This window comes from Manis pentadactyla, chromosome 13, assembly GCF_030020395.1.
Source record: "Manis pentadactyla isolate mManPen7 chromosome 13, mManPen7.hap1, whole genome shotgun sequence".
Lineage (NCBI taxonomy): Eukaryota > Metazoa > Chordata > Mammalia > Pholidota > Manidae > Manis > Manis pentadactyla.
Genome location: NC_080031.1, coordinates 54,439,876 through 54,511,964, shown reverse-complemented (window position 1 = coordinate 54,511,964; position 72,089 = coordinate 54,439,876). Strand labels below are relative to the sequence as shown.

Here is a 72,089-nt window from a genome sequence, read left to right as displayed (position 1 = left end):
ATTTATCCAATGGCTAGGGCAGGGGCCGGTTGTTGAGATGCACAAATGATCTCCTTTCTTAACTCTCACACATGTGAAGGACCCAGGAAACTGCACTAGGTAGCCCCCAGCAAGGGGTGCTTCTGCCCCTAGGTGACTGTGGCAGGTCCCAGTACATCCTGTGTGTGCATGTGTGTATGTGCATCACCACCATAGGACTGTAGAGGTCCTCTGTTCTAATTTGTTTATGCATTCATTTTTTTCACTAATTCAATAATTCAACACATGTTTGTTGAGTATCTACTATGTTCCAGGCTTTGATCTAGGTACTGGGGTATATAGCTCAGGGAGCAGGACAGACAAAAATTCCTGTCCTGATGGAGCTTATATTCTGAGGAAAAGAGATAAACTATACCCAAATTAAGTAAATATAAAGCATATTTGAAAATGATTAGTCCAATGGAGAAAAATAAAGGAGGGTAGGAAATGTGAGGGGGTGAATACAATTTCACTAGGATGCTTAAGGAAGGTTTTCATGGGAAGGTGATGTTTGATGCAAAACTTGAAGGAGGTGAAGAAGTGAATCATGCAGCTCTCTGGGGAAAGAACATTCCAGGCAGAAGGATTAGCCAGGCAGAGGTCCTGACTGGGCAGCAGGCCTGGCCTGTTTGAAGCACAATGAGGCCAGTGTGGCTTGAGTAGGGTGTGTGAGGACAGAATAGCCACAGAGGATGTCAGAAGTACTGGGCAGTCAGCAGTCTATCCCTCTTATGGAATTGTGAGAGCTTTTCATTTATGTGTGTGAGAGGGGAAGCCCCTGGAATGGCTCTGAGAATGGTTCGTAGGCAACAGGGTGGAAGCATATAGATCAGCTTTACAATCAGCCAGATGAGGACAGATGTGACTTAGATCAGATTGGCAGCAGAAATGCTGAGATGTGGCTGGAATCTGAATATATTTTGAATGTAGAGCCAGCAGAATTTCCTGATAGGCTTGATATAGGGTGTGAAAAAAAGAGAGGGGTCAGAATGACTTTTTTTTTTCTGCCTGAGCATAAGGAGGGGTAGAGGTGTCATTTCCTGAGACAAGGAAAGCCTCAGGGGCACATGTCTGGGATGAATGAGTGACCAGAGGTTCTGTGTGGGGCACCGTCAGTTTAGCTGTCTATCAGATATCCACTTGCACCTGTCTCATTGACCATTGGGATCTGCAAACCCCAGGGAGTTCATGGGAGAGGTCCAAGATAGATGTATACATCTGAAGTCATCAATTATTAGTGGTATTTACAGTCATGAAAGTGGGTGACATTATTATAGGAATGAGTATACTTACAGAAAGAAAGGTCCCCAAACTGAGCCCTGGTGTACTCCCTAAGTGTGAGGAGTTTAGGAAGATGAGAAGAAACCAGAAAAGGAGATGGGGGTGGGGGAAACTACTGTCTCCATTTCTCAGCTGAGTAAACCATATCCTTCTGTTCTACACATCTTCCAGTTTGCAATCTCCATCGTCACAGAATATTTACATGGTAAACAATCCCATGAGAGTGTAGAGTGACTTCCCCTATTGATGGTAAACAACTATTTCAATCCCTCCATACTTCTTATATTGAAGCTACTGTGCAATGTTGCAGTCCTGTGAGAAGCAGAGCGTCTTACTGCTCCTATTTCCCTTCTCCACAAAGTGTGTCTATACCAGGGGCTGGAGGTGAGGCTGGAACCCAAACGACATGGAGTAGTGCTGCCAGGAAAATACATCTGGGGAGGTCTCTCCCTGCACACTAGGTGAAACCTCAACCTAAATGGGGGAGGGTTCTTGACCGATTGAGAAAGAATTCTCAAACAGGTCTGACGAGTGTAGGTAAGGAAGGAGTTTGTTAAAGTGAGAGTAGGTGCGAATTTCAGCAGGCGTTCAGGCAGCCGAGGGCAAGGAAGAGAGCAGGGAGGAAAGGGAAGCTCATTGAACTTCTGTTTGGCAGAGGGCAAATCCCTTGCCAACTCCTACAGTCAGGGTCACCTGGCAACCAGCGTCTGCTTGAATCTGCAAGGCATGGGAACTAAGTCCCTACCACTCCAGGATTTGGGGGAGCCACAGAGCACTGGAGGGAGTGAGATTATGTTCTGAGAACTTCCCAAAGGCAAAGAAAGGAGATGTTTTTGGCAGGCTGTTAAAGAACATGATCATTCAGCTGCAGTCCTGTCCAGGTCACCCAGGGGATGAAACTTGCAAGCACAAATCAGAGATCTCAGCAGCCCTTCACTACTTGTCTGAAGTAGAACAGAGACAGTGCTTAAGTCTAGAAAATTGGATGAAATAGTAAAGTAACAAATCAGTTAACCACCGAAAGAGCACAGAGACAAAACTCAGTAAGTTAAGCAGTGAGAAGGCTTTATTTAAGGCAAAAATACACACTCAAAGAAGGAGGAGTGCAGGCAACCTCATAGAGAAGGTGCACTTAAGGGCTGATGATTCTGAGTGGGGCAAAAGGCTGGGGGATGGCGTCTGCATAGGCTTGACATGTGGTCCTATGAAGTTTCTCTGGTGAAAGATATTATGTCACCATCCACAGTCAGTCCTCTAGGTATTCTGTAAGATAACACAAGGAATTTATTCATCCTGTTCTTTTCCAGGTTAGTGGTTACCCTCAAGCACTGGGGACATATTATCCAGGACTTCTTGCCCAGCCTTAAGAGTGTCAGGTATTGTCTGATTACCATAAAACATGTTAGGATTCTTACTTACTAACTCCCTGGTTTTTAAAATGGAATCTTAGCCTGAAGATGGAGTCCCTCCTATTCTTACTATACTGTTTATATCTTGGCATTTTTCATCATAGGCAGGAAATTTTAATCATGATGCTTGTTCTGTGTCCCTGCCCTACCTCAGTAGCAAAGAGTTGGAAACAAAATTCTAGGTTCTTATCCCAAATTTGCCTTTTCTTTTTTTGCTATGTATACTTTAGGAAGTAATTTTCCTTGTTCAAGCCTTAGCGCACATGATTGATATATAAGAAAAAAAACTCAACCTGTGTCTCATTAGCAGTTTTTTTTGAGATTTTTATTTTTAACTTGGTAGACTTGAAATATACAAAGCTACACATATGTAACATGTAGAGTTTGGTGAGTTTGAACATATGCAAACACCCATGATACCATCACCATAATGAAGGGACTGGACATACCCAACACTTTCCAGAGATTCCCTGTGTTTCTTTTTGTGGCAGGAACACTTAACATGGTATCTACTCTCTTAACAAATTTGGAAGTGCACAATATAGTACTGTTAACTAGAGATAGATACGGTGTTGTTGTCCAGCAGATCTCTAGAGTTTATTCATGAAGCACAACTGAAATAACAATGCCTCAATTCCCCTCCCCACCCAGCCTGTGGCAACCACTAATATATTCTTTTCTAGGAGTTTGGCTACTTTAGTTTCCTCATACAAGTAGAATTAAGCAAACATATTTCTCCCTTCTTAAAATCTTTCTTGATCCCATCTTTTCATCTAGGTCCCGTTTTTATGCAATTGGAAATCTCCTCAAGAGAGATGTCTGTACTTCTGTCTATACTTCCTCACTTCTTTGCTCTCTCTTATGTAAAAAACTACTTCATTGAGCTATTGCAAAAAAGCTGTTGAAATTTTAAATGAACTCTCATGTATAAAAAGTTTGTAAATTCTAAAGTGCTACATAGATGTCACATAATTATTACTACATTGAAGAGCCATGATCAGTGTATCCCACCGTTCTATTTTTCCCTGGCATGGAACCTTTAGAACTTAGAGTGACCGCTCATTTTTTTTTATGCATGTGGTTTCCTGTAAGGTGAGAAGCAGTGGTGAAGGGACTCAGTTTGGATAGTGAACAGGACTCATGGATGTTATATCATTCACAAACAACAGTGTAGACATTATTCTAAATTTTAGAGACAGAGCCAGGAGGATCTTGGACGTAATTTTCAGGATGTATAAGCCCTGACCTAAAGCAAAGTTTACCAGTGACAAAGTGTTTGGGGTTTTATACATAATGTTTTCTTTGGCTGGATTCTGGCTTTATTTGAAGACTTCTGTCAACACAGGGAATTCTCTACTGGGGCCTAGGGTTCCCCAGATTGGTGGTGCCCTTGTCCCTTCCTGGAAGGTTGCTGTGAGTTTTCTCAGTCTTGGAATCATGTGGGATCTGTATTTGAACAGAGACTTAAAATAACTGCATCATCTCCACAATCCTCAACCTTTGTCACCAGATTGAAGACCCACTGGTGGGCTGCCTGCTTCTGGGGAAAAAAGACATTGCTCCTTTTTGACTTCAGTGGAGAAGAGGTTGGCAAAGTTACTGGGTTTGGTGATATCTATGGAGAAAGACCCAAGGAGAAAAAGTTAATTACTTCTGGGGCTTTGCATAATTTTTAGAGTAAATTTATAGAAATTTAGGCGGAAGGAAAAGAGCAAGAGAATAAAACCTAAATTATCAAAAATAAATGAAATCATAATGATACATAAGGGAATCAAAGGCATAGGAAAGAAACAAGACAGTATAACCAAAATCTTGAGTCTCTAAAAGTTCCAAGAGGGTGGAGAAACTGGACTTCTCACTAAGGAAAAATGATAAATGATTCAAATGAATTTAAAAAATGAAAAGGTAGGAATTTTAGATATGGTAGAGAGTAAAGCCGATGAAACAACATTGTTAAAAAGTATTTATGGATACAATAGACACATATCTGAAAATGAAAGCATAGTTAGTCCATGAAGAAATAGAAAACTTGGTACAATTATAATCATTAATGACATTGAATCATGTTAAAAATATAACATCTTTGTTCTTCTCACCAATCCCATGAAAAATAATTTTACAGGTGGCGGATTTTACCAATGTTTCAAGGGACACATAATCAACATAATGTTTTTCCAGAAAATAGAAAGGAAAGAAAAATTGCCCGACTCATTTTATGAGTTTTGTATAACTTAGATTAAAATTATTCACATAAATATATGAAAAAGATACACTGATTTTTTGGTGGAAACATTTTTTAATATTATCCAAGGAAATTGAGCATTTATAAAAAAAACACTGTATTGTTACCAGGGGACAGCTTTCCTGGGAACACAAAGATGATTCAGCTTTAGAAACTTTATGAATTCATATCACAATGGTTGACTAAAGGAAAACAGAGTTAGTTCAATACGCTTGGGAAAAAGTGATGACAAATCTTAGAAAACTAGAAATAGGAACTTGATAACCGAATAAAGCCCCATATACAAGTATCCTACAACAGATGTCATATTGTTAGGGTGTCGAGTTCTCAGTTCTCATTCCCACCACAACAAAAGATGGAAGGGTAGAAACACAGTAGTGAAGGGGTGCAAAAGTTTTGTTTAAATGCCCTCAAAGAGAGGAACGGGCCAGCGGCAAGGCAGACAAAGGCAGGTTTGCTTGAATAAACAGAGAGGAAGGGGAAGCTCACTGACGGGAACTTGCAGGCTCAAATCCCAGCTCTAAGTACCTCCTCCCTACTTATATGAAGTAGGACAGAGTGAAGACTTGTGCTTAAAATCTGGAAAACAGAATGAAATAGTAAAGAGACAAAGACACTACTGGAAGAGCACAGAGATAAAATACAGTAAGTTGAGCAGCAAAAAGTCTTTTAAAAATACACACTCCAATAAAGGGTAGTCTGGGCAATCTCAGAGAGGAGGTGGGCTTAAAAGCTGGGATTTCTGTCTTTTAAGGATTTTCAAGAATGGGATAAAGATAAAGGGTCGTGGGCATAGGCTTGTCATGCAGTCTCATGATGCCTATCTCCAGTGAGAGACAATATGTTATTATCCAGAGTCAGTGCTCCAGATAATTCTGTAGGATATACTTCCCGTTCCTCTCCAAGATAACGGCTACCTCCACGCCCTGGGAACATACCTGTTAAGACTGCTTGCCTTGCCTTAAGATAGGTTGTTGGCTGATTACCAAAGAATATGTTAGGAATACAACTACTAATTAAAATGGATTCTTAGCCTTAAGATAAGTCCCTTCTGTTCTTACTATGCTATTCATATCTCAGCATTTTTAGGAAAATTAATCATGATGCATCTCCGTGTCTCTGCCGTCTCTCACCTGCATTAACTAGAGCAAGTCTCAAGGTCAGCCCAGATTCAGAGCCTGTGGAATGAACTCACACTGCAAAGGGCACTGACTTTGCGAGTCCTTCCTGGCTCTCTGGTTTGATGTGGTTAATTCTTTTGACTCCCATTCAGTGGGCTTTACTGGCCTTATTCTCCCTCCACCTGCTCATATCTATTTTTCTGCCTAACAATATTTAATAGATAAATATAAGGCACTTCATCTAAAGTCAAGAGCAAGACATATACTTTGTATAAATGGTACTTACTAGGGCATTAATTATTCTAGCCAAAAGGAAAGGAAAGAAAGTACTATTTGATATGGAGAACATATTGTAACTATTTACTGATAATATGATAACTCAGATTCAAAATCCAAGAGAATTAATGGACAAATTAGTCACAACAATAAGAAACTTTAACAAGATTTCCCAATATAAGATCAGCATGTAAAAATAAATAAGACTTCCTTATACCAACAATAATCAATTTAAAATATAAAAGAATTAGAGTCTTGTAAGTGCCAGATGTGATTGATGTTCAGTGTGTTAAACCATCTGGCTGAGGCTGGTGTCTAGCCTCAAGGTCACATTGCTTTGCAAATTAAGGTATAACAGTAGTTGAAAAGGTGCCACATATATTTGTAATGGCAACACAAGCTATGAAATAAGTAAATTAATTAAAAAGATACACAAGAGCTTTATAAAGAAAATTGTAAAACTCTAGTAAAGGACAGCAAAAAAATTACACGTAAATGTAGAAATATACCATGCTCATGAGTAGGAAGACTTTACCATGTAAAAATGCTAGTGTTTCCAAGTTTGGGATATATTACATGCATTTTTAATAATAATTACAGTAGGAATCATGAGGCAAGTTCTCATGTGGATTTAAAAATATATATAGAAAAATAAAGACCCTAAAATAGCTAATAAAACTTTAAAATTTTGAACTTAGATTGAGAAGAGAAAGAATGAGTGACCCTCCTAGATACTGAAATACACTGCAAAGCAGTAAGTGGTAAAATACATTGGTAAATATATAAGGATAGGCATACAGTACAGAACTGACAGTCCAGAAACAAATATGTGTCTTTATGTGAACTTGCTAAATGATGGTAATGGCATCATAAATCAGGGGAAAATGCTTTAATTAAAAACTTTTTTTATTAAGGTGTCACTGATATATACTCCTGTTTCATGAGGTCTGCTCTGTTCTCCAGGTGTATGCAGTCTGGTGCAGCCTTCTTTCCTGTTGCTCTTTTAAGATTAGGTGCATTAACTATATTTTTGTATTATATGTGGTCTGGGGAGGGATTCTCTGTCTCACCTCTCACACTGCCATCTTTAATTGGAAAATGCTTTAATTTTAAGATAAATATTTCATGAAAATAGGTTCATTATATGAGAGAAAATCAAATAGGTGCTCCAGAAATACCAAAAAGGTAAAATACATAATCTTTTAAGAGAAAAGTTGATGGATTTGACTACATTAAAAATAAATATTTTGGTTAACAAAGGACAACATAAGTAGAAATAATAGTCCAGGAAATGATACTTGAAAGTTAATGTATATTAAAAAATCTAGAGTTCTATAAGGAAGTACCACTATTCATTAAAAAAATAAAAATGGACAAAGGATGTGATTAAGCTGTTTAAAAAGAGGAATTTGAATGGCTAACAAGTCAGTGCAGAGATTCTCAACATTGTCTTTAATCAGAGATAATAATGTTTAAACAACCATGCAATCTCCCTTGTTTCTTTTTGCATCAACTGTTATGACATGGATACTTGGCTTTCATTTAACCATTTCTTCACACTAGCCTTTCAGGATCACACTATCTTTTGCCAAGTAGTAAAAGAAAAATTGTCCTATTCCTAGTAAAAGAAAAATAAGTAAAAATCATTAATCAGATCAGATCTCTAAGAGAAGACAACTTTGTTCTTTGGGAGAAGAAAACTGGGCTTACATGAAGGTAGCACTTATTGGCCCACATGTTTATCTTGCATCCATTCCATGTTCCTTACCGTGCCCTTCTGAGCCAGTACCTTTCACAGGAGCTAAGTGCAGTGTGTTGGACAACATAACCTACTGAAAATTTCCCCCGCATTTTATGAAATTCAATAATAAATAGATGTAACACCTTTAGAACTATTGCTCTACCTTAGTTTGCGGAGGAGTGTATTTACCAAATGTGACTCTGAGGCTAGACTCCCATCCTCAGGAAGATGACTTAACACATTGTGCATCACTTACAAGATGCTAAACAAACTATTAAATGAGACACCTAACCAGAAACAAAACAAAAAACCAAGAACAAATGAGAAGCCCATTTATTAACCATCAGTTTATCAAAAATTAAATTGCCAGATAATATAAAGTACTGGTGAGGATGTGGAGAGAAAGGAACAGCCTTGTATGGTGAGGGAGGGTATAAATTAGTGTAGTCATTGCGGAGAACAGCTTAAGAGTGTTAGTGAAATTGCAGCATGTTCGTATTCTATCTTTGAAGTATCATTCCTAAGTTTATACGTCACATAGACTCTTCTGGAGACACAAGAAATGCGAGTTCTCAGAAATTTGCTGCTGCCTAGTTTGAACTAGCAAAGAGTTGGAAATAACTTGAATGGCTGGTAGTAGAGAAATGGATAGAAAAAATGTGATATATGCAAATAATGGAATACAAAGCAGGGGTTAGAAATAAATTATCTGAATTTAAGTGTGTCTACCTTAACCCATTTAAAAATATAATTATGAGTAAAAAAAAGTGAAAGAAATGTAGCATAATGCCAGTATGTTAATTAAACACATAAGAGTGCCTTAGTATAATATGGATATATTATTAATATATTATGGAACCATGCATGCCTGATAAGTGATGACAGTCCAGTTTGTTTTTGCATCACTCCCTGAGACTTAGTTTTTCCCTTTCTCCCCTGAAATCAGTGGGAATGGGAAAGACTATGTTTGGTTGTATCTATTAATATCAAACAGTGATTGATCCTTTATTTTCTAGTCTTTTCACTTGAGTTCTATGGTATCACCAGTTCATATAGAAATTCTTGTCAAGATTGTTAACACATTTCTAAAAGACTACTTTTCTGCTCGCTTTGATGATGCCTTGTAATTAAGGCAACAATATGGGCTGAGGGTTATACTTTTAACCTCCTTGCAGTCACATAAGGTCCTTAAATGAAGCAAGACTACAGGACCTCATTCCCAGTTTTCTTGTCCATTCAACATCTGCTGCATTTTCATGACTTTAGCAGTTAACTTATAATATACTATCCATACCTCCCATCCTTGACTGTTTCCACCCCTTCTCTTAACTAGTAGTAAGGTAGATTTCACCAAAGTTTCAAGGGACAGAGGAGATGCTTAAGATTCATGGCTGAGCATCACCAATCCTCCTCTAAGATGATCTGCTAAACTTTTTAAATAGTTGTACTCTTGTTTGCATAGTATGACTCACTGCTTATTCCAGTGTCACCTATTCCACAAGCTTCCTTTCTGTCTGGACTCCTACCAACCTTTCCCAGTACCAATGCCTGGACAAAATTTCAAGTGAGTTCCTACAGATGCTTAAGATCAGTTTGTTCATTTGCTGATGAAATCTCCATAGTAGCTCTCAACCAACCTTCTGTGTTTCTCAAGCTTACTTCTGCTAGCTTTATTCTTTAACAGTCTGCGTTGATTATTGCTGTTCTTGCTCCTTGTACACCCGTTAGTACTGCTGCAATAGCTTAGAAAGGTTTCAGGCACATAATAAACAATGTGTTTGCTTCTGTGCTGCTACTACCCCTAACCGCTAATATTAAGTCTCCTAGGACACCGTATGTCAAGCAACTATTATGTGTTAAACCTTGTGCCAAGTATTTTACATATGTTATCTCCTTTAATTTAATACATTTTTACTGAGAACATCAAAACTGTTCAGGGAAAATCTTTAGCTTTTTCAAAATTGAGCTCCTTAAAATCTGAGCCCTCCATTTATCCTTCTAATATCAGACAGGTGAGCTCTTCCTCTTATGTCCAACACTTTGCATATATATTTTTTTTATCCTCATTCCTTTCTGTTGATCCCAAGACTATTTTCTTGGTTTCTGACTCCCTGGGTTCTTCAGTGTCTCTTTTCACTGGGTCCTCTCTCAGCTTTCAAACATACCCAGATCTGCTTACCTTGTCTGGAAAACCCCCAGGTTTGAACTTTTTTCTGTATAAGATTCTATCATATTTTACTCCTTCCTGTCATTGTATACCCTCTTTCCTAAATTTTCAGTGTATCTGCCTGAATTTTATGCTCCAGAGCTCACTTCTATCATTTTCCAAACTTATCTCAGTTGGTAATGATTTCCTAGTTACCAAAACCTTCTAGCTACTTATTCATCATAGATTTTTCTAGGGCATTTTGCCCCTTTGACCAGTGTACCCTTGAAACCTATTCTTCTCTGTTTTTTTTATGGTAGGATATATTCTTGACTCTCTTACACCTTTCTGCGTACATCTTCTGCCTCTCCCTGCCTCTTTTAAGGCCAGATGGTGAGCATGATGTGAGGGCCTATCTAAGGGACCTTGGAATTAGAGCATGCATATTAGGTCAGAGTTGGGGTGGCATCCGCATTGTCAGAGAGAAGTCAAGAGCACACAGAAATGCAAAGAGAGACATAAGGTTCATATTCTTGGCATCAACAGGAGAGACAGTTGCAGTTGAAGGTGAATATTGTGAGAAGTATGGAAAGGCAGCTGTGCAGGTAGCAGTTGGGTGGGATGACAGGAAGTACATAAGCTGGTGGGCAGAAGAACTAATGGACACCAGAAACAAAGGGAAAATAGAACGAGCCCTGGATCCACTTCCTTACCTGCTCCTGGTGAAAGTTAGACCTGGGTTGGCCTTGCTCAGAGCCTTGGGTGACAATAGCATGAAGTGTCATGCAGGGTGATTGTGAGAGTGGGTGAGAACCTGACATGGTCTGACTCTTGGCAGTGGAATGATTAGAACCCAGTAGAGGTACAGATGTGAAAAGCAAGCACTTGGACCCTCATTATCCTTTCCCTTCAACACACATCAGTCATCCACACATTTTATAGCTTTCTACTGTAGAAATTTTAACACACACATAAAAATGGAGTTGTATATTGAGCCCTCAAGTATTTGTTCTCCAATTTAACAGTTATCAACATTTTGCCAGTATTATTTAATCTTTCTTTGACCTATGGTCTTTGGATATTTGTTTTTGCTGCAGTGTTTGGAACCAAATCCAAAATATCCTATTATTTCACCCACAAGTAGTTTAGTGCATTCATTTGTTTTGTAAGCACCTAAATACACTGGCCCATATTCTACTTTTGTATAATTATTCAAGTAGTTTTTCATTTATGATCACTGAGCACCAGGTGAATCTTAAAAGGAGCAGTGACCTAAAAGCACAGCAGGTTCTGCAAATAGGTGCAATAAGGACTCTCGTATGAATGTCTTTTGTTTCCCTTAAACTTCCTGGCTTGAAAATTCAACAGTACAGACTAGACCTTACTATTTAAAGCAGGGTATTCTTTTCTCAGGCAGTTACCTTGGTATTTAAAACTGAAATCTGTATTTTTGGGTAAAAAGGATTTTGCCATTTGAAAATTTCTGAGCTAGTCTGACAGCAACCTTAGAGTGATTATAATCAACATATGTTATTGAGCATCTAACTTTGGGAGATCAGTAAGTACTGGAGATAAGTGGACCAACCTAGTAGGAGAGATCTGGAAGGATTTTAAACATAATTAACCATACAGTACTGCATATCGTGCTTCCAATAAATGGTACAAAAAATAGGCATGATCAATACTATGCAGTGAACCAACTGTATAAATTGTAAATCAGGATATGTAATTTAATAATGAATTTTTTTTCTAATGTGAATTTACTTACAGTAAGAATCCCTCAAAGTAAAAAACAAACAAACAAACTGCATTCCATACTATATTTGAATCATTTTTATTAAACAGGAAAAATCATATGAAGCTGGGACCATGTAGGAAATCCCATGTGGGGAACACATGGTCTCAAATGCAGTGAGCTGAGTCTGGAACACTCAGTAGGCTTTGGGTGGTCAGAAAAGGACAGTGTTCAACTCAGAGGTAATACTCCTTCCTGACTGGTCAGGAGCCAGTTTATAGGCCGAGAGGGATTTGTGTAGGGGAGTAGTGGGAGGTAAGTCCATGAAGGGGTGTGGAAGTAAGGTGGTGAATGTCCTGAACTGTGTTTTGTGGAATGTTGGTGCTAACCAGATATGCCTACGTTTTCATTGAAAAAAACGTTTCTCTGGCCAGAACCATTTTGAAGTGCTGGTTTAAAAAAAAGTTTCAGGTCCCTGTCACATATTTAGGCACTTACCTAATGTGCATGTAAATGGAGAAGTGATGGTAGCTTCCTTTTTTTAATGAAGCATCTTTTAATATCCAGATAACAGTGGTTTTTCTCAGCACAGTTTAGGAAGCACATGTTCAGGAACTGATATTATCTTAAAGGGTGTGGAGAGCCAGAGAAAGCTTTTCCGCAGGAGACAAATGACATAAGGTACCAAGCTTAATCTGGTGTGGTTTCAGGATGGAACAAAAAAGGAGAATACAAAAGCAAGGCAGAGACTAGAGTAATAACTGACAGGTGAGGTTGTGAGGGCCTGGATCCCAGCAGTGGGTGTAAGAGTGAGGGGGGTGGTTCGCATGGGGCAGATAATGCAGAGGGACAATGTCTGATTTCAAGAGATACCTGAATGGGACAGGTGGGGGCAAGGGACAAGTCAGATATTACTCTGAGGTTTTGATTGTAGTGAAAATATGAGGCCATTGACAGAAATGGAGCCATAGTATAGCCAGTGAACTGAGTTAGCACCCAGAGCTGCACGTGGTCCCCAGCAGCTGTTGGTGCAGGTGTGAAAGTTTAGGTAAGGGGGAAGGGCTGGATGGGGAGGCTTGGAAATTGATGTTATGTTTTTTAGGGAGTGTGGTTTTTAACAGTTGATTGATCCTGTGGATAAAGTGAAGATTCCTGTGGCCAGGATCCTCACCTGACTCTAAACTACTTGATAATGTAACTGGCCTGCCGCTAGACTGCTGCTTCTGCACCCACCCGTAGGCAATAAGCTTTTATTGACTGAGTCACTATATAAAGAGCTCTACCAGTGCTCTGGGCCGAGGCAGAGAGAAAGGAGGATTGCATATCTGCAGACTGTTGGATGCAGGCATAAATCCAGTGCTCCAGTGTTCCACCTATCACTGGGAGAACATGCCAGGTAATAAACGCTTTCACCCCAAGAACATTCCATTGACATTCTTTGGCCTCATTGAATCCATAGTGAACTTGCCTGGGGCTGAAGCCCACTGGCAAGACAATCCTCATTGTCATTAACTTCCAAAATCACTTTGCTATTTGCTTTGATCTTGTTGTATAACATCAAACCTTTGAATGAGGCTTAGAAATTTTTATAACTGAGTTTTGAATGGTAGAAGGCTGGTCTGAAGAGTCTGTTCAGACTTTATAGGTATTGTGGCATGTGGGAAAGAATATAGTGTCTGGAGTCAGAAAACCTGTCTTTAGTTCTATTTCTGCGACTAATTCCTTACAACAACTTTGGATAAGTTATTTATCTTGCCTGAATATATATATATGTGTGTGTGTGTGTGTGTGTGTGTGTGCATGTAAGGGCTGCACCAGTTTTAGTTATTACTATGAGTTATAGGTCTATGCAGGTAGGAACCTAAAATACAAACCCCAGATGCACAGATCCAGAGTAAGTGGGCAGTGAGTAAAGACTTTAGAGTCCATGTCTCCACAAATGTCAGGATCTGTGGAATTGAACTAGTATGGGGGAGGTAAGGTAGGGTAAGGTGGGCAGACGTTTTATAACAAAAAGTTCTGATAGCAGTTATTAGAGATCTAATCATTGGGAATCTGGAGCATGAGGGGGCAAGTCCCAGGGTGCTCATATAAGCTATGACATCCAAGTCAGCAGGCCTGGGATGGGAGATAAGGACACCAATTCCTGCAGGTTGGAATGTGCAAGCAGAAACAAAAGCAAGCCTGGCAATGCCAAGCAGGTAACTAATAGCAAGGGCTAGTCTCAAAGTCGGGAGCAGACTACACTCAGGGATGTCCTTACATCACACAAAAATTCAATGCAGTAAGCGGTACTCCAGCACTTATTGTGTGCCAGGCACTGATACAGCTCTTCATTTACACTGATTAAGTCACTTAATCCTCGGACACCTCAATCTTTTTGAGCATTTTGCAGAAGAGGAAACTGCAGCCCAGAAAAGTGGAGTGACTCACGCAAGTTCAGACAGCTACTAGGGGACAGAGGCAGGATTTGCATGTAGTGCTCCTGGCTTCAGAGTCACCTCCTTCCCCTTACCAGAGCTACCAGTGTTAGAAGGGAGAGGGGTGCAATAAAGGGCAGTGAGGTATAATGAGTCATAAGAAATACATACTTGGAAGGCGGAGCCAACATGGCGGCATGAGTAGGACAGTGGGAATCTCCTCCCAAAAACATATATACTTTTGAAAATAAAACCAAACACAACTAGCCCTAAAAGAGAGACCAGAAGACGCAGGACAGTGGCCAGACTGCAGCTACACCAGTGAGAACCAAGCGACTGGTGAAAGGAGTAAGATACAAGCCCCGGGCCGGCGGGACCCGAGGGCCCCTCCCACAAGCTCCCGGCAGGAGAAGAATAGGCAGAGCGGGAGGGAGACGGAGCCCAGGACTGCTGAACACCCAGCCCCAGCAATGCGGGCCAGAGCGCAGACAGAGTACGTGCCCAGGGGGCCCTGGATACTGTGGGAACAGGGAGTAAGACCTCTGAGCGGGTGCCGAAGCTGATGCCCCTGTGACAAAGAAAAGCGGGGGCTTTTTGAAAGTCTTAAAGGGACAGGGACTTAACAGCTTGACGGAAACAACCCAGGTCACAGTACAGCAGCTGGAAATTACAGGGAAAACCGGGTGCACTAACCCCCTGGGCAACAGCTCTGAAACCCCTCACGGAGGCAAACAGTCAAGCAGCCCCCCCATCCATTACCCCACCGGGCGCTGCGAAAGCAGAGAAGCAGCCTGAGACAAATTCCGCCCACAGAAAGGGAAATTTCTCCCTTCCGGCCAGGCAAGACACAAAGACCCAATCTAAACGCAATTACCGAACACAAGCCACTAGGGATCGCAGTTGTCCCAGTAAAGAAAGGCCAGTAGTAAGTGAAAATTTTGGCCCTCCCAGCTGACAGTCAATAGCACCTGTCAACATGAAAAGGCAAAAAAATATGATCCAGACAAGACTAACCCAGACAGCTTCGGTATCTGCTACATCTTCCCCTGAGAAGGAATCTGGGGAGATAGATTTAGCCAGTCTTCCTGAAAAAGAATTCAAAACAAAAGTCATAACCATGCTGATGGACTTGCAGAGAAATATGCAAGAACTAAGGAAGGAGAATTCAGAAATAAAACAAGCTCTGGAAGGACTTCAAAACAGAATGGACGAGATGCAAGAGACCATTAATGGACTAGAAAACAGAGAACAGGAACGCAGAGAAGCTGATGCAGAGAGAGATAAAAGGATCTCCAGGAATGAAAGAAATTTAAGAGAGCTGAGTGACCAAACGAAAGGAACAATATAAGAATCATAGTTATTCCAGAAGAAGTAGAGAGAGAAAAGGGGATAGAAAATGTCTTTGAAGAAATAATCGCTGAAAATTTCCCCAAACTAGGGGAAGAAATGGCCTCTCAGACCACAGAGGTACACAGAACTCCCATGACAAGGGATCCAAGGAGGGCAACACCAAGACACATAATAATTAAAATGGCAAAGATCAAAGACAAGGACAAAGTATTACAGGCAGCCAGAGAGAAAAAAAAGGTTACCTACAAAGGAAAACCCATCAGGCTATCATCAGACTTCTCAACAGAAACCCTACAGGCCAGAAGAGAATGGCATGATATACTTAATGCAATGAAACAGAAGGGCCATGAACCAAGACTACTGTATCCAGCACGAATATCATTTAAATATGAAGGAGGGATTAAACAATTCCCAGACAAGCAAAAGTTGAGGGAATTGCCTCCCACAAACCACCTCTACAGGGCATCCTACAGGGACTGCTCTAGATGGGAGCACTCCTAAAAAGAGCACACAACAAAACACCCAACATATGAAGAAGGGAGGAGGAGGAATAAGAAGGAAGAGAAATAAAAATCATCAGACTGTTTATAATAGCTCAACAAGCGAGTTAAGTTAGACAGTAAGATAGTAAAGAAGCTAACCCTAAACCTTTGGTAACCACAAACTTAAAGCCTGCAATGGAAATAAATTCATACCTTTCAATAATCACCCTAAATGTAAAAGGACTGAATGCACCAATCAAAAGACACAGAGTAATAGAATGGATAAAAAAGCAAGATCCATCCATATGCTGCTTACAAGAGACTCACCTCAAACCCAAAGACACGCACAGCCTTAAAGTCAAGGGATGGAAAAAGATATTTCAAGCAAACAACAGAGAGAAGAAAGCAGGTGTTGCAATTCTGGTATCAGACAAAACAGACTTCAAAATAAAGAAAGTAACAAAAGACAAAGAAGGACATTACATAATGATAAAGGGCTCAGTCCATCAAGAGGATATAACCATTATAAATATATATGCACCCTATACAGGAGCACCAACATACCTGAAACAAATATTAATAGAACTAAAGGAGGAAATAGAATGCAATGCATTCATTCTAGGAGACTTCAACACACCACTCACTCCAAAGGACAGATCCACCAGACAGAAAATAAGTAAGGACACAGAGGCACTGAACAACACATTAGAACAGATGGACATAATAGACATCTACAGAACTCTACATTCAAAAGCAACAGGATACACATTCTTCTCAAGTGCACATGGAACATTCTCCAGAATAGAAAACATACTAGGACACAAAAAGAGCCTCAGTAAATTCCAAAAGATTGAAACCCTACAAAAAAACTTTTCAGACCACAAAGGTATTAAACTAGAAATAAACAGTTCAAAGAAAGCAAAAAGGCTCACAAACACATGGAGGCTAAACAACACGCTCCTAAATAACCAATGGATCAATGACCAAATCAAAATGGAGATCCAGCAATATATGGAAACAAATGACAACAACAACACTAAGCCCCAACTTCTGTGCGACACAGCAAAAGCAGTCTTAAGAGGAGAGTATATAGCAATCCAAGCATATTTAAAAAAGGAAGAGCAATCCCAAATGAACGGTCTAATGTCACAACTATCGAAATTGGAAAAAGAAGAACAAATGAGGCCTAAGGTCAGCAGAAGGAGGGACATAAAAAAGATCAGAGAAGAAATAAATAAAATTGAGAAGAATAAAACAATAGCAAAAATCAATGAAACCAAGAGCTGGTTCTTCGAGAAAATAAACAAAATAGATAAGCCTCTAGCCAGACTTATTAAGAGGAAAAGAGAGTCAACACAAATCAACAGTATCAGAAACAAGAAAGGAAAAATGATGACGGACCCCACAGAAATACAAAGAATTATTAGAGAATACTATGAAAACCTATATGCTAACAAGCTGGGAAACCTAGGAGAAATGGACAATTTCCTAGAAAAATACAACCTTCCAAGACTGACCCAAAAAGAAACAGAAAATCTAAACAGACCAATTACCAGCAACGAAATTGAAGCGGTAATCAAAAAACTACCAAAGAACAAAATCCTCGGGCCAGATGGATTTACCTCGGAATTTTATCAGACATACAGGGAAGACATAATACCCATTCTCCTTAAAGTTTTCCAAGAAATAGAAGAGAAGGGGATACTCCCAAACTCATTCTATGAAGCTAACATCACCCTAATACCAAAACCAGGCAAAGACACCACCAAAAAAGAAAACTACAGACCAATATCCCTGATGAACATAGACGCAAAAATACTCAACAAAATTTTAGCAAACCGAATTCAAAAATACATCAAAACCATCGTACACCATGACCAAGTGGGATTCATCCCAGGGATGCAAGGATGGCACAACATTCCAAAGTCCATCAATATCATCCACCACATCAACAAAAAGAAAGCCAAAAACCACATGATCATCTCCATAGATGCTGAAAAAGCATTTGACAAAGTTCAACATCCATTCATGATAAAAACTCTCAGCAAAATGGGAATAGAGGGCAAGTACCTCAACATAATAAAGGCCATCTATGACAAACCCACAGCCAACATTATATTGAATAGCGAGAAGCTGAAAGCATTTCCGCTGAGATCGGGAACTAGACAGGGATGCCCACTCTCCCCACTGTTATTTAACATAGTACTGGAGGTCCTAGCCACGGCAATCAGACAAAACAAAAAAATACAAGGAATCCAGATGGGCAAAGAAGAAGTCAAACTGTCACTATTTGCAGATGACATGATACTGTACATAAAAAACCCTAAAGACTCCACCCCAGAACTACTAGAACTGATATCGGAATACAGCAAAGTTGCAGGATACAAAATCAACACACAGAAATCTGTGGCTTTCCTATATACTAACAATGAACCAACAGAAAGAGAAATCAGGAAAACAACTCCATTCACAATTGCGTCAAAAAAAATAAAATACCTAGGAATAAACCTAACCAAAGAAGTGAAAGACTTATATTCTGAAAACTACAAGTCACTCTTAAAAGAAATTAAAGGGGACACTAACAGATGGAAACGCATCCCATGCTCATGGCTAGGAAGAATTAATATCGTCAAAATGGCCATCCTGCCCAAAGCAATATACAGATTTGATGCAATCCCTATGAAACTACCAGCAACATTCTTCAATGAACTGGAACGAATAATTCAAAAATTCATATGGAACCACCAAAGACCCCGAAGATCCAAAGCAATCCTGAGAAAGAAGAATAAAGTAGGGGGGATCTCACTCCCCCACTTCAAGCTCTATTATAAAGCCATAGTATTCAAGACAATTTGGTAGTGGCACAAGAACAGAGCCACATACCAATGGAACAGATTAGACAATCCAGACATTAACCCAGACATATATGGTCAATTAATATTCGATAAAGGAGCCATGGAAATACAATGGCGAAATGACAGTCTCTTCAACAGATGGTGCTGGCAAAACTGGACAGCTACATGTAGGAGAATGAAACTGGACCACTGTCTAACCCCATATACAAAAGTAAACTCAAAATGAATCAAAGACCTGAATGTAAGTCATGAAACCATTAAACTCTTGGAAGAAAACATAGGCACAAACCTCTTAGACATAAACATGAGTGACCTCTTCTTGAACATATCTCCCTGGGCAAGGAAAACAACAGCAAAAATGAACAAGTGGGACTATATTAAGCTGAAAAGCTTCTGTACAGCAAAAGACACCATCAATAGAACAAAAAGGAACCCTACAGTATGGGAGAATATATTTGAAAATGACACATCCGATAAAGGCTTGAGGTCCAGAATATATAAAGAGCTCAAATGCCTCAACAAACAAAAAAACAAATAACCCAATTAAAAAATGGGCAAAGGAACTGAACAGACGGTTCTCCAAAAAAGAAATACAGATGGCCAACAGACACATGAAAAGATGCTTCACATCGCTAATTATCAGATAAATGCAAATTAAAACTACAATGAGGTATCACCTCACACCAGTAAGGATGGCTGCCATCCAAAAGACAAACAACAACAAATGTTGGCGAGGCTGTGGAGAAAGGGGAACCCTCCTACACTGCTGGTGGGAATGTAAACTTGTTCAACCATTGTGGAAAGCAGTATGGAGGTACATCAAAATGCTCAAAACAGACATACCATTTGACCCAGGAATTGCACTCCTAGGAATTTACCCTAAGAACACAGCAATCAAGTATGAGAAACACCAATGTACCCCTATGTTTATCGCAGCACTATTTACAATAGCCAAGAATTGGAAGCAACCTAAATGTCCATCGATAGATGAATGGATAAAGAAGATGTGGTACATATACACAATGGAATACTACTCAGCCATAAGAAAAGGGCAAATCCAACCATTTGCAGCAACATGGATGGAGCTGGGGGGTATTATGCTCAGTGAAACAAGCCAAGCAGAGAAAGAGAAATACCAAATGATTTCACTCATCTGTGGAATATAAGAACAAAGGAAATACTGAAGGAACAAAACAGCAGCAGAATCACAGAACTCAAGAATGGACTAACAGGTACCAAAGGGAAAGGGACTGGGGAGGATGGGTGGGTAGGGAGGGATAAGAGGGGGCAGAAAAAGAGGGGTATTAAGATTAGCATCCATAGCGGGGTGGGAGAAAGGGGAGGGCTGTACAACAAGGAGAAGACAAGTAGTGATTCTACAACAGTTTGCTATGCTGATGGACAGTGACTGTAAAGGAGTATATAGGGGGGACCTGGTATAGGGGAGAGCCTAGTAAACAAAGTATTCGTCATGTAAGTGTAGATTAATGATTAAAAAAAAAAAAAAAAAAAAAAACAGTTCCTATGTGGTGACCTCTAATGAGTTCTACACAATGATATAAAGGGCATATAAAAGTGTAGGCAAAGGGTCTGTTTGTGTTTATACAGAGGATCAAAGCCTAATTTGGCTACCCCGAAAATGAACTAAGATACGATATGAAAAAGAACTTCCAACATCAGCACTCTCGGGAAGACTCAAAACAGAAGATGATCAGAAAAAAAAAAAAAACTCCAACAAAGATCCACGCACTGTCACAGGTGTAGATGCACTCATCCCACCAGTTCCTGGACTTGCCATGGGAATGATGAAGGAGCTATCTAAGCTGGCCTGTGCATACAGTAAAACAAAAATTGGACTGGATCTATACTGTTGGAACTCAACCAAGAATTAGGAGAAGTGCAAATTGTTGCACTCCAAAATCTTACAACCACAGACTATTTATCGTTAAAAGAACATATGGGATATGAATAGTCCCCAGTAATGGGTTGTTCTAGTTTATCTGAATTCTCTCAGACTGTTTAAGTTCAGTCGGACAATATCCACCATATCATAGATAAGTTTTCACAAATGCCTAAGGTGCCTAACTGGTTTTCTTGGTTTCACTGGAGATGGCTGGTAATTACAGGTATACTTTGGTTAGGTAACTATATTCCTATTAAGTTAATGTGTGTGCACAATTTAATTAGTAGTTTAAAACCTATCCATGCTGAAGTTACTCTACAAGAAGATATGTCAAAGAAATAATCAATCTTCCCAGGTTTTCTTCTGCCTGCTACTTCTATAGCTTTTCTTCTTCCTACCTAATCACAACCTTTAAATAGAACTCGTGCCAGTTGTCGAATTTACCGAGTATCATAATTCTTCCAAGTGGTAAAGACACCTGAAGACAAATGCTGGGCATAGAAGCCACAGGGCATAAATATGCAAAGAAGTAAAAAGCTAACCTTTTCAAACAATAAGGCTTCTCTCTCACTTACCAACTTAACATTTCCCTGTATGGCCCCGGAAGATGACTGGTTAGCCAGAGAGGGGTAAGATTCCTCAAGGGAGGAACAACCTAAGACAGGCACAGTCGCAGGGGGCCATCTTTTGTGAAAATGGGGAGGAGCAGTGGTGAGGCTTAGAACCTCCCCCCTCATGTTCTGAGAGAAATCTTCTGCATACATGGATGTTTATTGCCCTCGTCTAGCTCAGATTAACACATAGTCTACAGGCACACACCTGATCATCTACATTTGCTCTCTTACAACACTAAACTGTTTTCTACCTTTATCTCGTATCTACCTACCACTTCAGCATTTTATTAAAAATAATAATAATAGAGAAATGTGGTATCCACATATAAATCAAGTTTAAAAATCAAATGAATATTCATATTTGAACTGTGTATAGTTCATAATGCATGAACAAAACCGAAAGCCTCTGTGATGACTGCCCTTGCACTGTTCACCATGTAACTTATTCACTATGTAAGAATTTGTACTCCATGTAAGAATTTGTTTGTTATGCATCAGAAGATTGGAATCTGACGAAAATTAGGCTTGGGGTGGATTAATGATTGTGCATTGAGTATTGACCCCCCTATACAGAAATTTATTGTGGTTAACAACTATTTGATCAATAAATATGAGAGATGCCCTCACTATATATATATATATATATATATATATATAAACACACTTCCAATTGTAAAATAAATAAGTAACCGGGATGTAATATATAGCATAAGGAATATAGTCAAAATATTGTAACAACTTGGTATGGTGATACCTGGTACCTAGAATTATCATGTATATAAATGTTGAATCACTGTGTTGTACACCTGAAACTAATGTAAGGCAATACCCTTGTCAACTACCCTTCAATAAAAAAAAATTAAAAAATAAATAAATAAATAAATACATACATACTTGGTCATTCAAATGACCAAATATTTAATTCCCAAGTATATTTGGTCTTCATTCACAGTTCCTGAGCACACTGCAGTCTTAAAGAAGATAATGGGGGGGAAAAGTTGTTTAGGCTTTTAATGTCTGTTAATGTTTTTATCTGTCTACACAATGGATTGATACTTTGGGTCAGTGTGAAATTTTGTGCTGAAAATCATTATTCCTCACAATAGATGGATTTTTCTGAGGATCATCGAGGATAGGAATTGAGGATCTTTCAATTGTTAATAGCTGCCAGTGTTGCTTTTGAGATGTGTGATAGCATTCCTATTCTCACTCCTTTTCATATAACCTATTTTACTTTTTCTTTCTGAAGGCACTTGTGCCTTCTCTTTCTCCAGCGTAACATGAATACCATGGTGTGCTTTGGTGTGGGTCATTTTTAAAATGAATCATGAGTGCTTTGGTGGGTCCATTTAAACTTAAAACTCAAGGCCTTCATTCTGGGAAATATTCGTATATTATGCTATTGATAATAATTGTTCTTTCTGTTCTTTTTCTTTCTTTTTGGAACTTTTATTCAGGTATTGAAGCTTCTGGACTGCTCTCCTTTATTTTTTAAATATACATTTTCTCTAGTTTTCTCTCTGTTTGTTTTATTTATAGGAGATTTTCTTGACCATCTTCATTGAGTTTATCATTTATACTGTCAAATTTCTGACTTTAAGGGGCATTTTATTATTTGTGGGTTCTTTTTCTTGTGTGATGTGATGTTCTATTTGGTTTTAATTGATAGATGTAGTACCTTTTCTGATTTCTCTAAGGAAATGTATTATATATTTTATCTAATATCTTTCTTTCCCTGGAGATTTTATTCTTGTATGTATGTTTTCTCTAATATTAGAGGTTTTAAAAATGACTGGTGACTCATAGCTCTTCATAATTATGATAAATAAATAAAAATTATTTACAAGCATAGTATGCACAAAGCTGGTTGACTGGTGGCCTTCACAACTGAGTGATGTCTCAGCCTCTTCAGTGGGGGACCTCTAAATGTCAAGACCTGGAAGTTTCTCCTAATAACTTCCCAGTATACCCAGAGAGAAATTCACTAATTTCTAGCCTGTTGAGTATAAGTCTGGCTGCCAACATCCTGGTAATCTTACAGTGAAAGGGATCTGTGGATGAGATGGGAAAGAAGTGTCACTCAGTGGCCCTGATTTCAGCTCACTGCTCTTTTTCTTTGATCAGTATGGTGTCCCTGAGTACAGAGTTCTCCCAGATTTACCCCTCCCATCTTCACGTGGGCTAGAGTAGGGGCACCTCATTGACCATAGGGATCTAACTACTTCTGTGCAGACTTTTAAACCAGCCCCCATGCTCTTCACCATTCAAACCACCACTCCTCCCCAATTCTAGAGACTTCTATTAATCTGCTGTATAAATATGCCCTTCTGTGCTACTGTATTACCAGTTTAAACTTCTATTTCCTTTGTGTGCTATGTTGATTACCCTTCATTTTGCAAAGTCTAAAATTTTGTTACTGTCATCTCCATTGCAACTTTCTTGATTCTTGAAGATTTATACTATTTGTAATCCCTTAATTGTCATTTTAGTGAGGTTTGAGAGAAAGCAGAAGTGGTAAAACTCATGGTAAAATTCATGCACAAGTGGGAGTTTCTTGAGAGGTATTTCTTCACCACCTTCTGCAGGGTGTGTGTAGTTACCAAATATGAAAGATAGTTTTTTCTTCTTTTCATATATATTTTTCCTTACAGTAGTTGGATTTGGTTTTAGGATTTAACTTTTCCATGATTAGATGGAACTATAAACTCTCCTACATAGGACACAGGGATATGAACCCTGCTGAGCCAGTTTGATTCTTGAGCCTTGGAATTCAAATCTTCAGAAGATGTAAAACAACTCTGAAGATATTTGGCATTCATCCTTCCCTTCCATGGCTTCCTAATTTCTTCCTTGATTTCCTTATCTATTAGGCAGTTCTGGCTTTCTTGCCTTGTAGACTGCAGCAACTATCTTTAATTTTATTGGTTTCAAATGGGAGCCTGTGGGCTTCCAGTTAATTGTTAGCTTCTGACAATGTTTCAATAACATCAACAACATGAGGCCGTGTTATAATTGACATACCTTTGATATGGTAAAAACTTCTTCATTATCCAACCCTGCACATTCTTAGTTGACTGTAGAACAATTAAGGAAAATTTGACATCATAGCAACATCATTGGGACTTTGAACTCATAAACTCATTTCAGCTCTTTTGTTATTTCCTTAATAATTTAGCAAGTAATTATTTTGGCTCATCTGTCAATATTCTTCCTCAAAATATTTTTGCCTAATATTATAATTTCATTAGCTATAGTGTCTGTCTTATAAGTTATCACAGGCAACACTTATGCCAAATATTTTGCCTCTGTATAATACATGGCAGCATTTTTCCTGCTTCCACTAACAGTCTCCTTGCAGCCCACAACCAAAGCTACATATTTCTGGCTACAATTATGGAAGTACCCCACATCTGTGTGTCAATTTATGTACCAGTCAGCAATTTGCTGTGTAACAAAAAACCATAAATCTCCATGTCATAGGACAAGATTATTTTTTCTCCATTTAAGTCCCTTTACATCTTCATTAAAATATAAATTGGTGATTTATGTGTGAGGCTATATCTAGACTCTGCTCCTTTACATTGTTTTATGTGACTATTCTTTCTCCAACACTATACTGTCTTGGTTAATGTAGCTTTATAGTAAGTCTTGAAATGAGACAGTTTAAATCCTCCAACTTTGCCTTTTTCAGAATTGTTTCAGCTCTTGTAGTTCCTTTGATATTTCCATATACATTTTAAAATTAGCTTCTCAATTTCTACAAAATATCCTGCTATGATATTAAAATTGCGTTGAGGGAAAATTGACATCATAGCAACATTGAGACTTTCAACTTATGAACAGGGTGTATCTCTAATTTGTTTAGGTCTTTGATTTCTTTAATCAATGTTTTGGAGATTATACACAAACTTTGCTAAATTTTGGTGTTAAAATACACCACAGTATTTTATTTTATTTGATGTTATTATAATGGCACTATTTGAAAATTCTCAACTGTTTTGGTAATATATAAACTATATATATAAATGCAATTGATTTTGTAAATTGAACTTATAGTGGCCTTCTATCCATTGACCTTGCTAAACATACTAATTAGTCCTTGTGACTTTCTCATGGATCCTTTGGCATTTTCTAATATACAATCATGTCGTCTGTGAAGAGAATTACTTTTATTTCTTCCATTCTAATTTGTATGCCTTTATGTCTTTTATTTCTATTTCTTCTCTTATTGCAATGAGTAAAACTTTCAGTATGAAATCACATGACAGTGGCAAAAGTGGACTTCCCAGCCTTGTTCCTGATACTGTTCTTTATTTACCATTTCATAATTAACTGTGGTGTTAGAAGGTCATTTTATAGATACATTTCCTCAGTTTGGGAAAGTTCCCTTCTATTATTAACTATCTGAGGGTTTTTATTAGGCATGAATGCTAAATTTTGTCAAATGATTTTCTGTATGTCTTGGGATCAGCATATGTATTTCTTTTATCTACAGATATGGTGAATTAACTTGATTGACTTTTGGGTTTTTAACTTCCCTTGCATGCTGAGATAAACCTGACTTTGTCATGTTGTATTATCTTTTTAACATAATGTTGGATTTCAATTGCTGGTATTTTATTGAAGATCTTTGAATCCATGATACTGAGGGATATTTGGTCTCTAGTTTTCTTGTACTGTCTGTTTCTAATATCAGGTAATGCTGGCCTAAAGAGGTGAGTTGGGAGGCATTCCCTTCTTTTTTATTTTCTGGAAAAATTTGTGTACAATTGTTAAATGTTTGATAAAACTTGCTGGTGCAGCCATCTGGCCCTAAAGTGTTTTTTCCTGGAAGGTTTTTAGCCACAAATTTTATTTTTAAAGTATGTATTAGATTATTCAAGATATCTGTTTCTTCCTCATGTGTGCTTCATCTTTATGGTCATAATTATCTGTAGGAACTGCAATGATGTCCCCTCCTTTCTTCCTAAAATTGGTAATTTATGTCTCCTCTCTTTTTTATCTTGGCCAACATAGCTAATCAGTTAATTGTTTTTTCAAAGAAACTGTTCATTGTTTTTTTCTATCTTTTAAGATTTTCCCATTTCTTGTTTTTTGTTATTTTGATTATTTCCTGGATCACTTTGCAGGAATCAACACTCTAGGTCATTGTGTTTTAAACTTAAAAAAAACTGTGAATTGCAATAAATATTCATTATATCACATCTCCATATGGGCAACAAAGAGTCCTCATGCATATAATTAAAACAATCTTTCTTGTATTACCTGTGATAAACGTAATTTCCCCCCAATTCCATTCCATTTTGTTCCAGCCTGACTGTATTCTCTTTTGCTAAGAAAAAGCTGTTCACAACCTGCCAACTATATCCACTGCCTATTAATAGTTAGTAATATGCAACTTGAGAAACTTTGCTGAAGATGATTCTAATAACAAGTCACATGTACACCACTTTGTGAAGCCCTATACCATGTTTGATCCATGTCATTGATAAAAATGAAAACAAGATAGGGCACATTATCTAGTCCTACATCATATCCCTAGAATTCTCTTGCCAGGTCGAAATGGGCAATCATTGAACATACTTTGCATGTGGTAGTTTATGCATTCATTTGACAAATAATGAACCCAGGTATCAATTTAGGCACATGGATATGGCACTGAATAAAACAGAGTCCTTTATCTATGATATTTCTATCTTAGTGAGTAAAAACCATCAGTAAAATAGACAAGTATGTCAAATTATGGTAAGTGCAATGGCAAAAAATAGAACCAGATAAAGAAGAAAGGCATGGCAATGTCATGCCATCTTGTCAGTGACTGTTTCTCTTAAAAGGTAATGTCTGTGCAAAGAGCTGAAGTAATGAGGAATAACTGGGAAAGAGCATTCCAAACAGAGGGACGAGCAAGCAAAAGCTCTGAGGCAAGATCCTGCTAAGAACTGAAGAGGAGCCTGTAGGGGGAGGGGAGTGGTGTAGATGGGGGCTAAGAGCAGAGAGTGTCCAGGCCTCCGGATCACTCTGCAGCCATGGCAGTGACAGGAGTTCACTCTGACAGAAAGGGGATGCTGTTTGAGGTGGTTGTGCAGCTGAGTTATATGATCCAACCTTAAATTAATCAGTCTGCTGTGGGAGTGTAGAACACAGAGAGGTAAGGTGAGGGCAAAGGAAGGTGGTGGTGGTGACTTGGATCAGGGGGAGAGAGTGACAAGGGTGGTGAGAAGTGATTGGATTCTGTGTATATCTCAGAAGGTAAACCTCACCAAAACTGATGGTAAATTGTACAAAAGCAGGCAAGAAGCCAGCCCCCAATCTCTATGATCCCATTTCATGTATTTTTATAACACTTGTTACCATTTAAAATTGGATATTTTGTCTGTCTTGTTTCATTATCTTTTTGGTTGCTAGATGAGGCACCCATGAGGTCAGAGACTATGTCCGCCTTGTTCATAGCCATATTCCAGCACCTTAGAAACGTGTGTGGCACATATAGCTGCTCAATAAATATTTGATTGTATGTATGAGTGAAAAGATAGGAATTTGAAATCTAACACGGAGTCCTTAATGTATTTATGCCCTTTCATGTCTAATTCTACTTCCAGGAATCTATTTTGAGGAAATGCAAAGACTTATCCCCATAGGTATTTGTCAGAGCAACTGACCCTAATAGTGGAAAATTGAACACATTCTAACGGTTCAACAAGATGAGAACTGGGGACATCTCCCAAATGGCTCAAGGAAGACTTTGCCCATGTTCAGGGCAGGATGGTCAGTGGTGGGAAACTGCCCTCTCGGCCGGAGCCTGGCAGGCCCACGGGCACAGGATTATGCCAGCCAGATGGCAGGGTAATGTTAGTTCATTTCAAATCAAGCATTCTAATTACAACTCTTAAAATCTCAAGGGCTTAATTTAAAAAGTTTTACTGCAGGCTTTGAACCACTTTCTGGGGCTTCATTATGTCGGCTCTCTTCACCATGGCCCATGGATAGAAGGTGTTAAGGGAGGAAGGTGACTAAGGGACAAAAAAGGAGAAGTGTATATGATAGAAACACCCAAGGGAAAGTGGAAACGGGGCTTTAATTAAAACCCGGCTGGACAATTTGCATCTGTGAGTTTAGAGAAGAAGAGGGTAGCTTTAGTAATTGCTGTGGGAATATGGGCTTGCTTGGCCCCTCAGAGGTGGCATTTCTGTAGACACTTCTGAAGAGTTCATGGCAGGTACTCACTGCCTTCCTGTGGGAACTCATGCCTGTGCGCACAAATGTGGACACACTGGCATTTACTGTTTTACCGATTAAAGAAATCTACCTTTATTCTGCTGAGTCTTGGAGAAAATAAGTGATATTAGTTCCTTTTAAAAAAAATTTGCACAATGGAATTCTGTATCCTAGTACCCAATACTAAATTTATTCCCAAATCAAATAATTTCTCAGCTGAAAGGTCCTCAGACTATTTTGCCCTTTCATTTTACAAATTTTTCAAAAGTAAGAGGTTTGGTGGTTCAGTTTAGTGTTACTAACCATTAATTATTTATTTTTTTTGAAATTAATTGCCCATTTTACTAATAAGTCAGTGGCTATATTGTGCTCAGGGGTGAAGATACAGGTAGGGCCCTTTTAAATCTTCTTTAAAACTTTAAAGTAGCCATTACTTGTTTAAACAATCATCTATTTTATAAAAGTATAAAAGGACCTTCCCTATAGTAACCTAGGTGGTATCCTTCTTTTGACATTTATACAATTTACAAGGAATTCAAGTATTGCAGATATTGTTACTGCTGCCTCTCAGCCATTGCGCGCGCAGCCTCGCTCTCGCCCCACCCCCGCCGCGGCCTCCTCAGCGCCTGTGGCAGCCGCCTACCAACAGTGCAGCCGGCCAGCTGGGGAATTGGGGCCGCCGCCTACCCGCAGTGCAGGGGGCCGCGGGGGGACTGGGGCTGCCGCCAACCCACAGTGCAGCGGGACAGTGGGGGGGCTGGATCCACCTACCCACAGTGCAGCGGACCTGCGCGGGGTTAGGGGCCGCCAGGGTCTGCGGGTGCATCGCCAGGGACAGGCGATCATGGTTAAAATTTTCCTAGGTTTGATAGTCTATAAATGGGCAATCATAAGAAATGGACCCCAATTACAAATATACAGGCAGCTCCATCAAGGCACCGCCTAACTAAATTTAATGATAATGACAAATAGAAAAATCAAGGAGTATAAAACTGACAGGAACAAGGACGACGGCACTTTTCTCGTAGGCAACAATCTAGACACAGATTCACATGAAGTATCATTAGTTTTAGTTTTAATCTGAGAAAAGTAAAGTACACACATTATCACTATGTTTCTAGTCTTCCTGGATGTTTTAACGTATTTATTTTTCGGATTAACAATGGGACCACTCTATTTCTGGTTGAAAGGGAATTTTGTTTTCTGGTTTTGTACTATGGTTTTCATTTTATGCTCAGAAAAGCGTTTGCAAAACTACTTAAAACATGAGTACACAAGGAATGTAGAAACATAAGGAAAATGGGATTTTAAAGCAGCTTGTCCTATGGTTTCCAATTTTTTGGACTTCCTGTACATGTTATAACTCATACATGAAAACCCGCCTTTTAAATGCTGAGATTATTAATTTATAAATGTCAACACCGATCTCTTAGAGTAACTGCAGGAAGCTCTTAAAGAATTTAGAGCTATTGGGATTATCTATCTAATCATCTATGTACCGACCTACCTACCTTACCTGTACTTTGAATAAAAGCAACAACTTCATCTACTGTGTTACTTTTGTCTGCTCTGAAACACACACAAAAAAAACAAGTGAACATGGTGTCATTGTGGCATTACTTTTATGTACCTTATACTCTCAAGTCCACCTCTCAGTAGTAATATGACAGTATTTACATGAATGTTTTTAGAAACAAGAACACTAGTATTTTTAATTCCTGCCTATTGTCACAAAATCAAAAGCTTTTAATTGGGCAAAATATATTACTTAGGGTATCATATTTGATTTCCTTTATTGTTATCACATGAGATATTGATGAGTGTTTTAATAAAGACTTTAGTTTTTTAAAGAAGCTTAAGGTTACAAAAGAACTGAGAGGAAGTTAGATACCCCAAATCTCCTCTACTCCCATACATGCAGTCTCCCCATTATCTATATCCTGTACTACATTTGCTACAACTGATGAAACTACATTAACACATAATTTACTTTACCTCTTGCTGTTGTATGAAATCAAATATTCTATGGTTTGTATATATCTGACATTAGAATACCACACAGAGTATTTCCACTACCCTAAAAATCCTGTGTGCTCTGGCTATTCATCTTTTTTACTCTCCCTTCCTGTGGGAAACCACTATTCTATTTTCTCTATCCCTTTCCAGAATGTCAGATAGTCGGAATCATACAGTATGTAGCCTTTTCAGATTGGCTATTTTCACTTAGTAATATGCATTTAAGGTTTCTCCATGTCTTTTCATGTTTTGAAAACTCATTTCTTCATAGTGTTGAGTTCTCAAAATTAAACAAAAGCTACAAACTATTCTAAGCTATTCTATCTGTAGTGGCAAATGTGTTTTTAAAATTTTATGCCACAAATTAGGAAAAGTTACACAAAATTAAAAAAAAACTAAATTTCAGAAGGTACAACACTGCAATATAGAATTGTTTTTAAATGGAACTTAATTTTCAACATGTAGAAAACTAAAGAACTCTACTTAGTGCACTAAACAGATAATTTTCCTTACTTAAATCACTCTGTGGTAGCCTCTGCAGAGAAGATTAGTTTATTAAAATCTTATTTTACACCGTACTGAATACTACATATGCTGGAACTCAGGAAGAAAATGAAGCCAAGCATGGGGAGGATTTTGAATCTCAAAAGGATATAGACATGGTCTTTTATAGGCAAATGGAAAAGATCAAATTAATGTAACCCATAAACAGATGATCATATAGAAAATAAGAATGGTAAATGTCGAAAAATGGAATTGGTAAGCATGTAAGAAATGATGTTCATTGCCCATTTAATAAAATTTGCTGGGAAACTAATATGTATCACTTTGCAGAATTAATCTTATCTCTGCACCAATTAGTGCAGAGATAAGATTAATATAAAGGGCATTTTTTAAATGACTAAGAGACCTGCAAGACCCATCATTTCCAATTCAGCTTCAAACAAGTTGTACAAAAAACTGAAAATGAATGAAAAAGCATTTGAGTATTCATTTTGGGACAAGTCCCTGACTAACCCCTGCATACCAAATGTGCAGAATGGCTCTAAAGAAGGGTAACTAAGGGTTTGAAAACTTAACTGACATTGGAACTGTCACCCACATAAAATGATACAGAATTTGCACTCTCAGCATAAGTACTCAAAGTCTTATAATATTGAAAATGAATCAGAAACAATTCTAAATTATCCAATAATCAAATAATCATAAAATGATCAATTTTAAAGGGAAGAGATAACCAACAGATGTTCATGACGATGTAGATATTGGAATTTTCAAAAAATGACTTTAATACAGCTATTACAAATTGTAGTCTATGAGGGAATACACTTTTGAAATGAGTGGGAAAACGGGAGCACAGAGAGATGTACAAACCATAACAAGAATCAAAATGAAAAATTTACACTTGAATTTAAAATAATTAGACTTTTAAAAATCACACAGTGGGCAAAACAGGAGTACTCTCACTGCAAAGGAAAGATACACTGAATCTGAAGGCAAGGAAGTAGAAATTCTATCTGAGGAAGAGAACAAAATTGTAAAAAGGAATGAACAGAGTCTCCAAGGCTTGTGGGGCACCAAAAGTTCTAAAATTCATGCAGAAAATATCCAAAGATATAATGGCCAAAGTTTTCCAAATTTGGGGACAGATGCATGTAGATTCATGAAGCTCAGTGAGTGACTTTTGTAACACATGAACAGGATCTGTATAATAAGAAGTGCAGAAATGCAAGTACTGATTAAAGAACAACAACAAGACCCAAATAAATGGAGATAATTTATTTTCATGGCTTGGACTGCCCAACAGACTGAGGATGTCAGTTCTTGACAAAATGATTTGTGTGTTCTATGTGAACCCTTTTAAAAGCCCAACAAAATGTTTTTCCACATAAATTAACAAGTTTCCCTTAAACTTTATATGGAAACACAAAGGAATTTGAATGGCTAAAACACTACTGGAAAAGCAGCAGGAAGATATAAGCATCACAGGACCCGCTTTTTAAGATGTAGTCACCAGTATCTACAGCAAACAATACAGCATGGGATAGACACAAGATCAGAGACAGAGAGGCAGCACCAGAAAACAGACCCACACAAACGTGACAAGAGGATTTTTTGACCAAGGTTAGAAAAGTGATTCAGTGGAGGAGGAACAGACTTTTTTTATAAAATGGTGCCGGGACAAGTAGACATGAATAACCAAGAATTATCTATCTAAACATCACACCTCATACAAAAATGAACTGAAGTGGATCAGATATGGAGCTATGCATAAAATCTTAAAGTATAAACTTGAAAAGTGAGGAGAAAATCTTTGGGACCTAAGAGTTAGGTGACAAGTTCTTAGACATGACACCAAATGCAGTCTCCATAAAGGAAAACAGCTGGTATGTCTGGTTCATAAAAATTAAAAACGTTTGTTCTGTGTATTACCATGTCAAGAGAATGAGAACAACAAGCCACCAACTGGGAGAAAATATCCTCAAATTACATATACAACAAATAATTCATAAACAGAACATATTAAAAGCTCTATCAATAATAAGCAACTCAACTAATAGATGGGCCAAAAGCTTACACAGACAACTCACAAAGGAAATATGCAAATGAGAACTACAGAGAAAGATGCTTAGCAACACTAGTCATTAGGGAAATGCACGTTAAAACCACACAAAACAGTACTGTGTTCTGTTAAAATGGCTTAAAAACACACTATCAAATACTGACGAGGATGCAGTCAAACAGAATTACTCATACATCAGTGGGAATACAGAAATGGTAAGGTCATTATGAAAACTGGAGAGCAGTTTTTAAAGAAGTTACATTCTTACCATATGACCAAACACTAACACTCTTAAGCATTTGTATGAAAAAGACGAGAACAATTTATCACAAAAACCTCGACACTAATGTCACAGCTTAACCTATAATCAAAAATCATGTGAAACAGCATTAATACCCTTGAATATATGATACACTAAGCTGTTCTACATCATGAAATGGAATACTCAGCAGTAAAAGTAATAGACTATCAATATATGCAACAACCTGGCTGGGTCTTAAGGGAATTATGTTTGAAACAAAAAAACATAAAAATCTCACAAGTTTATATACCAAATGACTCCATTTATATAAAATTCTTGATGTGAGAAGAAAAATAGAGATGGGGAGTTAGGTAAGTGGTCACCGTTAGGGAAAAGAAGGACAGATGTAACAAGAGCCACATGAGGGATTTGCTTTGAGGACAACATGTCTTTATCTTGATTGCAATGATGGGCATATAAATCTATACATGGTAAAATGTCATAGAAATATACATGAAAACATAAGCAGAATGACACCTGCCATAGTAGTGAAATCTGAGGAAGGTCTGTAGTCTGGCCTATGGTGTTGTTCCAAACAATTTCCTTGTTCAGATAAATGCGCTGTGATCACGTTGGGGGAGTTGCCTCATAGGGTTTCTGCAACTTCTTGTGAGTTTATGTCAATATTTAAAAGGGTTTTTTTAAGTTCAGCAAATCTTAAATAATATAAACTAAAAAATTTAAAGACCTTATGCAGACACATCATAATCAAACTGCTGATTCTCAGAAGTAAGGAAAACAAATATCAAAAAGGAATGAGAAATTATTTTCAGCCTCCATTTATGCCAGACACCATACTAGGTGCTTTTACCTGTGTTCGTTACCTTCACAATTCCCATTATTTAAGGTAACATTCTCTCCTCTTTGAAGATGAGAGCACTGACCCAAAAGTGTGCAAAACTGCTAAGAGTTGGTAAAGAATTTAAGCCCAGGTCTACTCTATTGAACTCCAGTTATTTTGTATACATATGTAAACCTTTTCAAAACAGCTTCCTAACTAATCAAGAACATAGTACATATACCAAGTGTAACTATATATGCCAAATTGTTTCAGTACAAACTCAGAGGACTATAGTGTGCTACTCCTTTCTACCCTATACCATGTCAATGATTAAAAAGAAATTATCATGTTAAAGCTAATTTACATCCGTTAAGATATATTAGCTTACAAACAACAGTAAAAGACTGGCTAATTGAGGCAAAATGATTTATTGAAGGGTTAGTGAGGATGCTTAATCAATTAAAGTAACAGCTAAAACAGCCAAGTCCTTCAAAAAAGAGAAGCTCAAAGGGCCAGTAGTAGTGGTTCAGTAGAGGCTGGCCTGCTTCACTTTCACTTTTCTGGGGACTGAAATGTCTGTTTACATGCAGGAGGATGTTTTACTGCGAGAACGTTTTCGGTCTGGCAGGTAAATGTTCTCATCTTGATTTTCTCCTCCCAGTTCTCGGGCTCTCTTCTTGTGCTTGCTAAGCATCTGTGCAAAGGCACGGTTGAAAACGTGGCAGGTGAAGCGCTCACGGGCCGCATTTTCCACGTGCTCCTGCAGGACCTCCAAGCTGCGGAAAACCTGGTAGCAGCCCAGGCACCTGAAGCCACTGTCCAGGGTCCCCAGTCCCTTGGGTGTCTTGGCCCTGGAGTCCTCCTCTGGGGCTGGAGGCTCCCCTGCACTGCCAGCTTTCTCCCTCCCCTGCAGGGCATTGTTATCTGAGATGCACTCCATGTCACTGAGGCGTTTCGGTGGAGACACATAAGAGGGTCTTCTCAGAAAAGCATTCTGGCATTTTGGTGTTAAAAAGGCCCCAGATGTTTTTTGGGCCGCGTGAGAAAAAACACACTGCACCAGTTTGGTCTTTTTAGAGGCGGGCTCCAACACTTCCAAACCACCCCACCAGTCACATCTCTTTTCAGAAAGACACGCCTGTAATAAATGTCCCTGATGGGTGCTGTGTCCGTGTGTTGTGGGAACAGAGAAAACTCACCCTGCTGACTCACAGGGACTGCTGAGGAGGTAGAGGAGGAGGAGGAGGGAGAGGAGGAGGAGGTAAAGGAGGAGGAAGCTTCCCGCTCCTCCCAGACCTGGGGTGGAGTCATCTCAAGGGCCCCAACACGTGGAACATCTTCAGGTAACTCAGTGGTTTCTGGGAAAAGAAGTTTCAAACAAGAAAACTAGAGTAAGAGTGTGAAGTCTGTAGGAGTTGCGATGGTCATGAGAATATTTCTATGTACGCACATGGACCCCAGGTACACATGTATTTGAGGTCAAAGAATGCCGTGTGTGGTATATTTTACCTGAGGTATGTTTGTGGTGTGATTCTGTGGGAATGAGGGTGTGGAGGTCTATGAATGTTCTGGGACATAGCTGGTGAGTGTTTCTCACATAGGTAAGGGGGTGGTGAATGACGGTGTACATGTGTGTGTGGTGAGACAATACACATGAACAGGGGTGGTACACGTTTTATTGTGAAACAGTTAAGATGGAGTGTGTTGGAGGAAGTGTGCCTTGGCTCCTCAGAAGTGCAGCTCCTGAGCGGCTGAAGGCTTTGAGCTGAAGGTTTTATGGGTGAGGTGGTACATGGAAAAGAAAGACTGCACATGAAACTGCATTCCCATCATTATGAGCTTTTGAGCGCGTACGATGTCTCTGAGGGAGCTAAAACAAGCTACTTGTGTGAAAGGGTGTATATTATTATGGGTTAGTCTGTAGACAACAGTCTGAAAATGATTGTGTGAGGAGGGAAGGTGCAAGTGTGTATCTGTGTAACACTTGTAGAGAATGGGAAAGACACATCTGGAATGAAGGCATGTGCATATGAGAAAGTGAAAAGGAATAATGCAGCTGTACCTGGTATGGAGGAATATAGGGTGTATGTGTGTGTGTGAGAGAGACAGTTTGTGCTTATTTTAGGGAAGAGGTGGTAACTGAATTCCCACACGGTTATCAGCACAGCCCACTGCCTCACTCACAGCTGTCACAGTGTGCACATGGGGAACTGTCCTGTCCTTGAAAACACACCCCCAATTTGTTCCTCCACAGAGGCCTCAGTCTTACTTCTTCTGCCCTGAAGCCCTTTTCTCTTTTTGAAGGGAAAGCAGGGACTGGGCTGAGCAGCTCAGCTACTCATCCTGTCCAACCTTTGTGAGCTTCCTTATCATCCTCATCAGCAACACAAAGCTTTCCTCTACATTTCCAGTAAAAAGATTATGCCTTTAAATTCACAAACTTAAGTAATTAAGTAGGTAAATCATTATTCCTGACAAAATAACAAACACATTCAGATCCTTCCCCTGTTTAAAAACTTCAGTTACACCTGCAACCCAATGTTTACTTCTCAAAATATACCCACTTTCTCCTTTAGGTGTTTAGAGAGTGTTTGGTGAGTAACGTTGCTGTGCGGAAGGGAAAACTTAGTGTGTGTTATGTTTTTTTGAGAGAGCTCATGTGCGTACCAATTTCTTCAAGTCTAGTTTGATGTGTATGTGCCTGTCATGTTTCTTCAACAAGTTTAGGTTGTGAGTCTAGAGATGAGATGGCCCAGTTAGGTGTGTGCATGTAAGTGTGAGTAGCTGTGGGTGTGATGGAGTATCGTGCCTGTGTGCTCATGAGGACAGGAGGAGGGTGGAGGCAAGAACTGAGGGGCCACTTTCAAATCTGTGGCCACTCTTCATGCACAAGAGGATGCACATGAAGGAGCTTTGCTCTCTGTAAGACAAGAGGAAACTACGGGTTCCTGCATGGGTGCTTCATTCTGGACCTTTCTGGTTCCCTCCAGCTCGCTGTGAGAGATTTGTGAGATTGTGCCCAGTGGAGCACATCTGCTCAGGTTCAGCCTGAGTTAGCCTGCCCATTTCTCTGTCACTCTGTCAGCTTTGCTACCTTTTTCAATATGGCCCTTTCTGATATCCTTGCACTTTTGGGCACTTGTCCTTGTTGAGATTTCCCTTGAATCTCAAGCTGATGCCTTATGTACAAGCATTGACTCTCACTGAGAGCAGAAAGAAACGTTGTCATCTTTCTGTGTTCTCTCATGTCTGGACAGGGGCTTGTATCAGCTTCTATCTCCAGTCGACCAGGGAATCTCAGCCTGATCTCTGTGCCATTCTCACACGTCCCTTTCCCGCCTCCAGGTTAAACACCTTTACTTACCGCTATTCTCGTAGTCAGAGAGAGAGGAGGAGTAATCTGAGGTAGAGGTATTTTCTAATTCCTTCTGGGGAAGATTACAAGGCTCTCCAATATGCTTTTGTTTCTTGAAGATCTCTGTTAAATTGAATGAAAAGTAAAAGAATATAGCCACTCTTGTTTTCTTTTGCTTTTCCAAGTTTTTTTTTTCTTAGGTTTACCCGACTACATATGTCATTGGATTAAACATATTATGTTTTCATTGTCACAGTCTGAATAAGGTCCCCCGCCCATATTATATTCCCCAGAACCTATGAATGTTAACCTTATGAGGCCATTGGGGCTCTGCAGATGTGATTAAAATAAGGAAGTATTTGAAATGAATTCTTTTTGATGGCATGGAAACAGAGCCCTAGGCTCCCAAGTTGGGGAGGAGGAGATTGCGATTGGGCCCAAAGTATACCTTTCTCTCTGGCTGAGCAGAGACACTGACCTAGATTTCTACAGGTCTGATCAGCCTAGACTTTAGCAGCTCTTCCCTTTTACTCAACAGCACAAGAGGCTGAGTCAAGAGAGGAGCCAGATGTGTAGTATTCGGATCCACAGGGTCCATCATTTCCCTCAGGACCCACACTTTCATCTTCCAAATACCAAGGCGGTACACCCGATTCCTGGAGCTTTGAGACACCTGGAAAATGGAGCAAAGTAACAGAGCAGCTGGTTCCATTCTGTTCCCTCCTACTCTTCCTCCTAATGTACTATTCCCACTTTCCCTCCCTCACGGAAATACTGATTTTGCCCGAAACATTTGCCTTTAGCTTGGACAGAGAATGGGCCTATTCCAGCTTTCCGGGTTACTCTCTGGTCTCTGTAGTTCAGGCTCCACACACTCACCTTGCTTTAGACTTTCAGTACTAGTTGCTTTCCTCTACAATTTTTTTGTGTGTGGGAGTGCCCTTTACATTCCCCCTCCTAGATTTACAACCTCACATGAAACAATTCGTGAATTTTTATCTTTGCAGAATTTGTTTTATATTGTTTGTCACTGTCTTTGTTTTGCTGACCAAGCTCACTTTTTCTCAGTGAATTAAAATGACCTTCATCTCCAATGAATGTCAGTTGTGTGCATCGTGTGCACATTGTGGCAGAATGGTGTGATGAATTTCATGGGGGTTGTGTGCAAAAATTCTTAACCTGATGATTTAAACTAGGTTAGGGTTTAATGTGTGACTGATCTGGTGTTTGCACAGTTGAATATGGAGTGAGTCCTGTGTGCATGAGAATGGTATGTGTGCTTTGTGTCTGTGTTTTAGGTCAGCACGTATCTATGTGTGCAGACTGCATGTCCTACGATTATGGATTTGCGTGTGCGTGTTTCACATGTTGTTAGGTGGCTTAGATGTGCAACAGAATTATTGGGAGTATTCTCTTTGAGACTAGTGGAATTAATGTACCTGTGAAATCTAAAGTAACAGTGAAATAACAGAAGGATATGAGAATCAATGGCTGTAAGAGAAAGAATATATGAGTTTTCAGAATACAGAACTGTTTGATTCCAAAGTAAATGATGTCACAGGAAAGATCGTGCAAGAAAAAATGTAGAGCAACATGTGATTGCATTACAAAGTAAAATCTTGAAGGATTGAGGTCTAAAGAGTTGAGATAGAATACGGACACTAAAGCCTAGGACTTTAACTCTGAGGCATTCACCAAACAGACATATGTCCATATAGCAAAAACATGTAATAGAATTTTCAGAATATCTCCTTTTAGAGTAACCCTAGACTGAAATGTAACCCAAATGCTCATAAAAGTATAATCAATAAAGACACTATCTATATGCCAAGAATGAATGAACTACAGTCACATATAACACAGATGATGACTACAAACCCAGGTACAGAGAGTGAAAAGAAGTAGACGTAAAGCATGTGTTGTGCACTCCTATTTACATAACATTAAAACATAGGGACAACTAATGCAGCACTTTGGTAATCAGAGGAATTATCACTCTTTGGTTGGGATAAAAACAGATTAGAGAACTTAGATGCATGTGAAAGATGACAAGGAAGTGAATGATGAAGACAGGGAGTGCTGATGGGTCTGTATAGGGTTGAACTTGAGAACATCAGCAATGAGAAGGTACCTCTGTGCTGGGGTCTTGGACCACGTGTGTCTATACTCAGTTCAGGACCTGAGGATCCTACGACGTTGGGCCTGCTTTAGGCTATTAGTGCTGTCACACCTTCTTGGTAATATAACCTGTCCTTGCCCAGTTCATACCGACATGTCCTTCCATGTTTCTCTGATACACCTCATCCCCTTAGGCCCTCTTCCACCATTTCCTCAAATAACTCACTGCTCTCCCCTTGTCTCCTTGGGCTCGCTCCAATCATTCTAAGTATTTTCCCTTTGAATTTACTACTTCTGCTGGGGATTATATAAACGAAGATGGAGATGTATTTTGAGTTTCATTCTGTACTGTGCAGTCTTGTGCTGACTGATGAGCAGAATCACTCAGCTCATCTCTGGGCTCTGCCTAGATCCCCACTGTCCTTTGTATCCCATTCAGTAGTTCCTTCTTACCTGCACCAGCAGGCTTGTTCTCACAGGGAACACAGGAGACGCACTCTGAAGCAGCAGCAGCAGCTTCCGTTGCTTTCGGACCTGGAACATATTAAGAAAGGCATTACGTTAGAAATTACTGTCTTCCCCTTTGCTCATTTATGCTATATATGTGTGTATGTGCGAATTGGTGTGAATGTGTTTTGCATGCTTCATAGTTTACACAAAATATATCTCTGAACATGCACTATTTGTATTGAATCTGAATTGCAGACAGACTCACTTCCCAAGCCTCCCTCCAAGGCCCCATTGGGGTTTGCTGAAACCGTAATGTCATGTTCCCTTCATGAGTCCCCACTGGGACCCTTGATCCTGGTCCTGGTCTGTCCCCTCCCACTGCTGAGCACTGGCTCTTCCTCATAGGACCTGTTTACTTTATAAACCTCACAGTCACAACTATTTCAGTTTCCCATTTTTTCTAGAAAGAACCGAACTTTCTCAATTCAACCATTGTGGTTAAATGGTATTGTATGTACATACGTGTGCAAGTGCGTGTCTGTGTCCTGCTGGATTCTTCCTTACATTTCATAAAGGAGCCTCACATTTATATCTCTATGCTCTGAGACAATGAAAGAAAGGTCTTCATGTTGGAGACATACTGAGAAATCAAGTCATTTTCTACCTGACTTCATACTCTCATCCCCGCACCTCCAATTTTAGGTTCTCAAACTTTTTTCCTAATTATTTACCTCTATGAGCCACACATTCTTCATAAACTGGAAAAAGTATTATTGGAAAATGTATAACAATATCCACTTACTTAACAAATGCCCTCAGTTTTGTAAAAAAAGAAATAAAGGGAAATACATTATATAAGAAAAGTTATAGTAATCAATCACTACATCTGTGATACAGTAACCCAGAGAGGCACGATGTTGGGAACACAGGTACTACGCTACAGAGACAAGGACCTAGTCACAGGAACCTGCTCTTGATCGTCAGATTATCTATTACCTTAGAAAGACTGACACACCCACACTTCTCCTCCCTCCAGCCTTCCTGCCCTTTCTCTCCCATAAGTAGGAATTCTTGCTCCTTTTCTTTAGAAGAGTTTTTAGATCCCCAATGCTCAGAGAATATCACTGACACACCTGCTGACATCCTGGCAGCTTTGAGGGAACGTGTAGTTTCAAGATGTTTCCTTTTCCTTTTTCGCTTCATGGCTCAGCACTTCAGAGAAGTGGGTCTTCCTCCCTGGAACTCTGCTGCCAGAGGTTCAAGTGATGGCAGCCAAGAAACAATTCAGTATATCCAACCACAGCAACTGGAAAGGTTCTCTCCGCACTCACTATCGAAGAACAACAAGCAACTAGAGAGGCTCTCTCCACACTCAGTCACTCACTGGCCTGGCTGGCGCTTAAGTACACCAGGAGGGCCATTATGATGTGAGACAGGGATCCAGAGCATTCTGACACAGGCATCAGAGCAAACCACTGAAAGCACGGTGGAGGGGGGGCCCTTTTACCCAACACAAACTCATCAACTTGAATTTTTATCTTACACTTCATATAAAAACTTGGAAACCAATGATGTGGATTAAACAGAAGAATATTACTTTATGAATCTAGGGTAACCACAATGCTAAATTTCCCCAAGGGTGAGAATAATGCATTACCTGAACCAGGCTTAGTACCTTCTTGCCCCGTATAACATGGTAACTGTCATATCTTAGCAGTACCATATAATATGTACACATAAAAGTTATATGTGAGATGCATGTGTATAGTGCATTTGCGAACACCTTGTGATTCCACACAGCTCAAGCATTTATTGAATTTTCCCCACTATAGGGAACAGTCTCATGTATTTCAACAACCCATTGTCTCTTTGGAAACTCTCTTCCCCATCACATCCCCAGAGCCTTCAGGGAAATTGGAAGCCCCTGGCTTTACATCCCATGGCCCTCATCGTGAATCCTGTGCTTGTCAAGCATGAAGGCTTCATTCGCCAGCTTCTGATATAGGCCCCAGTCTCCTGGAAACCAATGGGCTCTGCACAGAGCTTGAAATCTAGTTAGCTCCATTCTACTTCCAACTTCCCACTGACTGTCTGCTCCCTGATGGGCAATATGTATTTCCCTCAAACTGAGCAGTTTCTCTAGAGTCAGGCAGTGATCCAGCCAGCTTCAGCCTTCTTTACCTCAAGCAGGTCCTGCTTCATGCTGTTCCACGCACATGGGCTCGGACTCTTGCATCCTCTAAATGATAGGCACATTTCTGAAGACAGTCTCAGCCTTGTCAGCTATTGGAAAAACCCAAACCAAAAATTAGATACTATTTTAACCATACCAAATGGGTAAAATTAGATCAAACTATACAACAAATAATTGTAAGGATATGGATTAAAAAAGGAACCTTCATGATATAAAAAGAAGTATCCACTTATGTAGCTGTGTTGGAGAACAATTAGCCAATATTTAATGAAATTAAATATACATATAACCTATGAGCCTATAATCTCATTCTAAGGGTGATATTCACTGCATTATTTATAATGGAAGGGAAGTGGCATTTTAGTTTCTAACTCAGAAAGAATGGATAAGCAACATATGGTTGATAAATACAACAGAATACATTTCCGATAATAAAGCCAAACCCATTATACTATATGCCTATAGGGCAGGGCATCAAGAAGGAATTGGAGATCAGGAACAAAAAGAAAATATAAATCAATTAAATAACCATAAGCCAGTGACTAAGGAGCATTCTTTTTTTTTTTTTTTCATGGACTGACATTTGTATGTTTATTAATACACAGAGTCTATTGCAGTGAAATCCATTTCGGAAATGGAAACAGATAATTATTTTTGAAGCTTTCAATTTTTTTTTTTTATAGATATTTATTTTTTTATTGAAGGGTAGTTGACACACGGTATTACATTACATTAGTTTCAGGTGTACAACATAGTGATCTAAGGAGCATTCTTAAGTTAGTAGTCAATAATTAACTAAAGACAGAAAAAACCTTTCTCAAAAATAAAATGGTTCAGATTAGGTCTAGAACTAAGAGAAAGAATTATTCTAAACAAGCCTTATAGTATGAGCTTCCTATTGCTGCTACAGCAGATTACCACTGTGTAAGGGGCTTAAAATACAAATTTCTTATTTGCAGTTCTGGAGATCATAATTCCATTATGGGTCTTACTGCCTAAAATCAAGATGTTAGCAGAACTGGTCCCACCTGGAGGCTGTAGGGGTGACTGTGTTCCCTTTTTCAGGTTCTAGAGGCTTCCTACTATGCTGGCGCACCTTCATTTAATTCATTTTTAGAATACATCAATAAAACATCCACTTCCACTGTCACATGGCCACTCTCTCTCTCTCTCCCCTAACTCCTCCCATAAGAATTCTTGTGATTACATCATTCACAAACAGGCAATCCAGGATAATTTGCCCTTTTAAAAAACTTGAAATAAATCCCACCTTCAAAGCCTCTTTTGACACTTGCAGTAACATATTCACAGCTTCCAGGGATGAGGAGGTTGACTTCTTTTCCAAGGGGGTGAGTGGAGAGAGATTTTTTTCTCAGCTCCCACAAAAAGACAAGCACAGAGAGTGTCAGAGTAAATTCACCAGCAGTAAAATGCAGTAGGCTGAGTGAGAATGGAAATCTCTAATTAAGCAAGAGCAATAGGAAAAAAAGAGAGCATAGTAACTAGGTAAACATAGTGAGGAAAACAAAGTTGAACGAAATAAAGAAAAAGAAACCCTGTTTGAAAAATGTAACCCAAGGAATAGACAAAGAAGTACATTAGCATTCTTCATGCCATAGAACTGGCAACTGCCTTTCGTACAACAAGGGCGTCAAGACAAGATGACAAGCCAAAGCAAAGATATAAAAATGAAAAGCAGTGTGGGGGGGGGATAAAAAGCTAAACAAGGTCAAAACAGGATGAATAAACAACTTAAGACCAGAAAGAAACAGAGTAATAGAATAAATCTTCCAACTGAAAAACTGACATATCCACTTGAGAGCAGTTATAAAGGGAAGGACAAATACACAATGAGAAGAGAGATAAAAAAAGAAAGGTGAAATGATGTAACGTAACAATAAAAAGGTTAGCCAATAAACCAGACAATTATGCAAGATATGCCACAGTAAAACACCCCTTGCAATGAAGACCTGAAACCACAAATTCCTAAATTGCAGTTATTTTTTTCCTTAAAGGATAAAACAAACAAAATTCTTCAGGTATCTTAAGAGGAAAAGCAAGTCATGGCAAGTGCTAAACATCAAGCTGGCTTTACTCTTACATAAAGCAACATACATTTCTTGAAAATAGTAGAGAAATAGTAGAGTATCTGCAGATGCTGAGAAAAAGAAGGTGTAATACTGCAGTATGATCTGCAGACAAGTTGTTTTCAAGTGTAAAAGCAAATGGCAGAAATTGTCAAATGTGCATATAAAAATTATTACAAGAGTCATTCCTGAAAAAGTCACTTAACTCTGCCATAGAGCCAACTCAAAACATGAATGGAAATGCCATGGAAAAGAAACAAAACACAAATGCAATGCTTCATGCCAAAATACAGTAGAATATTGACAATAAGCACCTGAGGGTGGAGATGGGAGTGGGAATTGATTGAACCAACTGCGTTGCACTAATTCCTATGAAGAAAGTTTGGATCTTGGGACCTCAAGGTCCAATCAAGGTCCCCTGCTCTAGACTTTGTCGTCCTTTTCTGTCTTTCCCTGTGCACAGCACTATCTAAAATCTAAAGTTCCCTGTGTACCATGTTTGTCATCTCTGTACTTTAGCTCAGTGTTCCCACAGCTTGTGTAAACCAAGTGGAGAGTATATACACATGTGCCTGCACATGCCCAGCGAGTAACCAGGATGATATACAAGAGCCTGGAATCTTGGTTGAGTCTGTGAAGGGGAAACCAGGAACTCAGGGAGGAAGACACGCCCCCTTCTGCAATGCTGGAGTTTTAAACTTACAGGTATGCAATTCCTAGATTTACCAATATCAGAATTTTAAAAAGTAGGGCTTAAAAGAACTGTGCCTATAGAGCCCATACATACGGTCTATACAGGATAGGCTTTGTAAGGTGAACCGTCACTGCTGTCTCCAGCACTGGGGCGCCAGCACTCCAAAGGCGAACGAAGGGGGCTATGCAGGTGGAAGGCAGTGAGGATGCTATGGGCCAGAAGGCGGCGCTACAGAGCACAGGCCGGCCCCGACTTTGGAGAGCAGCCGGTTCTGAGAAAGAGACGCTGATAGTTTCCATAAACACTCAAGAGCTGTCGCATCTGATTGCTGTTTCCTTCAGAGCGGTCGACTGACAGTCGGGATAATTTGGGGAACCCTTGAGCTCAGGTTCAGGGCTTAAAAAATGTGTCAGGACTTCCTGCGGGACCCTCAGAGTGAAGCGCATTACTCACTGGCGGCAAACACTTCCCTAGAGAGAATGGACCCGAGTTTTTCAGTCAGATTTGTCATCTGGCCACAACTTTGGTTAGAGAAGCGAGAGATTAAGTCAGCCAATCTTTTAGTAAAAATACAAAGCGTACAATCACAGTGGATGCTGCCTTGATGCTTCTTAAAAATGGGCTCTGACAGCGGAGCCCTGCAAGGGCGCCACAGAGGCCGCGCGCCTGGGCAGCACGGCTGGAACGGGATAGGCCGCTGCAGGGAGCCAGTGCTCCCCGGGGGGCGGTGTCTGTCTGTCGGCGGGGACGCGCGCGGCGGCCTGGGGCTCGATTCCTCCGGTGCTGCCGCTGCCACGCACGCTCCCGGGGCCTGGCTCCCGGATGCTGGGCCAGGCGCGGCTGTCGCTGGGGGGCCGGCCCGGAAGGCGGCGCGTGGCGCGGCGCGGGATCGGGGACAGCGGGCGTCTCCGCGGATGCCCGCGCTCCTCCTCCCAGGGCCCGACCGCGGCACGCGGGCTGTCAGGTCCCGGGGGTCGCGCTCAGGCTCCGCCAGCGACAGCCGGGGGGACCGCCAACCTATCCTCCTCGGCGTCCGTTCCCTCGGCCGCCATCCCCGACCTCCGCCTGTCTGAAACTCGCGGCCCTCCGCCCGGGTGGCCGGGCGCTGGGATGGCTCCTGCACAGCAGCGGCGGTGGCGTCGGGCTTCTCCGGGGGCAGGGGGTGGGGACGGAACGCACGGTCGCAAAGCCTCTGCCCACGGGGGCAGACCTGACAGGCAAAGACATTCCCTTGCCCCCTGTGAGGCCAGGTGGGGGAGGCCTTTCCCCCCTAACTTTGAAGAGCATAATACATCAACAGAACTGTTCCTGTGGCCAAAGATGGAAGTTTATATTTAGGAATTTAAGAATTTTGATGTAAAAGCTTTCTAACTATGTAGGCTTCTTAACCAACATGCAGAATCTAATTAGGTACCTCAGATATTTAATGGAATTAAATAAGTTTACTGGTGCATATTAATTCCTAATCTAACATTTTTAGTGCCATTCCTGATGGAATTCACAAATTGCTTAAAAACATGCAAGAAAGAATTCTTGCAGATGAGCATTAGAAGAGCTCCACTCTGGTAAATTACATCACAAATTTAATTTTAAATAAAACTGAATACCTCCCAGCCCACCCCTAACCACTATAGCTGTTTTCATATTATTGAAAATACTGACTCCTGAAGAAGACACCTTTTGTTCTTAATAAAACAAAATCTTAAAGTAAAGACATCACTTTACACTACATCAAATTGTCAATTAATAAAGTCTGGAGAATAAAAATGCTAAAATGTTATTTCTTTATTACAGTTCTAATTGAACTAATTGGATAAATCTAAAGGGGGCAGTTTTAATGTTTCAGTAAGAATTCTCACTTCATCAGCTATCTGTCATCATCTGGAAATTCTGATGATAACATTTTGTCATTTTTGATAGTTCCCTTTTACTACATTCTGGGAGTGAAATAACAAGAGATGCTCAGGACTAACGTACTGAATTAGAACTCAGTAATGGAAAAACATAAAGTGTTTACAAGAATTAAAAAGCTATGAGGCTACTTTACCAATTTAAAAGGTAGACATCAGTGACACCTATTTAAAATCACTGTGTGCAATGAAACAGAACAAAAACATACTATGACAAAGTGACTACAACCGTGACAGAATCCTGATCAGGTCATGATTTGGAATAATTCAGTTAAGGGTCTTGTCAGTAGACAGAATTAAATGGTGAGATGGAATTAAATCTCAATGATCTTGAGCAATCCTTATCACTATACAGTTTTAAGTTTCCTAATCTGTGGTAGGAGAAAGTTGGGTCAATGATCTCTAGGTAATTATCCTGCTTTAATGATTTCCATATTTATCTGACAAATAATAACTTCAAAAGGACCTGTGAGCACAGAGAAACTTAGCTGAGTCTGATTAAATTCTTTCAGTATTGCTGTAGGGAGTCAAATTGTCATAACTCTGTCATAAGACATGAAATAAAAAAATGGAGTCAGAAATCTCAATAAAGTGGTAACACAATATAATCAACTTACATATTTGGGGAGTCATCAATGGAATCTATGCTAAAATACACAAACCAATGGAATCCTTTTTATATTAATAAAAAATAAAATATCCATTTAAGAATGATCTTAGGAACCACTTCTCTAAACCTAAACCATTTCAGAAGGAAGGACATGGAGAACCAGAACCGTGAAGAACTGCCTAGAGACAGAGTAAATGGCACCTTCACAGCTCAGATCCTGGACTTCACATATCCTAAGTGATGCTGCTTTCTTTTTTTTTTAATGTATTGTGTTAACTCTACTTTCTTATAAATAAAGGAATACAAGAAACTGGCCGAAATTCTATTTCTCTGAATTTAACTGGAAATTATTACACATAAAGTATACTACAAATTGTTCATGACATATGCAGAACCAGAACTGTTTAAATAATTTTACTATTTAAATGAAGTAATTGAAATGTGTTTATCTCTGCTCCCTCCTTAAATTGCAGGAAAGAGATTTAAGAAACAAAAATGCGTAAGTCAAAAAGGACAGAGAATATGAAAGGTGACTACAGAAATTAAATATAAAATTTGGAAGATGGATATACTAGTATTAGATGACTTAACCAAACACTAGACTGGCCAGGGAAGAAATAGAGAGCAAGCACTGAAGAGTCAGAGAAAAATTAAGGACTTTGGAGGAACAGTCCCCCTGAAACTGGGCTGCAGACCCTCTGTCCTATTCAGTTGGTAAAAAATCAATTTTCTCCCGCCTTAGAAGAAAATCAGAATTTTCCTCTTGGAGAGATTTAACAAGAGAGATGTAGAACTGGAAAACACATGGACACCAGTGAGGACGTGGAAACCAGACTGAAAGAGATTAAAGGAAATTCTTCCTATTAAACAGTGAGATACAATGTCCTTCCTTCTACTTGGCCTGACAATACCAGCAGCTAAAGTTATGCCTTTTAAGTACTAGAGTGGATAATTCTTCTCCAGAAAATCTCACCAGCTCCAAAGAAAAACTTAAGACATTGAGAGTTGGTATTTGATAATAAAAATAAGGCCCAGACCTAAGACCTACAATGAAGACCAGCAAATCCATATGCTACAACCATGCCCCAAAATTCCAATGGGCTATTTTAATTTTCAATGGATCTTTCTGAAAATGAATAAAGACTAGACTAAATGAAGTTGTTGATTAGGTCAAAGCAATGATCAGATGAAAAGTGTTAAATGATTTACTAGCTTCAAGAAAATACGGAAAGTAACACGTCAGTATAATTAAGTGGTATAGAAGGCTATAAGAACATCAGATTGTGGAAAATAACTCACTGAAAAGTTCAAAATCTAATGGGAAACAATTATATTTAAGTACAATACCTGGAAAGTGAAGTTGAAAAAATCTATAATCCCTTTATTCTTTTGTTTAACGCTATTCAATTAACTCCTAGAGATATAGTAGTAAAGAAACAAATTTTCTTTTTTGGGGCAAAGACATGTCAAGGTAAAGAAAGGAAATAGAGTAAAGATAATGTTAGAAGATAAGAAGAAAAAAGAGGGGACATGACATTTTGGAAGAGGGATGAAATTGTAGATTGGGTAGCCAGGGAAGGCTTCACTGTGACTTTGCAGGGAAAGACCTGAAGGAACCTAGACAATCTGGAATCCCGACATCTGAGATGAAAACACTGTACCAAGAGAAAGAGGAGCCAAGTCTCCCAAGAGCATGGCTGGCCCATTCCAGGAACACTAAAAAGAAGTGTTCTGGAACTGTAAAAATGAGAGGAGTATAAACCTAGGGAGGTAATAGAAAAGAAGACTGGTAAGCTCCTCTGAACAGTCCATGAAAGGGCCACACTGAGATGGAAGGAGAGGCACAGACAGTCTTGCCAACAGCATTCCTTCCAGGACAGTGAACCACAGTGAGGAGAGAGCTCACACATGCAGAGCTCTCACAGAGCAAGGGGTGTGTGCCCCACGTCAGGTACCCAATCTTTGGGACCTGTACTAGAAAGATGAACCCCCAAAACATCTGCTTTAAAACCAGTGGGACTTATTTCAAGGAGGATCAAAAGGCTATAGGAAACTGAGATTCTGATTTTCAAGGGTTCACACATAAACTCATTCACCCTGGGACCAGTGCAAAACCAGCAGTTTGAAATACATCCAGACTGTATGAGACAGAAATTCATTTGGTAACCTCAAATAGTCTGCTGGAGGAGCCAGGGCCTGGTGGGATTCTCTCAGGCAACTGAAAATAGAGTGCCTTACATACATGTGCTAGATTTAAAACTCCTGTGGCTTTACCTCTGTATCTGGAATTCTTTCCTTTGAGAAAAGGACACACACAGACACACACACGTAGCTTGGCGTACATGAATCTCATACTAACCACAAACCAAAAACACATAATAGATAACACAAAAAATAAAGTAGCAATGTTAAGAGTAGGCACTTAGAGAGACAGGAGCAGGAGAGGAGAGAGGAAGGCAGCCTCCCACCCAGTCTCTGGTCAGAGACCGCCCTGTCTCTTTCAGACCAACCCATTCAGTGGTTCAGCACAAACTGATGAATAGAAGATATGGTCACTGGGACCTTCCTGACTTTAGAGCATATGCACTTATGAAAGACCTTGTTGTGAATGACCCTGAAGCCACCATATCATTATTGTATCATTTCCATTAAAGTTTTGACCCCACCATGCATCTCTCTTGGATGTTCATGGGAAAAAATGACAAAGACAAACTTGTACAAAGAGGCTGAAGAGGAGGAAGCAAGACATCCGAACGACAGTGTGAGAATGAAAAAATGGGAAGGAGGAAACCAAATAAACACCATAAAAGACACAAGGAAAAGCCCAATGAGTGGCTACCCACCCTTGGGGTCAGCCTGCTTCTCTGTCTCAGGAGTGTACTGTCTTTTGCTTCGCTAAATTACAAAACCCTGCAGCTTTAACTGTCTATAGGGTCTCTAAACAGAATTATTTCCTTCAAGACAAGAACCCAGGAGATCCACAATGCACACTGCACAGTCACAAAAGTAATCCAACCGGAACATTAAAGAAAAACACTAAACCACAAAAGAGCAAGAGAAGAAAGGAACAGAGAAGAACTATCAAACCAATCGGAAAACAATCAACAAAATCGCAGTTAAGTGCATACCTATCAATGATTACGTAAATGGAAATGGCCTAAATGCCCCAATCAAAACACACAGGATAGCTGAATGGATAAAAACCACACTCACCTCTCTACAAAAGATTCGCTTCATATCTAGAGGTACACAGAAATTCAATGTGAAGTTATGGAAAAAGTTATTCCATGCAAAAGGAAATGAAAAGGAAGATGGGGTAGCAGTAATTATATCAGACAAAATAGACTTTAAACCAAAGACTGTAAAAAAGACAAGGGCATTACATAATGATAAGGGGATCAATCCTAAAAGAAAGTATAACATTTAAAAATATTTATGCACCTTATGTAGGAGCACCCAAATATATAAAGTGACAGTTAACAGGCATATAGGAAGAAACTGACAGCAATACAATAATAGTAGGGGATTTTAATATCTCATGTCAATGGACAGTTCACCTAGATTGAAAATCAATAAAGAGACATTGGCTTTAAATGACACATTAATCAGATGGACTTAACAGATACACAGAGTGCAGTCCTTCCAAAAGCAGCAGAACACATATTCTTTTCAAATGCACATGGAACTTTCTTAATGATAGACCACATGTTTGGCCACAAAATAGGGCTTCATAAATTTAAGAATACTTAACAAGACCAAAATCATATCATTTTTTTCAACCACAACAGAATAAAACTGGAAATCATTTACAGAAGAAAACTAGAGAAAACACAAAAATGTGGAGACTAAACCACATGCGCCTAACGAAAGGTTCAGCAAATAAAGAGAAAATAAAAAAAATACCTGGAAACTAATGAAAACAGAAATGCAATGATTGGGATACAGAAAAACAGTTCTAAGAAGGAAGTTTATAGAAATACCTCAAAAAAACACACCAAGAAATATCTCCAATAAGCAATCTAACCCTGTACCCTAAAGGAACTAGTAAAAGGAAAACTAACAAAGCTTGGAGTCAGTAGAAGGAAGGAAATAATTAAGTGCAGAAATAAATGAAATAAAGACAAAAAAAGCAATAGAAAAGGTCATTGAAACTAAGAGCAGGTTCTTTGAAAAGATAAACAAAACCAATAAGCCTTTAGGTAGACTCACTGAGAAAAGAAACAGGACTCAAAAAATAAGAGAAGACATCATAACTGATACCACAGAAACTGAAAAGGAATGTGAGAAACAGCCACAAACAATTATAGCCAACAAATTGGACAACCTTGAAGAAATGGAAAATTCCCTAGAAACATACAATCTTCTCAGACTGAGTTCATGAAGAAATAGAAAAATTACTAGAAGGAAATTCTGAATCAGTAATCAGAAAACTCCCAACAAAATCAAAGGCCGACGACTTTGCAGGCAAATTCTACCAAATAAATGAAAGAGTTAATACCTTTCTCTCATAGTCTTCCAAAAGAACATAAGAGGAGAGAATGCTTCCAAATTCATTTTATGAGATCAACATTGAAAGGAAAGGAGTGACACACAGCATCAATTCACCGGAGAATTCCGCTTTATTAGGGAAAGGTTCTGGGTTATATAGGAAGGGGCATGGGGTGTTTGTGGTGTTACTTCTACGGGGTTGGTGGCTTTTGACTAGGTGCTGGGATTGGGAGGGGGAGAGAGGTGATTGGGCTTCAGGTGGAGCCAGCGGGAACCAAGGACTCGGAAGAGAAGCAGGAGGGTCGCCATCTTATGGGTTGGGGCCCTTCATTCCACCCTTTCTCCTCTATGGGGTTGTGGACGTCGCTTTCTCTCTGACTGCTTCCTGCTGAATGGAGGTGGAGAAGGGAGTGAGTGCTTGAGTACTGGGAGGAAAGGGTTGATAGGACTCCCCACAGCAAGGAGGAGTAGATGTGGACTTCTTCAGGTTGGAAATCAGTGAAGGTTCCCTGTAACTATAGGTTGAGGACTTGTTGATTCTAATGGTGCCAAGAGGATACAGGTGCCAGAAGCCAGGTGTCTGTGGCCATTGTTTCCAGAACAGTTTCCAGCGGAGAGAGGTGTCTATCTCAGCATGTGGTGAGGAGGTTACATGAGGGTGAGGGATCTTCTGTGCCTAAAAGCTGGTAGTTCTTGAGTAAAAGATGGTTGAAAGTTTGATTAGAGATTTTACCGACTTGGGATTTGACAAACTTTACTATACAAGGTAAGAAGAGACAGGCGAGAAGAATGATTATTATAGGGCCTGCAATGGGCTAAAGCCAGGTAAGGAAGGGGTTTGTTAGTATTGAAGAGAATGGGTTGGAGGAGTAATACTGTGGGTGCCGGGAGTTACCCATGCAGTGAATGATGCAAGACTTGAAGGGACATTCTTCATAGGTGTCTGGTCATCGCCTGCAACAGGCTTGTTTTTGGTCATAGAGGAAGCAGAGGTAGGGAGAATAAAGGTAGCTGCTAGTGAACACTTCGGTGGAGGGAGGAAAGTGGAGGTATAAAAGCTCGGAGCAGCCTTTCAGAGGGCAGTCTGATGTGGCAATGAGAGCAGTAATTTTTGTTTGATGCTGTGTGTAAGTCTGTCTGACTTTGAATTGCCATACAAAGGAGGCTGAGGTGGCGGGGAAGACAATAGGAATGAGAAAAAAAGCGAGAGAGAGCGAGGGAGCAGTAAACGAGGAAAAAGTCATGATTCGGGTATGGATGGCAAAGGGGGTGAACGGGATTTTGGAGGAAAGAGGACAGTAAGGTCAGGAGTCTGGAGGGACGGAGAGTCTGTAAACTTTTTTAGGTTAAGAGATCCTTTAGGTGATGTGGGGACTGAATGGTAAGGGGCGCCCCGAATGTCAGTTTATGACCTTCCTTCTGCAAGAGCTGTCCAGCGGCTAATGCCCGTAGGCAGGGGGCTCATCCCCGAACTGTGGGGTCTAATTGCTTGGAAAGATAAGCTACTGGGGAAAAGGATGGGCCATAATATTGGCTTAGGACTCCTAGAGCTTGACTGGACCTCTCATGAATGTATAATGAGAAGGGCTTTGACAAATCAGGAAGATGGAGAGCTGGGGCTTCCACAAGGGCTCCACGGAGCTTAATGAAGGAGTGTCAGGGTGAGGAGGATAATAGTTCTTCAGGGCGCCCTTGCTGAGGTCGTATAGGGGTCTTGCCAACAGGGAGAAGTTAGGGATCCATGCTCTAAAATACCCAGCCAGGCCTAGAAAGAAAAGAATTTCTGTCTTGGTTTGGGGAATGGGCAGGTCAGAGAGGAGCCATTTTCTGTCTAAGGTAATGGACTTTCTTTGTTGAGATAGAAGAAATCTGAGGTAAGTGACAGAAGGGGAAGAGATTTGAGCTTTGACAGGGGATACCCAGTAACCTCTGGAAGCTAGAAGGTTAAGTAGGGAGGCAGTGTCAAGTTGAGACTGTTCCCACGAGGGACTGCAGAGTAGAAGATCGTCCACGTATTGTAATAAGGTGGATTCGGAGTGATCATGATGAAACTGTTTGAGGTCTTGAGCTAGAACCTGTCCAAAATATGGGGACTATCTCGGAAGCCTTGTGGCAAAATCGTCCAAGTGAGTTGTTCAGAATGTCTTGTGTATGGGTCCGTCCATGTAAAGGCGAAAAAATCTTGGGAGGAGGGGTCCAGAGGGATAGAAAAAAATGCATCCTTGAGATCTAGGACTGAGAAGTGGGAGGCCAAGGCAGGGATCTGCGATAAAAAGGTGTATTGATTTGGGACTAAGGGATGGATAGGGGCGATGGCCATGTTAATGAGACGAAGGTCTTCAACAAGGCGGAAAGATCCGTTGGTTTTTTTAACAGCTAATATGGGGGTATTAAATGGGGAGTGAGTGGGTCTGAGGTAATTTTTGTTTAAAAGATTTTGAATGATGGGTTAGAGGCCTATGAGGGCTGAAGTGGTTAGGGGGTTTTGGGCCTGACAGATATACTTAGAGGGGTTACATAATTTGATAGAGGCAGGAGGACATAGAGCCATGGAGGGGCTTGTAATGTCCCAAACTTTGGGATTTACAGGGTGTATGAGGGCGGAAATGGAATTTTCATTGGGTAGAGGGGGGTCGTCAGCTATGAGAGCCATTAGAAAGGGAGTACTGGGGGCTGTGGGAGTGGATATAGTTATGGAAACATGGAGAAGAGAAAGGATGTCTCGTCCTAGTAAGGGGATGGGACACTGGGGCATAACCAGGAAGGAATGGGAGAAAGGTATGGGATTGTCTTGGATTGTGCATAAAAGGGGGGGGTTTAATGGGAAAATCTGTTTACCTCCTACCCCGACTATAGGAGTATTGGCAGGCGTGGTAGGGCCCCGGTATTCCCACAAGACTGAGAAGGTGGCTCTTGTATCTAGGAGGAAGGAGATGGGGCGACTGTCTACTATTAACATAACCCTGGGCTCCTGTTTGGTGATGGAAATGGTCGGGTGAGAAGCCCCCCGGCCCCGTCAATCTTCTGCCAGCCCCACTACGGAGGGCCTAGGATGGGGGTTGTTCATCCAGCCTCTGCTTCGGGTGGCTGGGCAATCAGACCCCCAGTGGCCCTTTTTGTGGCATCTGGGGCATGGGATGGTAGCCCTTGACTAATGTCCTTCTTGTCCGCAATTGAAACAAGCTCCTATGAGGGGGGCTTGTTTGTAGAGTAGTGCCCAGGTTGTGGTTTTATCAGCTGGGCCAACATTTGGAAGTTGGCCAGATCAGCCTTTTGTTTACAGCGTTCTTTCTCCTCCTCCCGGTTATGGAAGACTTTAAAGGCCACTGTTAGGATCTCAGTCTGTGGGGTAGTGGGGCCCTGTTCTAACTTTTTGAGTTTAGCTTTAATGTCGGGGTAGCTTTGAGCTAGGAAGTATGTCATAAGGACATGTCTCCCATCAGGCGTTTCTGGGTCCAGGCTGGTACACTGTAATAGGGCTTGAGTGAGTCTGTCTAAGAACTCGGAGGGAGCTTTTGAAAATTGACTACTTTACGAGCTGCCTTTTTTAGACCTGCTATTCAGCAGGAGGCAAAGTATCTCAAGAGCAGAGACCCACAGCGTTGTTATAATCCCAGTGTGTTTCTTGTTTGGGGACAGCGGTGGGGCCAGGGTGATAAGTGGGTTCAGTCCTGTGGGTTTCAGTGGCGTGCATTTGGGCGAAATCCCAAACTCATCTACGCTCTTCAGGAAGGAGGGTATTGGCCTGGAGCATGAAAACGTCATGATGTGTGAGGCTGTATGACTGGAGGGTCCATTGAAACTCCTTGATACATGTCGTGGGATCAGTGGAAAAGGAACCTAGGTGTTTCTCCAGTTGGACTAAATCTCCTAAGGAGAAAGGGACGTGAACGCGCACAATGCCTTCGGATCCTCCTACTTCTTGAAGGGGGGCAATAATTTTGGGAGGCCCTCGGGACTGAGTCTGAGGAGGACTGAAGGGTTCAGGCTCAGTCTGTAGGGGAGAAACAGGTGATGGGGGCAAAGACAGAGGAGGCTCCTGGAAATTAGTTGGAGGGGGGATGAAAGGCTCAGGCTTGAACTGCAAGGGGGATGAGGTGGGGGAGGAGATGGTGGTGGAGAAAGGGGGAAGGGCTGTTGTAGGAGAGGAGGGGGAGGCGGCGGCGATGGTGGTGGTGGAAGAAGGGGGAGGGGCTGTTGTGGTAGAGGAGGGGGAGGCCGTGGCCGCGGCGGAAGAGGGCGGAGGGGTTGTAGGAGGTGGAAGGGAGTGAAAGGGAGGCTTTTGCGGGGGAAACGGCTTGCAGGCTAGGAGAACTTGGGGGGAGGCCGGGGAAGGATGTGGAAAGCTTCAGTATAGGGAATCTCCTCCCAGTTTTTCAGGTGCTGGCAGTAGTTAAAGAGATCACATGTGATGTTAGGATCAAGAGATCCCCCTGCGGGCCATTGGTTGTTATTGTTTAGGGGCTATGTCGGCCAATCTTGGGAGCAGTATTTGCGGAGAAGTTTTGGTTTTATATCAGGCATCAGGGAGAGGGTGGCTAGATACTTGAGCAGGCATTCAAGAGGTGATCTTTCAGGGAGGAATGAGGAGGCTCCCATGGCTAAAGGACAGAGAAGGAGACAAACAGGCGAAGATGAACGGAGACCCTCGGACTGGGAGCAGACCGCAAGGAGACAAAGGGCATCCCCGATGATCCTTGGTGGTCTGCGGAAACTTGTATACAAGTCGGTTTCTTAGGAAGTGTGGGTTGTCACCCAGACTTCTCTAAGAAGGCAGAGTGCCGGAGTCTGAGGTACCTGTACTAGGAGTTTTTGGCGGAAGGAATTTTCGGCAGAAGGAACGGAAGGAGGAGGGGGGAAGGGAGCGTTCTCATCCGCAAAGGAGTCACCTCATTTATGGCTGTTGGAGGAGGGGGCTGAGGGTCGGCTGCAGCCGTGAAGGCCTAAGGCGGGGAGAGTTCCCTCCTCATCCCCGAGCGTCAGGGCCTTGCTGGACGATCACGGTCAATGGCACTGCGATAGCTCGGGGAAGAGTGGCCCGCTCCAGGGGAAACTTACCCAAAGGCCAAAGAGGAGTGGTAAGTGTGAGGAGCCAGCACCGGAAAAAGAGGACAAGGGCAAGCTGCTGCTGGTGTCGGGGGGAAGACAGGGCCCAGTTGGGGTGTCCCATCTCCCGGGTTTTGGCACCAATGGAAGAAAAGGAGCGACACACAGCAGCAATTCACTGGAGAATTCCGCTTTATTAGGTAAAGGTGCTGGGTTATATAGGAAGGGGCATTGGGTGATTGTGGTGTTACTTCTATGGGGCTGGTGGCTATTGGCTAGGAGCTGGGATTGGGAGGGGGGAGAGGGGTGATTGGGCTTCAGGTGGCAACAGCAGGAACTGAGGACTCGGAAGAGAAGCAGGAGGTTCGCCATCTTATGGGTGGGGGCCCTTCAAACATCACCCTCCTACCAAAACCAGACAAGTACACCATAGAAAAAGACAACCATAGGCTAATAACCCTAATGAGCACAGATGCAATAAATCCTCAAGAAAATATTAGCAAAATGAATTAAAGAAACATTGAAAAGATCATGAACCCTCATAAAGGGAGATTTATTTCAGGGATGGCTTGATAAAATGAAGGATGAAAATCATATAATAATTTCAACAGATACAGAAAAAGCCTTTGACAAAATTCACCCATTTATGATAGGGTTTCTGGGGACATAGAAAGACACACGTTCACCTCTTCCCATAGACACACAAAATATGCAGCTCCTGGTGCAACAACAATTTCTGAAATACATTTGCACACTAAACACTCCTGAGTATGGGGCTAGTAAGAGACCGTCGCGTAGAAGCGGGCAGAAGAGGCTGGGACAAATTCTCACCATGAACCCACCCTGGGGCGGGCAGCCCAGTCAAGAGCTTCTCTCCGAACAGGAAGGGTTTGAACCTCACATAGAGTGCCGCTAAGTTTAAGACCTGCCACTGCCAGAGGCTCTCACAAAGCCCAACTCACTCCACTTGGAAACAAGCTATGGAGTGACACCTCTCCCTCCATGGGGCCCTCCAGCCAGACCTTGAGTTACAGCAGTTTCACGCAGAGCCGCCATGCAAACAGGCAAAGACATGCCATTCCGGACCCAGCTGTGAGCACACAGTCTCCCTGATGCCAGCAATTCTACCCGCGGGACCCTAAGTGGCTGCGGACCCTGGGCAGAGCCCTCAGCCCCATAGGCCCCTCAGAAAGGCTCTCGTGCTGAAGTGCCTGCAGAGGAAGCCCCGGGCCCAGGCTGCCACCTTTCCAGCTGCAGCCTCCTGAACAGAACAGTCATCCCTTTCACTGTCCCTGTTTCCCTGAGCTTTGGCCTTTCGAAGGCCAGGCAGCCAAACATGGGCTGGGAAGCGATCTGCGGCAGGAAGCACCGCTGAGGACGCACTGCCCCAAACATGGCGCCCTGGGAACCAGCTCTCAAGGAGAAGGCTCACAGCTTGGGAAGGCTGCGTGGGACTCACCTGACCCAGCTGCCGATCCAGGAGCGCTGGGACTCTCCGCGGACGAGGCTCACTGCTCACCCGCCGGACTCAGTCCGAGGGGACGGCACCCGAGCCAAGACACAGCCGGGGCCGCAGACTGGCCACAGCCTCTCTTCCCGGGTGAGCACCATCTTGACCTTCTACACGGGCAGGCGCCATCTTGAGGCTCTACCCGGGCGGGCTCCGTCTAGACTCTCCACCCGGATGGCAGCCATCTTGTCGCTCTACGCAGGACGGTGCTGTCTTGACACAGTACGCGAGCGGCCGCAATCTTGACGCTCTACCCGGGCGGCCGCCATCTTGATGCTTTACCCGGGCGGGCGCCGTCTTAACGATCTATGTGGGCGGCTGCCATCTTCACACTCTATCTATTGTTGTAAAGAAGAGCATCATTTTCCATTCTTCAGGGAGCATCATGCAAACCCGCTCCCTCCGCGGGACTGCAGCTCGCTGGGACCTCCGGGGGAAGCGCATACTCACCTGCGGGTGGGGTTTCATTTGCCGCACAGGTGCCACCCGGTCCTGGAAGCCTTGGAGGGCTGACACCCCCCTGGAGCCTTCCAGAAGGAGGCCTGTGTGCCTATCCTGGAGCTTTGCTGAGGAGAGGGTTTCGAAATGGCTGCCAAGCCCCCAGAAGTAGTCTTTGCCCACCCTCAGCCTTGCTCCAGCTTTTGGGGGCACATCCAGGATTCTGTGGCTGCTGCTGGGTTCACCTCAGAAGGTGTGGCTCTAGGAGCCAGTGGGCTAGGGGTGGGTCCCACCGGACAGTGACCGGAGTCGTGACTCGCTCCGGCCTCCAGGGCGCAGTGCCCTTGGAGCTCAGCCTTCCTAAAAAGGCACCTATTTGCTTATAAGCAGCAACCCCAGGGCAGGCTGCTGACCACACAAGACCGCTATCCTCTATTAGCCTTCACTGAGACAGGGACCATTGCCTGAGGCAGAGGGGGGCAAGGGCCTCTGTGGGGGGGAACAAAGCAAGATGATATGGGATTTGCTGTAGACTGCTGGGGGGACCAGCTTGTATTTTGACTTTATCCAGGTGCTGCTTTTCCTCCTCCAGCCCTAATAAAGTAATTTGCAACATGGGCTATTGATTTAGCAAACACCTAGTAAACAACGTAGTAAAAACAGGAAGGTCTCCATCCTGAAGGTTGCACTTTAAAACCCAATTTTAAAAAGTAACTTTGTTAACATACTCTTTAACCAGCAGACAATAAGTCAGTTCACCTTGGAAGCAAAGCAGGCACTCTTGATTGATACGCCCCCCAGAACAGGAAGCTGCTATCCTGGGAGGAAATAAGAGCAGTACGTTTCTTGTAAATAACCTGTAAAACTAACAAAAAAAGTCTCTTCAAATATAAACATTTTGGGACCACTTAGCAGGTCTACATCCCTAGCCCTTTGTCTCTCAACTGCATATAAATCCCCTAAACAATGCACCACCCAGGGCTCTCTTTTCCCCTCTTGGCATGAGCCAGGAGCTCTATCCTCTCACTTTATCTCCAAATAGAAGCCTCTGACTTGCTCTCCTACCTTGAGTGCAAAGTTCATTCTTGGACTCTGCAAACAAGAACCCCGGCATCATCATCACAGCTGCAACCTGAGGGGCAGGCTTCTAATTACCACTGTGCAAACACCTGGGAGGCCTGGCACTACCTTTGTGCTCTCCTGGCTCTGCAATCAAGCTCCATGAGCCTAACTAAAACTGTGGTTAACAATACTATGCTCTCTGTGTGAGGGTAGCTAGGAGAGTGGACCTGGAATGTTATCTTCACAAGAAAAAAAATGTAATGCCTTTTCAGGAATGATTAGTATTATACTGCGTAGAAAAGAATACACATGTCTAAAGAAAGTTTCAACCATTTGTATCTGGTTCCTGGAAGGTAAATTTAAGTCTTTTGAACATCTGTTCTAACAGAATTTTTTTTTTCTACCAGAGAATATGGGGGACATGATAGATGATTCTCACTCTGTGATGTATGATGAGGACCATGTGTTTTGTTGCTCTGTGTTTATTGAAGTTCATTTGACACACAACATTATGTTGGTTTCAGGTATACAACACAGTGTTTCAGCAGTTATATATATTATTAAATCCTCACCCCATCTGGTGTAGTTAGTGTCTGTCAACATAGAAAGATTTCATACAACCACTGACTATGTTACCTATCCTATACTTTCATCCCTGTGACTAATTTATATTATACTGTGATTCTGTGCCTCTTTATCCCCTTCACCTGTTTCACCCACCCACCCCAAGCCCTCCACCACAGTAACAACCAGTCTTTCCTCCATTTATATAAGTCAATTACTGTTTTGATCATTTTGTTTTATTTCATTTTTAGATTCCATGTGTAAGTGAAGTCATATGGTATTTGTCTTTCTCCACCTGGCTTATTTCACCAAGCATAATACCTTCTAGATCTATCCATGTTGTTGTAAATCAGAGGATTTCTTTTCTTTTTATAACTGAATATTGTGTATTCATTTCTTTATCCATTCATATTCTTTATCCATTCATCTATTCATAGACACTATTTTCTTCAATCTCTTTGATCAAGGCCTTATAGTTTCTATTGTATAGTGTCTTTCATCTCCTCAGTTAAATCTATCCCTAAGTAATTTATTGCTTTTCAATACTATACCGTTGTAAATGAGATTGCTTTTTAAATTTCTTTCATATACTTTGTTTTAAGTTATAGAAATGTAACTGTTTTCTGTGCATTTATTTAATATCATGTAACTTTACTGAATGCAAATTTCTCTGACAGCTTTTGGTATAGTCTCTTTAGGGTTTTATATACAGAAAATCATCCCATCTGCAAATAGGCATAACAGGTGTTAATAAGGATGAAGAGAAATTTGAGCACCCTATCTTTTTGGTGGGAATATGAAATGGTTTTGCCACTTTGAAAGACAGGCTTGCAGTTTCCAAATGATTAAATATAGAGTTATCATATGACATAGTATTTCCACTCCTAGGTATATAGATAAAATAAGACATATGTCTGCAAGAAATTTGTATGTCAATGTTTAAAATAACATTATTCATAATGACCAAATAAGTAGAAGTAACTAAAATGTTCATTGACTGATAAATTAATAAGAAATTAGAGTATTTTCATGTAATAGAATACTATTGGACAAGAAGGAAAAGTAACTTATTGATTCATCCTATAACTTGAATGAAATCTGAAAAACATTACACACAGTTTAAAAAGGCAATTTATAAAACACATATTGTACGATTTCATTTATATATTAGATACAAATAGGCAAATCCATAGAGTCTGAATGTAGATTAATGATTCCCTAGAATTAAAAGAAGTTTGAGGAAATTGGGAGTAACTCCTAAAGCATGTTGGGTTTCTTTTTGTGATTAGAAAATGTTCCAAAATTGATTGTGATGTTGGTTTTACAACTCTGAATTAAAACAGGAATATATACTATATTATATATGAATTATACATCATTAAGGTAGGGTCTTAAAAGTATAAATAAGTCCATATAAATAAAATTACATTGGCTTATGAAAAACAAATATACATGAATATACATCATGAATATATGAATTATACATCATACATGAATTATATATATGAATTATATATCATATATATGATATATATGAATTATACATCAGTATATGAATTATACATCAGTAAGGTAGGGTCTTAAATGTATAAATAAGTCTATATAAATAAAACTACATTGGCTTATGAAAAACAAATGTACACCGTTGGGAAATAGGTATACAATTGTCCTTTGGTCCACACCCTCAGGAGTCTCAGGCAGTTACCAGCATAGTAATCATTTCTGTCCTTCTGTGTCCTTTTATTTATAAAGCCAAAATTCCTTATAGGCCTACAGATGAGGTAGTAGATTGAGGTCTTTTAGAGTAAAAAGCCTAAAAAAGCTAAATATGCTCATTTCTCCAAATCTAAATGGACAGGGATGTAACCAGCACATATTCAGGGTTAGTGACGTCTCCTAACAAATATATTTTTCCAGGAACCAGGAATGTTTTCTATGAGCACTGTACTGATCCAGCTTATTCAATGGAACTGCCTAGTGTTCATTTAAAACTGGAACTTAAGCTATAGACATAGAATATAGAATTATTTTCAAGGAGATTTGAAACTTTTTGATAGGTAGCATGATCTGTTTTGCCTTGTATACTCTAATTTTACAATTAATGTGGATTACTTCCATGACTAAATATATATTTGAACAGATGATTAAATAATATAATATTTGTAAGGTCAGAATTCCAAGTATTTCTGGAATTATTCTGCCAGAAGTAAAACATCATCTTTTAAAGTATAAGCAAACTAGATTTTCTGCCATTCTGAGATGAGGTGGAGCTATAATCACAAATTGTCTCCTGATTTGGACTATATCAGACTAGGTATAATAGTAATAACATTGATAGTAACAATTGTATTGGTAAATTTAAAGCATTATTGATTTTGACATTTTTACTTTTTAAATTTTTAGGTATAATTTCCTAGTAGTATATCTTCATCACCATATATTATAGAAACTCAAAAATAATTTACAAGTCATCTTAGATGCTACTAAAAGACAGTTTAAAAGATACAAAAAAATACTAGAAACAGATTCCTTTGGAATCTTGGGTCAGCATAAGCTCCACAAACATTGTTGAAACAGAAATGATGCAGGTAACAGTATATTGTGATATTAAAAGAAAATTTAATTCTTCAAAGAGAGATATAGGGTCAAAATTTAAATAAACAGAGGAAAATAGATTTTTTTCTAATTGAAAAACATGTCTTCTATTGATATATTAAATATACAATAATAACACTTTCAAATCAAAGTGATATGTCCAGAAATACAATAAAAATAGGCAAAAAACTACATTAAAATACCCATAAGATAATTTCCACATTCTTATATGTTATGAGGACTTCTAATACACTAGCAATCTGAAATGAAACTGAAATGAAAATGAGATGAAACTTTATAATTGCAAGAGTGGCAACTATTGGGAAGTTGTATCTGACTTCCCCCTCCCCTCCCCTTTGGTAACTGCTAGTCCTTTCTTGGAGTCTGCGAGTCGGCTGCTGTTTTGTTCCTTCAGTTTTACTTTGTTGTTATACTCCACAATTGACTGAAATCCCTTGGTACTTTACTTTCTCCGCCTGGCTTATTTCACTGAGCATAATATCCTCCAGCTCCATCCATGTTGTTGCAAATGGTAGGATTTGTTTACTTCTTATGGGTGAATAAAATTCCATTGGGTGTATATACCAATCTTGGGTGAAGATATTTTTAGAAACAAAATTCTTCAGTAAGATGGGAGATAGAATAGCTTAGGTGCTTATGGATAAGGGCATGAATAAATAATGTGTGACCCATGATATGAGGTGTAATGTTATAAGAACAGAAGAAATAGATATACTTAGGCAGCTTTCAGTGACCCATTGGGGTTAAACAAATAAAAACAGAAAATGACACTTTTTAGTAACTTTTATTTGAATTAACAAAACACAGATACATGGATAGACATATTAGTATAAATTCAGACCTAGCAGCAATTGTATTTGAAAGAGAACAGCTGGTGGGTTTTGCTCAATTAGGGTCTGTAACAATGACCACAAAACTTTGTTAATTTTAATATTTAATTCTGAGATTAGCATGTGGTTATCTATATATCAAAACATCATGGAAATAGCAAACACCCTTTTTCCTAATTATAAATTCCCCTCTACTCCTGGAACAAAAATATTTAACTCAACACTGAAATAAGCATTATACAAGTAAAATTCATCCAGAGTTAAGACTTTCTAAGATTTTGAGGGGAAAATCTATTTTCTAGCTGATCAGGATTGTTCATGTGTGTTCCACTCTGTACTTTTCTCTGTGATATGAATTGTCACTCAATTTACTGTCCTGACTTTGGATTCTCCAAATCCCAGCCATCATGTGTTATCCACATTCAATGTACAGAAACATAAGTGACTTCATTCAACTCCCTTATGGCCAGGCTCTCATTCTTCTTCCTATATATATTATTTATGTTAAGCATTAGAACATTGTCAGAAGTTTGTGTTTCTTATGCTAACATTGTGTGTTCTCCACACACTATTTGTGTGCATTGTATATTTTGATTTTTTATGGCTACAATAAAGTAATTATCTGCTTATGATGCATTTGCACCAAATAGCTTCTTTCTCTTTGATATTAACTCTGATGAATGGGAATTCGAAATTGATTTTATTTTATGATTATGCACATGAACAGAATTGTTTAGATAGAGATATTTCTCTCTTCTCTAATAAAATTATTGACTGTTTATACAAAAAATCCTATACTGACATATAGAATCAAAGTGAAAAATTATTATTCTTGGGAAAAACTTAATATAAGGCATCTTTTTACAATTAGACTTGAATTTTTATCAAATATTTGTGAACAAATCAATGTATAAATGGGGAAATAACTCATATTGTTCCAGGCCTTTATGACTTACAAAACAGTGGGAATATAAACAATTCTCTTGATACCACATAAATTACATTCAAAAGAGTGGGTGTAAGAAATAATCATTCATTTTATTCAAGCAAAACTTTTGTTCATATGATTACTAGTAATTTATGTATACATTATTCTCCATTTTTTAGTAAAAATAAATGAATAATACTTTAACATAATACAGTTTGTGTGGTATAATTATTTTCCCAAACTGATTATTGAAATATTAATTTCCAGTAAGGAAAGCTCTTCCTGGACCAGCACCTATTAATTAAACAGTGTTCCCCAAGCACTTTTAATCTCCCTGTTTCTCAGGCTGAATATGATAAGATTTGTGAAGGGGGGCTCCGTGGTGTAGAACATGGCCATGAGCTGGGTTTGAATGGTTGACACATTTGAGACAGGACCCTATACAGCAAATAGTCCAGAAATGACAAACAGAATAAAAGTAGCTATCTGTGGGAAGCATGTCAATAGGGCTTTGTTCTGGGATTCTACAGAATTCCTCTGGAGCACAGCTAAAAGAATGTGAACATATGAGGTGAGAAAAATGACAGAGAAGAATAAAAAAATGACCACTCACAGCAAGGGCCACAGACTCAGAAAATTGAATATCTGAAGATGATAAGTCCATGATTTGAGGCACATCACAGATATATTGATGGATCACATTGGACTCTGGGAAGGGAAGCCTAAACATGGTCCCTGTGTGGACAGCAGAATAGACCAGGCCACTGGCCCATGAGACACCTGCCAACTGTGTGCACAGATGTGGGGTCATGGTGACCCCAGAGTGCAGAGGGTGCAAAATGGCCACATGGCGGTCATAGGACATGACCATAAGGAAGAAGATCTCTGTGGACCCAAAGAAAATAAATAGCAAGTTCTGAGCAGCACAAGCTGTGAGAGAAATCAGTTTACTGCCTTTTAGAGAATTTACAATGGAACTGGGGACAGTAACTGAGATGTAACCAAAATCTACGAGGGATAAATTGCCTTTACAGAAGTACTCTGGGGAGTGAAGGTGTGTGTCCATAACAATGATGGTAAAAGTGAGAAAATTTCCACCTAAGACTCCCAGGTAAATCATTAAAACAGTGGACCTTGCAAGACTTGGAGTTTCTAGGAGCTTGAGATGTCCATGAGGAGGAATTCCCTGAAGAGGGTGAAGTTCTCCATGTTCACTAACATGCTCTTGCAACTTGTAGTCTATGGATAAAGTGATAAGATGTTCCTACAAGCAGAAATTTGAGAGGAAAAAACTCTTAATATGATGTACAAGCCCTGAAATGACTTGATTTATACACTTTAACTATGCATATCACATGTCTAATGGTTATAGAATTAGGAAGTAGTAATAAATTGATAAAATGAAAGGCTTTTATTATAGGAAAACATGAAAATGCTAATAACACTGAATGGTATCACTGTACCTTGGCAATTTGGTTTTCCTCAATCTGATAAAACAATCAAACTGCAATCCCATAAGGAAATAATCATGAAGAGCAAAAACAAATAACCCTGAAGAATGAGATGTGAGGTCTCTCTTCCTGAAATGAGCGCTTGTGCAGACAGACTGATGAAATGCCCAATTTCATTACTCTTCAGTTCAATTCAGTGAGCATCATACAGAGAGTTCTTTCTTGGAGGTGTGTTTGTGCTCTAAGCCACAAGAATATATGTGTCTCAGGCCTGTCTGAAGTGTTCGGTGAACTCTTTCTGAATTACACAGCTGTACTTGTATCTCTGATGATCCTGAGGGGAAGTAATTGCAGCCTCCTGAAAAGGGGCATGTACTCCATGCCTCGTTTTCCATAGGCATTTTGGACAATCCACTGAGATTAATTAGACTGACAAGAGTATGATTTTTAGGAGATAAATTTAGAATAGGGATTTGTAAAATTTAAGAAAGCGTAAGTTCCCAAAAATGGCTTATGAATCACTGGTGACTAAATCACTATGTAAATATATATGTACAATGTAAAATATGTGTTAATAATGTGAAGTAAAACTGCATCAATGAGTTCAACTCTCACTGTAATAACTAAATTAAGAGAAACTTTCTGAAAGTCTCAAAATCATCACAGTTAATGGCTAATGCAATAACTGAAAATTGGAAGCCACAGAATGAGAAAGGAAACTTGCTATTACAGCATGATTTAAGCTTCTAATCTAATGCTTAGGACAGTGTATGATGGTTGACCCATGAAGAGTTCTAATAAAAAATGATAAACAGACAAAAATGTCACAAAGTGATAGAAATCTATGGGAAAAATTCTGGGAAAATAAGGTTACTGTGTAGAAAAGGATATAGGAGAGGGACTCCAGTGCCTCCCTGATCAGGGGAGATGGAGCAAAGTGACTGATGTCATCGAGCAGAGCAGTGAAGGGAAAAAAGCTTCACTGAAAGATGTGAGGGGTTCAGGAGAAGATCCCCCTTCTTGAATTAATGTGAGGATAATTTCCCAGACCCCTACAGGTTGTGAGTCTTGGTTTTTACAAACAACGAAACTGAAGAATTCATTTCAGATTGTTTTATATGCAGTAAGGGCTTGGATCAGTAGTTTAAAATAACTAGACCAACACTGAACATTGCTTCAGAGCAGCCTAACAAGTCACAGCAAAAAGTAGAAAGCTGTTTCAAAATAACTGCCTGTATCCCAGAAAAATTCTGAAGTATGTTCATAGGAATACAAATATATCCAGGACATGAAAAAGAAAAAAGAATAATTTCTGGAATCCAAAATAACCGGAATGCAGTAAAGCAACAAAACACCACACATAAAGGAAATAATCAATCAAGCTAAACGAATAAAGAGTTAACACAGTTGTTTCTATTAGAAGCCCAGGCACAAAAATTGTATTATATATGCATCCCATGTTCCCAAGTTAAGGATACTGGTCATAGCAGCATAGCTGTTTGATACTGCCTGTTGGGAAGCACATGAGACATATATAGAACATCACATCAAGCAGAGACATAGTACAAAATCTTCTCAAGCACACATAGAATAAATCATAGGTTAAGTACCTTCTAGGTTAAATAATATATTAATTACAAAACAATTCTTAGCAAAATAAAGAAGACTAAAATAATACCAAGAAACTTTTACAAACAGTGGAATGAAACTACAGTAAATAACAGGAAGAAAACTGGAAAATTCAAAAGTCAATGAAAACCAAATGCAATATTCCTGAACATGAGATAGACCAAGGAAATAATCAAAATAGAATAAACATATATTGAGACAAATGAAAATGGAAATACAATATACTAAAACTCATACGATGCTGCAAAAGCAGGTCTAACAAGGAACTTAACAGAAATAATTTCATAGATCAAGAAAAATATCTTAAACAAATTTTATATAACAAATAACAAAAAATATTTTAAAAATTAGCAGAAGGAAGGCAATAAATATTAGAGCAGACATAAATTCAGGACAGGAAAAGAACAGGAAAGTTTAACAAAACAGTTGGATCTTGAGAAGGTATACCAAAATAACTTTAAAGTACATTAACCTAGAAAAAAGACAAGAAAATATATGTAAAATTTCAAATAAATGAGAAATTATAAGTGATACTATAGAATTAGGATGATGACAGTTCTATGAATAACTATATATGACAAGAAATTAAACAACCTACAAAAATGGAAAAATCCTAGAAATATGTAAACTACCAACAATTAACCATGAAGTAATGGGGAATCTGAACAGATCCATAAGTAAGAGTAATAAAAACTTGTCAACAATGCAAACCCAGGAATAAATAGTTTCACTGGTGAATTCAACCAAACATTTAAAAAAGAAATAATATCAATTCTTCTTAAAATCTTTCAAAAAATTAAGAGGAGGGAAAGTTTCCAATATCATTTTAGGAAGCCAGGGTTATTGTGCTAGGAACACTACTATAAAAAAGTCAGTTTCTCAGATAAATATGCGTGCAAAAATTCTCCAAAATTTATTAGCAGACTAATTCAATAATATATTAAAATGATCATACACCAGGATCAATTAAGATTGAACCCTAGGGTGTAAGAATTACTAAAGTACAGAAATCAGTAAATGTGATACATTGTATTAATGGAGTAAAACATAAAATCTTATGATCATCTCAATAGATTCAGGAAAAAAGTCACTTTATTAAAGACAAGATTCATCCATAATAAAAACTAATAATAATGAGATAGAGGAGAAATGTACCTCAACATAATAAATACCATCTATGACAAGCCCCAACTAAAATCATACTCAGTGGGGAAAGTTGAAGCTTTTCCACTAAGATCAAGAACAATAAAACAATGTCCGCTTTCACCACCAGCTGGAAAGAAGGAATAAATGACTTTAAATCAGAAAAAAAAGAAAGGTAAAATTGTCTGTTTGCAGGTGACATGATTTTATATACAGAAAAGCTTAATGACTCTTCCACAAAAGTGTTTATCTTATCAAATAATAGAGTAAAATTGAAAGATATAAACCATTCAATTAAATCACATTTCTATATATCAACAATGAATTATCTAAAAAAGAAAACTACCCCCACTGTCAATACTAAGAAAAATAATAAAATTTTTGGAAATTAACCTAGTAGGTCTGTCACTCTCATATATTACATATAATTTATCTATTATATATAAAAATTTATATATAAATAAATTATAAATTATTTATTGTAGACAATAAATTTAGTATACATAGGATAGGGATGATGGTAGGTTATACACTGAAGAACATACTACATGAACTTGAAGGTGTATAAATAGAAACTACACAAAATAAGACATAAATCATTTAGGAAACTAGAAAAATGTCAACTGAATGAAGATATATAGTTATATATGTATATATATATGTGAGTGTGTATACATATATAGACATCATTGTATATAGATATGTAAATTTTTAGTTCAAAAAAGAGAAAAGAATAATGGCAGAGATATATTTGAAAAATAATGGACAGATTCCTACAATGTGATGATGTTAAATTCACATTTTTAAGAACAATGCATTGCAAACACTAGAAACATGAAGAAAATTTCACCAAGTCAAAGAATAATGAAGTGATAAAGGAAATATCTAAAAGAGAAAAGACACAAATAGAAGAAAAAAGAACCTGCTATGCTTATAGAATAAATATAAACGGCAAAATATATTTCTCATTAAAACAATACAAGCTAGAAGATAATTCTTCCATAAGAATTTTATATTTTTACATATCTACACAGTAGATAAATAAATAAATAAATACAAATTATCCCTGGAAATATATCCTGAAAAATACAAAGCAAAAAATGTATCAAGGAAGACGTTAGAGTGCAGAGCACCAGGAAATAGTCCTTCAACCAAAGGATAAATATTCAGCTAAAGGCGTTTGGTAGAAAAACTATTTCCTAGCACCAGACCCTAGTCGACTACTTGCAGCATTCTGGAATATGCTTGATGAAGTACAAAGCTGGTAAATTCTGGTGAGCTTCATTTTTTACATGGAGGCAATCACCCCCAATACCCCATCCCATACCAGGTATACATGGAAATATGATGTATGTTCCTACTGTAGGCTGTAGATGCTAAATTAAGTAATAAGGACTGTTCCATTCAAGAAACACGAATGTATGTTTTGTTTGACATCTGTGGTTCACTAGTGGACAAGCTTGGTGTGACCACTGTTTTAGTAACCTCTTAAATAGCTTCTCAGCCAGCATGTGATGAAAAATGTGCTTAACTTCACCAATCCAGTGAGAAAGAAGGAACATTATTCCGGAATCAATACAGTACAATATTCAAAATATCCAGATGTCAACAAAACATTATAAACATTATCAATCACAGTCAATTTATCAATGACATGTTGATAAACATTTTAATTCATCAAGATATGAGATTACAAACTTTTATGCACCACATAACAGAGCCTGCAAAAGAATGAAACAAGTATTCACAGAGTTAACTGGACATGAGTAATATAGAGATAACATTCGATCTCAAAATAGAATACTTCTTTTTCTCATGAACATGGGACATTTTACAAGATTTATCATATTTTATACATTAAAACAACATTAATATTTAAGTATTATTTTTAAAAGTATCTTCACAGATGACAATGGGATAAAACGAGAAATAAAAAAAGTAAATCTCAAATATTTATAAATATGTGACAATTAGCTACACTCTCAGAAAAACCAAAGTGTCATTGAAGAAATTACTAGTGAAATTAGAGAAAAATTTTATAAAAATGACACTAAACAGCCTGTCATACTCATGGGATTAAGTTAAAGCAGAGCTCAGAGAGAAAATTAGAGCTTTCAAGAACTATATTAAAAAAACAAGAGATCTTTTAACAATAAACTGAAGTTATATCTTGGAAACTAGGGAAAAGAAAGAAACAAATAGAGCTTAAAGCCAGAAGAAGAAAATAACAAAGATTAAAGGGAAGATAAAACAGTGAATTGAACAATAGAGAAAATCAGTAAGACTAAAAGTTGATGATATAAAAAAATTTTCTAAAAATTATGAAAAACATAAATACAGAATCTAAAAATATTTTTTAATTTCTCTTCAAAAAATGCCAAAACCTTAATGGGAATGTCTTTGACATTGGCAATGATTTGTGGAATATGACATCAATGCAAGGACAACAAAGAAAAAAATCCACAAATAGGACTTCATGAAAATTTTTAAATTTTGC

At 39.5% G+C, this 72,089-nt stretch overlaps 1 protein-coding gene and 1 long non-coding RNA gene across 2 annotated transcripts; both read right to left on the bottom strand.

The window, feature by feature from the left end:
- Positions 1–35,049: 35,049 nt before the first annotated feature.
- LOC118920010 (protein FAM170A-like) lies at positions 35,050–40,098 on the bottom strand. Its single transcript, XM_057490475.1, has 5 exons — positions 40,093–40,098; positions 38,356–38,497; positions 37,834–37,947; positions 35,682–35,827; positions 35,050–35,589 (listed from the first exon to the last, which is right to left on the bottom strand). Exons 1-5 carry the CDS (start codon positions 40,096–40,098, stop codon positions 35,050–35,052), a joined length of 948 nt encoding a protein of 315 aa, XP_057346458.1.
- Positions 40,099–40,394: 296 nt separating this feature from the next.
- LOC118919002 (uncharacterized) lies at positions 40,395–59,097 on the bottom strand. The gene is made up of 3 exons (XR_005027341.2): positions 58,881–59,097; positions 42,574–42,675; positions 40,395–40,476 (listed from the first exon to the last, which is right to left on the bottom strand). It is a non-coding gene; the product is annotated as an uncharacterized LOC118919002 (long non-coding RNA).
- Between the last annotated feature and the right edge of the window lie 12,992 nt (positions 59,098–72,089).

Excerpts from the sequence above, each read along its gene's own strand:
- LOC118920010 (XM_057490475.1), bottom strand. Across the intron at positions 35,828-37,833 it reads CTCTGACTACGAGAATAGCG|AAACCACTGAGTTACCTGAA; the intron begins GTAAGTAAAGGT and ends TTCTTTTCCCAG. Across the intron at positions 35,590-35,681 it reads CTACCTCCTCAGCAGTCCCT|AGATGTGACTGGTGGGGTGG; the intron begins GTGAGTCAGCAG and ends CTTTCTGAAAAG.